This window comes from Muntiacus reevesi, chromosome 8 (genome assembly GCF_963930625.1).
Source record: "Muntiacus reevesi chromosome 8, mMunRee1.1, whole genome shotgun sequence".
In the NCBI taxonomy this organism is placed as follows: Eukaryota; Metazoa; Chordata; class Mammalia; order Artiodactyla; family Cervidae; genus Muntiacus; species Muntiacus reevesi.
Window position 1 is genome coordinate 50,463,836 of NC_089256.1, and position 71,762 is coordinate 50,535,597.

The 71,762-nt window shown below is 47.3% G+C and overlaps 1 protein-coding gene across 2 annotated transcripts; it reads right to left on the bottom strand.

Annotated features, from left to right (window-relative positions):
* Positions 1 to 22,573: 22,573 nt before the first annotated feature.
* Positions 22,574 to 57,166, bottom strand: BDH1 (3-hydroxybutyrate dehydrogenase 1). 2 transcript variants are annotated; one of them, XM_065943123.1, is made up of 7 exons: positions 57,060 to 57,166; positions 49,998 to 50,124; positions 44,553 to 44,625; positions 43,768 to 43,878; positions 33,063 to 33,204; positions 24,993 to 25,145; positions 22,574 to 23,625 (listed from the first exon to the last, which is right to left on the bottom strand). In XM_065943123.1, exons 2-7 carry the CDS (start codon positions 50,078 to 50,080, stop codon positions 23,153 to 23,155), a joined length of 1,035 nt encoding a protein of 344 aa, XP_065799195.1. In that variant the 5' UTR covers positions 50,081 to 50,124; positions 57,060 to 57,166; the 3' UTR covers positions 22,574 to 23,152. The 2 variants fall into 2 exon arrangements, with proteins under 2 accessions (XP_065799195.1, XP_065799194.1); XM_065943122.1 differs by having other exon boundaries at positions 56,914 to 57,082.
* Between the last annotated feature and the right edge of the window lie 14,596 nt (positions 57,167 to 71,762).

A 71,762-nucleotide genomic window follows, 5' to 3' on the forward strand; every position in this document is an offset into this window, starting at 1 on the left:
ATAAAGGAGTTCCAGCCCTGAGACTCTGCAATGCTCTCACTACATTAGACCATCTGTTCCCACCGGCCTGGTGAAGTGGTAGCCCACCGTCAGCAGGTCATCCAAGGGGTTAGTCATAAATGATGACTTGGAGTGCATTAAGGGAAGTCTGCAGTGTGGCTTGTTGTGGCCAACAGATTGCTGTGGTCTGGGTCTTGCTCTCCAATTTCCATTGTCTCAGCTACTTCAGTTAAAACTGTCAAGGATTATTTCCAGCATATCCAGGGGATCCAAGGGGGATCAGATGAAAGACCGATTTTATGTCGGTGTTGGACCCAGCACTAAACTCAAAGCTCCTTCTGATTATTGGTTCAGACTACCTACAGGCCCACCAGGTCCACATCCTCCCCTTTCTTGGCGAGGAACTGAGGAATATTAAATACATTTCTGGGAGCATAAGGGGCTCTCAGGTTGAAAATGTTCCACAGGATTTCTAAGGACAGTGTACTTGGTGGCCTAGCGTAGTGCTTAACTAATGCTTTTCTGGCTGGTGGCAAATCTCAGATATTAGTTGCAGAGACCCTGATTTTCACATCCCCATCTTTCTCACATCCACACCCCTCATAGCAACCATCCTCCCTCTTCTCTGTTTCTCAAGTTGAAACCCAGCAAAGGGCAAAGAAGACATCCAGGTTATCGAACCAGCCCAAGATGTCTTCACAATCCAATAGATCAGGGGCCCCCAACCTCTGGGATCTAATGCCTGATGATCTGAGGTGGAGGTAATGTCAGAATAATTGGAATAAAGCGCACAATAAATGTAATGCATTTGAACCATCCCAAAACCATCCCTCTCCCCAGTCTGTGGAAAAATTGTCTTCCATGAAACCACTCTGTGGTGCCAAAAAGATTGGGGACTGCTGCAGTAGAGGGCCTTCAGCCTGGGGTGAGAACCAGTGGAATAAAAATGATCTCCTCTTGGAAGCCAGTGGTATCTTGCTGATTCTATATTTATGCAGCAGTATTGATCACTTCAATTTTCTTTCTTTGTTTTCCTCCACTTGTGTCTTCTTGATATCTTCTGGAATTTGGTTTTCAAGGTCCTTGCCTTACATCTTCAAAGTCTGCAGAGAAAAAGTGGTCCCAAACAGTCCAGCTCTAATGGTCTGGTAGTTCCAGTTCCCCAGCTCAGGAGCACACACCTGTTGGGCACCCCAATACGCAGGGGCTGCCAGAGTACTTCTTATTGTGTTGTTTAGCTGGAGCATCAGGCCAGAGACAGGGGTATGGCCAGGCAAACTTCAGGGGTAGTTAAGGAGCTATTGAAAGTCTTGCGATAAAAAATGGATCTTGAATTTTTAATCCAATTTTCTGTTGATGGGTGGAGCCATGTTCCCTCCCTGCTATACCTGGGGCCAAACTATGGTGGAGGTAATGAAGATAATTGTGACAAAAGATCCCATGCATGTACTGCTACACTCACTGCTTCCAACCCTGCAGCAGGTCACTACGGACCTATGCCCCCACTGGAGACTCCTGGACACTCCTGGGCAAATACATAATAATAGTGGCTAATATTTATTAAGTCCTTACTATGTCTGAGGCTAAAACAGACAATGGGCTTCCCTTGTAGCTCAGTTGGTAAATAATATGCCTACAGTGCATATACCCGGGTTCAATTCCTGGGTTGGGAAGATTGCCTGGAGAAGGAAATGGCAACCCCCTCTGGTATTCTAGCTTGGAGAATCCCATGGACTATCGCCTGCCAGGCTACTCTGTCCATGGGGTTGCAAGAGTCGGCCATAACTTAGTGACTAAACCACCACCACGAAACAGACATTGGCTAACACTCTGTAGAATAAGATTTGTTAATAGGGAAAAACTAATGGAAAAATCAAATTTGTCAGACAAAATCTACCTCTATAAACTTAACACCAACAGGAAAGCACCAAAAAATTAGCAGCAGCTATAATCAGAAAAAAGAAAACAAAAACAAACAAAAACAAATTGCCAAATCAAATATTTATTAAATATTTATGTGCTTAATCCTTATAAAATGCTTTTAATAAAATAAAAAAAAAATGGATCTTGAGAATTTCATCACTGTGTGGATGCTGCCCGTTCCTTCCAAGAGGGAGCAATACTTGCTTCTTCCCTGGGAGCTTCCAGAGATGAGAGGGCACTTGGAAGCTGGTGGGACAGAGCCATCTTTACTCTGCACACCAACTGAATATCAGCCCTGTCACATGGAGGCAAGGAAGCCTCCACTGCTGCCTCTGACAGGCTGAGATTGAAGCAATCAACTTGACCAACATAATTTGGTCTTATATTTGTTTGCTTTCCATTTAGCTTTGAAAGCAACCTTTATTTTCACTGCTCTGTTGTTTGGCAGAACAGCTTTTGATTAGGCATAGAGCAACCCTTCACAATTTCTTCTTGGAACTCTTGGATGAACACAGAGGCTAGCAATGAAGTGCTGCACTGACATGCTCTGGGATGCTGCATGGATCACAGCTTCTGAGAGAGTGACTCACAGGGGAAGTCCAGGCCTGCCTGGGAGGCAGGAAGGGTAGCATTTAATGATTGTTGGGCCCTGGACCAGGACAGACAGAGGCAGATGGGATGAGGTTCACAAGGACATTGCATCATTCTGGGGGTGACCTGGATAATGCCGAAAGCAGAAACAACTACCAGGAGGACCACTCTTCCCTCGTTTGCAAAATGTTTTGTCATTTTCTTTTTAAAAATTATTATTTGACCATTTATTTATACATAATTTATGTGTAACATCTAAATTTTTACCTGCTGCTCATGACATATTCTTTTTTTAATTTATTTTTTTATTGGAGGATAATTGCTTTACAATATGGTGTTGGTTTCTGCCATATCAACATGAGTCAGCCATAGGTAAGTCCCTTCCCTCTTTAACCTCTGTCACGCCTCCCACCCCTCCCACCCCTCTAGGCTGTCACGGAGCACTAGATTTGAACTCCCCGGGTCATACAGCAAATTCTTGCCATTTTCTTAAAGGAAACATCTTCTGAATTGTCTGTGATTTTAGTTAGGTTCTAGCCAAGCTTTCTTTTAAAAATAGGGCACTTTTACATAGAAGTTGAATTACTAAGCAGTTGTCAACATCAGCATCATCATTATCAAAATGCCATCCAGGTGCTCAGCTAAGCAGATCCTGGTGCAAAGCAATTTAAATGAATAAACACACTTCCTCCTCATCTTTGGGAGTTTAGCTAAGAAGCAAAAAAACAACACTGATGTGGATTAAAGTGTAAAAAGATATGCAGACAAGAACCATGTTTTACAAAATCTGAGCCCACAGTATCAGGAAGGAATAAAAGGAATGATGTCTAACCTTCAGTCATACCTGCATCCATCTGATGAAATGATGGCATGCTGATGGCTATGAGTCAGGGCTGCTGGAGAGAGGAGAGTGGACTTGAAAGGGCACTGTAAATTCTCTTGAGTGAAAATAACCCAGACTCAGAGCCCTTGAAGACAGAGAGCACATCCTGTTTGTGACTGAATCCTCACCATCCACTACAGGGCCCAGCTGTATTGATCTTAAGAACTATTACTGTTGTTATAATCCCTGTTGTGAACGTCCCTCTGTCACCTACTAACTATCCCACCAGATAAGACTCTCATAAGGAGGGTTAGCGCTCACAAATGTCTTCAACTTGCTGAATTTTGTGGCAGGTACGACATATCACTGTTCTGGAAGCTCTTTCCCCAGGGTTCTATAAACTGGAACAGCTATCATTGAGCACCATTTATTAAGAGGTAACAATTGCTGTTACAATGAAACAGGTGCCACGGAAAATTGGAATTTAGTGTTGCAAGCCAGGACCTGGGATCCAGAGTAATGAGCTGAGAAAATCTGAAGGGGCAATATTTGGGGCAGGGATTGCTGAAAGGAGAGAGAGTCAACTGGGAGGGGCCCTCTGGCCTACCTACAAGGATCTAGGGCTAAGGCGGGCCCAGGGATTCCCCAGCTGGAGTGGAGAAGAGCCACTTCCAACTGATTTGGAAGATACAACTCACACTTGAAAGGCTGTTTTGTGTATTCTTCTGGATTCCACGACTCGCTGGTGGTGCGTTGGTAAAGATTCCACCTGCCAACGTAGGAAAGGCAAGAGATGTAGGTTTGATCGTTGGGTTGGGAAGATTCCCTTGGAGTGGGAAATAGCAACCCAATCCAGTATTCTTGCCTGGAGAGTTCCATGGACAGAGAAGCCTGGCGGGCTGCAGCTCCAAGAGTCAGACATGACTGAGCATGCATGCACACACTGGATTCCATAGCACATAGATAAGAGCAAAATTGTCTAAGAAACTAAAAACTGTTTTTCTCTTCCACTCTTCAGGCAGAAACTCCGGATTTGTTTTAGAGGCGTTTCTCCTTCCTTCCATAAAATAAAAGGAATCACACGGTCATCAGTGCTCAGCTTCCTCAGCTTTTCCTGTGTCTGATGGAGGCCGTCCATCAGACCTCCCCACATGAGCAGGGTGGAGTTTTCTAAATGGACTTTGCAAAGCCCTGCAGGATGAGCGGTCAGGGCGGGGTCAGAGAAATGCAAAGCATCCCAAGCATCAGCCCGGGAATTTATTCCCATCCTCTCCTCTGCCTACAGAACAGCCCCTCCCCAACCAAGCCACACCCCACCCAAGTCCTCAGCCTTCTCCCCTTGGAGCTAAAATTACCCCAAGCCCTCTGGTGGAGATGTTGGCCCAGGTGAAGAGAGGGGAGAGCCTCTAGTCAGAAGAAATGCCTACCAAGTCATCACGCAGTGGGAAAAGGCAGAATTGGGGCAGGTGCCTCTGATGGTCGATTCAGAGAACAGGTATTTGCAGACCTGTGAGTTTCATGGACAGGCAAGAAGGAGGAGGGCCCATGGCCAGTGGAGATAAAATTCCTGGAGGTGCTGCTTCCTGAACCCTGGGGCAGGCTCGAGCCTCGCTGGAGGGGCATGGGCTGGGAGTGTCATCACATGAATCTAGCAACTATGCTTAACACCCTCAATAAGGAGGAGGGATGCTGAATGAGGATGAAGGATTAAAATAGGTTGGGGTGCTGTTCTAGCCTGAGGAAATGAAACACGTGAGAACAAATATATATACTTGATTGCAAATTCCAACAAGTTCCAAGGAGAGGTGGGACGGGGGTTGGTAAAGTTTACCATCATCAGCTCCTTTTGCAAACCTGGGATAAAAGCTAACCTGGAATGTGGCAGGGATGAGAAAGACACATGATAGCAATGCAACTAGTGAACAGTACTTTACAAAGCTTGGTCACAGTCAACACGCCACAGAATATGATAACGGTCCTGGGAAGCAGCAGGATCACCTGTTTTACAGATGAGAAGACTGAGATAGATGCCAGCACTCACCCACAGCTGTGTTCCTCAAAGCCAGGGCAAGGGACCCTGGTTGTGAACAAGATGACCTGGTGCTACAGGGTGAACACATGTACTTCAACAGGTATGCATTTGTTGCAAAGAGTCACTTAAAATATAAGTAACATCATCAAATCTGTAATTTCAAGGCTACTTTATTTAGAAGGATGCTGTGTTTCAAAGTGAGTTTATTTAAAGTTCATGTGAAGTATATGTTGTTCAGTCACTCAGTCATGTCCGACTCTCTGTGACCCCATGAACTGCAGCCTGCCAGGCTTCCCTGTCCTTCACTAGCTCCCAGAGTTTGCTCAGACTCATGTCCATTGAGTCAATAATGCCATCCAACCATCTCATCCTCTGTCACCCGCTTCTCTTCCTCATTTGAAATAATAAATAAACAATATGTATGGTGAGCTTCTCTCGTGGCTCAGATGGTAAAGCGTCTGCCTACAATGTGGGAGACATGGGTTCAATCCCTGGGTCGGGAAGATCTCCTGGAGAAGGAAATGGCAACCCACTCCAGTATTCTTGCCTGGAAAATCCCATGGATAGAGGAACCTGGTAGGCTACAGTCCATGGGTCGCAAAGAGTCGGACACGACTGAGCGACTTCACTTTCACTATTATGTATGGTACTGGTTTTCATTTTAAGAACAAACAAAACATGAAGGTGGAAAACCAAGTACTGATGTGACAATAATGACAGCAACCTGTTTTGCACACTTACTATGGGCAGAAGCCTTTACACGTATTAAATCATGTATTCTCACCACGGCTCCATGGGCTTGGTACAACTGTTATCCTCATTTCACACAGAGGGCTGGAGGAGACCCTGGAAGGCACACAGTGTAGGAGTGGGTCCAGGCACTCAGACCTCAGAGCAATGCTCACCAGGCAGAGCGCAGCTCGCCACACAGATGTGAAAGCTTCTGGCTGGGGGCCGAGGTTGCAGGGCGTTTGAGACTCTGGGGTGGGGAGGGTGTTGCTGTGCTTCCCCCACTTCCAGTGCAGACCTACAGGAGACTAAATCTCAGGACAGCATTACTTCCCAGTGCAAATGAGGACAAGTCAGTGACCACAGACCAGCTCCAGTGCAACCGGTTTTCCACACCAGGCAGTGCTTATAATGCATAGTAGATGTGAGCGCCTTGGGCAGAACCCTGGCTAACTGCTCCGTTTCAGGCTGGCCTTCCTGCCTGCCTGCTGAACTCTTTCAGATGGTTCTGGCTGTATTTATGAGGCTTTAACAGATAGGTTGTCTCTGTGTGACAAGGGGAGGGGGAGGGACAGCTGGAAAATGACTGAAGAGTAGAGAGGAGGAAGCTCTGCATTCAAAGGCTTGCAGGACCAGCCCAGACCAAAAGAGAAAAGCAGAGGCTGACAACAGGTCCTGGAATCCCTCAGCGGAGAACACAAAAAACATTTTGTTTCTTACTTTCACACAGCAATTAAAAATCTTCTAGCACAGCAGGATCCCAGGCTGGACCTGCCCTGTCCTTAGAGCTCACATGTGTTCAAGTTGAACAATGAATCATTTCAAAGAGCCCCCAACCCCACTCCCCCAAAATCTTTCAGCACACCCTCCAGGACAGCAGGTTGTTTATGAGCAAGAGCTTTGGAATCCCAAAGTCACCTCTCATTAGCCTGGTGCCCTTGCCTTTGACCTGTAACCTCTCTGTGACTCAGTCTCTCCATCTGTAAAGTGGGAATAGCAAAAGTGCTTCTCCCGGAGGGTACTGTGAGGACTAAATGAGAAGGTCTGAGCACAACGAAGTCCTTGACTGTAGTAGTTGTTACTGTCATTATGATTATTCATCTGTATGGGGTGCAGGTTCATGACCTCTCTGAGGAGACCTGACTCAGATTTTAAGTTCAGGCTGATCTACTGAAACAAAGTAACATTTTAGAAAGTTTTATTTTGATGTACTTAATGTCCCCAAGACAATAAAAAGAAGTGCATGGGGAAGTGTACTGATTTAATAGGACATTTTTGTCAACGGTAAGAAATCAAAGTGGCCAAGAAAGCGATCCAGAGTTGAATTCAGGATCTCTCCCTTAAGATCTATTCTCGCTTAAGGGCTCCCTGTCTCAATAAATATGTCTAAGTGTTGGGGTTTTGAAGGGAGGGGGCCCAAGAAAATGACAGCTCTCTTCTATTTCCAGGTCAGAACAATTTCTATGATTCGAGGCTGGTTGAACTGGTTAGGCTGCCCTGAACTGAACGTGTCTTCCAGAATGTAGGCTTCTACACAGGGGGTGTGAGTAGGGGTGGGGAAGGCAGAACTGACCCCACTAAGCTCATGGCATGGCCTTGAGACTGAACTGGATCACACCCATCTGTGGCAGGCAATGGTAAATAGAAAACTCAGAAGGCCCTGAGCCATACTAGCCCAGTTCCTCCTCCCTAATGGACAAATCAATTGTATAGGGAACCATGGGGACAGAGCTCAGGAGTGTTACTCTAATAAGAGTCCCTCCACCAGGAAACATAAGGAGTGGGGAATGAGTGTTCCCCTAATACCCTCCTTTACCTGGCTGCACAAGTTACATGCCTCAGAGTGATCTCAGAAATCCCCACCTCTCCCCGTATCATACTTACCACCAAGTCCTGTCAATTTCCCTTCCTAAACTTGTCTTGAATCTGTCCTCTGTTCCATTCTACAGCCACTACTCAGTAGCCCAAGACTCTATTATCTCTCACCTGAATTCTCACAGGCCTCTTCATCTACTTTTGCTGTCTCCAATCTGTCTTTAGTTTTGGGGAATCTCCCCATGGTATGAGGCTTTGGCCGCCATCTTTGTTTCTACCTGTTTTCCAAGGCTGGTTCTCTAGCCTTCCTGCTGAATTTCAGTGCTTCCCAATATCCCTGAATAAATTCCTTTTCTGCTTAAGTGAGGCAGAATTAGTTTCTGTTGTTTTCAACTAAGAACCATGACTGGTATAGTCTGGGGCCAGCAAGGCAGTGACATCTGACTTCTCTATGTAGCCAAACATGTGGCTGCCAAGCATGCAGACACTCCAGGAGGGAGCAGGACTGCTCTGGCAGCCCCTAAGTAGCGCCTCCTCAGGAACAGAGAGGAAAGTTGGCCATTTTAAGCTAGATAGAGCCTTTAGATGGAGTCAGGGTTCCCACATATCTGTGGGTGGAGGCCACATCAGAGGAATCATCCTATGGGGAGACATGCCCATGGAGTGGGTCACCTAAAACACTCTGGACTGGAGGTCTGGAAAACACCCGGATAGGTGGAGGCCCAGAGAACCCACAACTGGTTCATGGTCCCTTGGGAAAGCAAAATCCTGCCCCTCCTGGGCCTTCTCATACCTGTTGTACTTTAACTGAAGAGACTATACTCTGGTCATCTATTTCAAGAGATTTTTTCTTTTCTAGGACACTGGATCTACTCAAATAACAAAACATGGGAGGAAATAAGCAGAGAGTCAGAGTGCACTTACCACACTTCCTGATGCCTCAAATAATAGGATATCAGTGTAGGAAAGGCCCTTGGGACTCTCTAGTCCTGTGGTCTCAGACGTCCACGGGCCTCAGAATCATTCAGAATCACCAGGCTAACAATGTGGGTTCCCACAGATTTCATTAAGCCCACAGCTGATCCACTAGCCCTAGGGTGGGTTTTGCATAAACTTTCCCAGTTAACAAGTTGGTAGAGAATAGTAATCCTAGTCCTTTACCCCATCTTACAGAGAATGGAACTGAGACACAAAAAACAAAATGACTTGACCGAGGACCCCAGAGAATCAGTTGTTGACCTGGACCCCAAGCCCAGGCCTCCTGATTCCCACTCCACTGGACTGGCCATGGCTTGTACAGGACATGGAAAGTGCTTCTTTCCCAGGTCGGTTGCATGATTTTCATCCCCTACTTCCCTTTTCTGATTGTACGAGGAGCAGCTTGTCATGGAGAAATGCTGGAAGTCAGGATGGATACCCTGCTCTTGTCTTTGCCAGAGAGGCTGCCGTGGCCTTGGCTGAGGAGAAAACCCCGCGGGCAAAGCCAGGAATTGATATGTCAAGACCCTCACTCAACCTAACACAGTCACAGGCCCAGGATCCAGTTCTGAATTTTCCAGTGCTCTGTGTGACCTTGGACAAGTCACTCCCATCCCCAAGTCTCTGTTGTGACCAGTTCATAAAATGGAGGTAATTCTGCTATCTTCTATCCTGCCTAACTCATGGACCTCTGGTGTAAAGGTACTCTGTAGACTCCCAAGTGCTACCCAAGCAGGAAGGATTACAGCCACTGGAAATGTGACTGAAGTACCAATTTCCACTCAGGGTTCCTTGAGGACATGCTGGGCCCATCTTAGAAAGAGCTGCTGCTACTGCTGCTGCTAAGTCGCTTCAGTTGTGTCCGACTCTGTGCGACCCCATAGACGGCAGCCCACCAGGCTCCACTGTCCCTGGGATTCTCCAGGCAAGAACACTGGAGTGGGTTGCCATTTCCTTCCCCAATACATGAAAGTGAAAAGTGAAAGTGAAGTCGCTCAGTCATGCCCGACTCATAGCGACCCTGAGGACTGCAGCCCACCAGGCTCCTCTGTCCATGGGATTTTCCAGGCAAGAGTACTGGAGTGGGGTGCCATTGCCTCCTCCCTTAGAAAGAGCAGAGGAAGTTAAGAGGCCGCCAGCAGTGCTCCAGGGAAACTCAGAGCTTTATGAGCTGGCTGGCAAGGAGAACCCTCTGCTCGCACAGAACTTCTGCGTCAGAATCTGTCATCACTGAGGACCACCCTCTCACTCCCAGGGGTGTGTGTGTGTTGGGGGAAGGGGAGTCACTGAACCAGGGCCTTCTTGTCTCTGGCCAGGACCCTCTGTCCATTCCTTAAATTGTCCTGGCTCAGAAGCCCTTAGGAAGTGTTCAGAGGACAACAGGGGTCCAAGAGAAGCCACACCCCACTCTTACACACCACAACCTGTTTTGGTTGTTAGAGCAGGTTCAAGAGGGTGGATTAGCTTATTCACAGTATGTTTTTCTATCTCACCAACATCACAACCCTCAGGACATTTCCCTAGCTGGCAGGAGTCCCAGTTTACCTTAAGTAGCCAAGACACCAAGATTCTTACACCATTCTGCCAAAAGCTTGCCTGTCACCTTGCTCAATCCCTTCACCCCTTTGAGGCTATTTTCTCACCTGTAAATGGGGGAAATAATTTCTGTCCCTCCCTCCATTGTAGTTGTGCTGTTTCAAATGAGTACACTGTCGGGGAGGGCTTTGTTGTCATGATGTTGTAGGAGAAGCAGACAGGGGAGGCTTGGACAGGGAGCAAGATGGGGGTGGGGGTGGGGGATACAGAAATGACCTTCAGTTCCCAGAAGCAGGAAAGCTCTATGGAACGATTTCATTCCTGTCTCCACATGGGGCGGTCTCAAGGTGGCAGGTACTGGTCATTTTAAGAGGAGAAAACATATCAGACCCGGGGACCTTGTGTGATGAAGCCTAAAGAAAAGTTTTCCATGAGAAGACCTAAGCAGTCCCTTCCTTGACAGAGGTGTGAGGTCACCCAAGCAAGTGCTTTTCAACCCCTTTCTCTCCCCCTACCTTTTTTTTTTTTAAGAACATCCCATTCTTTACAAGATCTTAAAGCAAACTCCTTATCAGTTACTTTTGAAGAATCGCTGAGCTCCTAGGAAGCACCATTGATTTACTGTGCAGATGAGGGAAACAAAACTCAAAGCAGGGGTGGAATGTGACCAGTGACACACGGTTAAGTTGGTTAAAACAAATTTCAAAAACCACCTGGAAAGCAGATGCTAACCCTCAGCGTAGGTGTCTCCAGCTCAATAGAGCATCAAAGAAACATGCAAAGTTTCCTTCATTTCTCCAGCCATTTCCATACCCTGAGGGAAGAGGCTCAGCACAGAGGTGTGGAGTAGTGAATAGGGTGTTGTATTGGCACCACTACTCATGGTCTCCTCTGAAAACGAGAATATTTGGCAGGTTGTTTCTGAGGCACTGTGCCCCTCGCTGAAATAAAGCAGGAGCAGGATGGGCAACTCTGGACAAATGGAAGTTCCTGCCAGTTGCCAGAGCCTTCTCCATCGCGCCCCCAAAGGCTGACGGCCAGGCCATGAGACTGACCCATCCGCAGAAGGGCCCCAGGTGTCTCCCACAATGCTCACAGGGCACCTGCATCTGTCATCAGCCAGAGTGGCTTTTGATGGCCCTTCCTGCTGCAGGGAGCTTGCAGGGGTCAGACATGCCAACCCCTCCACCACGTTGGTGTGGGGCAGGTGGTCCACACACGGGAGGGTCGAGGGACGGGAGAGGACTGTCAGGGACTGAAGGCCAGGCAGACGGTTCTACCACAAAAAGATTTATGAGACTCGACCAAGGTCCCCCACCGCCCAGACAGCGCTGGGGCGGGGGTCACCAGTGGAGGAGGGGGGAACGCACCCCAGCTGCCAGGCCGGAAGGCGGGGAAGGACGGGGTCTCAAGGCGACAGGAGGAGCAGCAGGGAGCCAAGGGGGCGACCGGGGCCAGCGCGGCGAGCCCCCCCGGACGCCCCGCCTCCTGCTCCGGGCGAGTTCACGTGCCCGCTTGGCTGGGAGCTGCTGAGCCGACGCCGGGCCGCGGCCAGGGCGCGTCCCTCGCCCGCACAGACTGCAGAACGCCGCTGCTCCGGGCCTGCCCGCAGGACCTGGCTGCCTCCCTTCCTCTGTTCTAGGGGTGGGTGTCGCCCCTAGTTTAAAGCGGAGATGCTTTCTGAAAGGACCTGAGATTAAGCAGAAGGCCCCAGCTTTTCTAAAAGGAGATTTTGCTCACCTGGAAAAACAGGCCCATCTGGGGGGGTTAATCACCTGGCAGGATAGCTCCCGGACAGGTGTTTATCAAGCCCTTAATCCCAGTGTCAGCTGGCAGACGGCAGGGCACCCTGCCTTCCCAATCCCAGTGACTCCTGGTCAAGAGAAACTCAGAATGTTCCAAGGAGAGGGACCCTCAGAGACTAGAGCTCTGGAGTTGTATGGTTTGCACACTGTTCTAGGTGGAAAGCGAGGACCCCAGGGTAGTGCATGGGAGGTGGTAGGGGTGAGAGATTAGAGGGCACCCCCATCCCCCTCCCTCTTTCATTTTTGCTGCATTAAAACTGCAGGAGACATCATTTGGAGAGTGTAAGTAAGCACAAGTTTGAGGCCCTTTTTCAAATCTGTTGTTCTCTTATTTTTATTTTGTTGTGTGTGACCTGGGGCAACTTAAAAACCTGAGTCTCAGGTTCTTCACATGTAAAACAAGAGTAAGAATAGTACTGCCTCCTTAAATAGGTTGTTGTAAGGGTTAATCGAATTAATGCATGTAGTGCAGCTTATAACCTGTCCTGCCTGGGTCAGTGTGTAGGGGTTGCTATTAATATTATTGCTATCCTTACTATTATTTTTTAAATGAGGCTCAGAACAGAGAAGGGACTTGACCAGGTGACAAAGGAACTTGGTTGTAAAGCAGGAAGCAGGTACTAAGCTTTCCTGTCTAGATGGAGTTCTTGATGTTTTAGACATTTTGAGATTGATGCTCCATGGAAATGTTTGAAAGTAAACAAAAGTCCATTTGGGCAAGGCCACATTGTATAAGGGGCCTCTGGCACAATATCATGGAGAAGGAAATGGCAACCTGCTCCAGTGTTCTTGCCTAGAGAATCCTGTGGACAGAGGAGCCTGGTGGTCTGCTGTTCATAGGGTCACAGAGAGTTGGACATGACTGAAACGACTTAGCATGCATGTGTGCATTGGAGAAGGAAATGGCAACCCACTCCAGTATTCTTGCCTGGAGAATCCCAGGGACGGCGGAGCCAGGTGGGCTGCCATCTATGGGGGTCTCACAGAGTCGGACACGACTGAAGCAATGCAGCAGCAGCAGCAGCAGGCACAATCTCCATGCTCCTCAGGAAGTAAAGGAGGTGAGGGAGTGCAGAGAAAAGGAGGGAGATGAGAGGAGGAAGAAAAGAGAAAGGTGGGGAGAGGAGGAGGAGGTGGAAGAAGAGGTGTCTGGAGCCTTCTGAGCTCAGCCACTAGATAGGAGATGTCTTATCTCTGGCTACTATAGCAAGATACCACAGACGGGTGGCTTATAAACAACAGAAATTTATTTCTTATAGTTCTGGAGGCTGAGAAGTCCAAGATCAAGGTGCTAGCAAGGTCAAGCAAGGGAGGGTCCTCTCCCTGGTTCATAGCTGGTTCACCAGCTAAGGACGCCATTCCTGAGGACTCCACCCTCATGACTTAAGCAACTCCCAAAGACACCATTGCCCAACATACCATCATCGTTGGGGGTTAGGATGTCAACATACAAATTTGGTGGCACACAAACATTCAGACTATAGCAGATAATCACATTGGGGGTGCCCTTGAGGGGACACCCTCGTTAGGTGGAGGGACTAGACCTCAAAAAAATTTAAAGTCTGACTTTTGTTTGGAGAATACAGTCTAGAGTTTGGGTTGCTCAGGGTCTCAGCCTGATTTATGGTCACTTTCAGTTCAGTCACAGGTTCATGAGTCTCTCCTCTCAATCTAAGCTGAGCCCAGCTTGAGAGGGACCCTGCTTACAGGCCGAGGAACAGTCAGGGCTTGCATCCAACAGTTAAAGAGAATCTGGTTCTGAATCCTGTCACTTTCTGACTGACTGGGCAAGGATTTTAACCTAAGCCTCAGTTTAATCATCTATAAAATTGGGATTATAAATCTTGCCTCATAGTATCATCAGGAGGATCAAATGGGATAAGGCATATAAAGTGCTTAACCCAGGGCTTGGCACTAGGAAGTGTTCAATAAATGCTCATGACTATTATCATTAAATGTGTCTGCCTGCCCCCATATGTGCTCAATGACTCCCTCATCTTCTGTCTAGCTGTGGCCTACATTAGTCAGAATTTGGTTTGCCTCCAAAGAAATAATCCCAAAGTACATAATTTAGTAGTAATGTAGAAAAGACAGAAGTTTATTTCTTCTCACATAAAATTTGAATAGCTGATCAAGTGTGGAAAGTAGTAGTTCCCTTGTATCTGGGATTCAGACATTATCTTATAATGCCATACATGGCCTTGACCCCACGGTCTAAGGTGGCAGTATCCAAGTTCCAGGCAGCAGAACGACAGAATGAAGGAGCGAGCCAAAGGGTGCTTGTAGGCTCTCTCATAAGAAAGGTTCCTGAAAGCTGCTGTACTATCATGTCTGCTCAAATGTCATTGGCTAGAACATAGTCACATGATCACCTATAGCTGCAAAGGAAGTTGGGACATGTAGTCTCTCTTATGGGCAGCCACATGTCCTGCTAAACATTGATGGGTATAGTGCTATAGAAAGGGAGAATGTATAATATATATCAGAAACCTGTAGCAGGCTCTGCCCCAAGCCTCTGGCTTGTGCAGGAGAGCTAGGCAGCTTGAAGTCAGGTCTCCAACCACTAAAAAACAGGAATGGGAGCATGTTGCTTCTCCTCAGCCTTCCCTGGTGGCTCAATCTGCAATGAGAATGTGGAACTCAGGCGTCCTGCTGTGGGTCAGAGAAAGTCCTTTCCTGTTCAACTACCTCCTGGGCCTTCCCAGGCCTCAACTCTAAAGGTGGGAAGAAAACTGGAGAGGCAGCTGATGCCCCCTCCTGGCCGAAGAGAGGACACTGAACGACACAGAGTTCTGAGGGGGCAGAGTGACACAGAAGGTGGGCTTGGCACAGCCTAATGGAGTCTTCCCTGGTAGGATACACACCTGAAAATTGTGGGGAGGCTGGGCCCCCCACTAGTACCACAATCCAGATGCCTAACTGGACAGACAGATCTGCACTGGGCCTTCCACCTTTCTTTTCCTAACAGGAACACTCCAGCTGGCCACCTGGCCTCTGCCAGGGCTCAGGCAATACCTTTCCTTCTCCTTCCTTCACCCCACAAAGGTCTCTGAAAAGGAGGGAGAGTTCACCAGCATCTCCTTACCCTGGTGCTTCTAAAACAAGCCCTCAGAAGACTTCCCTGGTGGTCCATTGGCTAAGATTCTGCACTGCCAATGCAAACCCAAACACAGACAGCCTGGGGTGGGGGAGGAGTGGTGATGCACTCCCAACGCAGACTCCCAACGCAGACAGCCCAAGGTAGGGGTTGAGGGAGGTGGGAGGAACCAGTCTGTCCTCCCCAAAGCCGAATGAATGGACTGATCTCCCTGGACAGTTTCAAAGGTTTGTGCTGGAGAAAATACCTCCTTCTTTGCCAGGGATGCACTTGTTATCCAAGGCTTTGAGGGCTGAAGTCCTTCTGGCAGATAATTTCTTAGCCCACCTGACATCCTCTTCAGGGATTTCTGGCGAGGAGGTGATGTAGGGCTGTAGAGCTTGTTCTGCATTTAGTAATCAGAAAGGAGCACCTGGAGGAGGAAATTACCTCCTCTGTCCCAGGTCCCTGGAAGGAGCAGGGTGAGCGGTGAGGTGGGCTCTGGCTGCGAGGGTTCAACTATCAGTGTTTTCTGACTTCTGTCTCTGCCTCTGACCACCCTTGGAGTACGAGCTGTGTATTTCTCTGAAAGGCTGAGGTGGCGTCAGCTGGGGATGGGAGAGAGTTACTTAGGCCTGGCCTATACTAGCCAGGAGCCTCCTGAGTCCCTTCCCTGTGCTAGATGCTAGGGACCTTACACTCCTAACAACCCTGCAAGGGACTCATTGTTACTCCCATTTTAGACATACAGAAACTGAGGCTTGGAGAGACTGGATTACTTGACATCATTGTGTTATCAGAAGGATGCAGAACAAGATTCAAAGTCAGGTCTGTCTGACTCCATAGCTTCTGTTCTTTCCACCTAACCTTGCCCAGAATATTTCCAGCAAAGACTGTTTCTTTCCGCTCTTCAGTCTGGCTGCAGGCTCTCTGAGGTCCTTGCATCTCTAACAGGGCATCACCGAAGGGCTCTCTTCCCCAAAGGCTGTCCGTTCAGTGACCCCAGATTTGCCCTTTCTTTCTCTGCTGCATGAAAACAAGAGCTTCCCCGAGAGTATCTTCTTAGCGTTCTGCTGCATTTTTTTGTTGTACACTTAACCTCACACAAAGTCGACCCCCAAAACTGAAAACTCCAATTCATCACGTTCCTCGAGGTGGCATCCACCCCTCCTCGTCTGCCCTCAGCCTAAGCATCTGGTCAGCTTCTACCTTCAGCCTCCAGATCAGTTGTCATAGCACTGTTGTCTTGGCCACTTCCTGTTGTTGGCATCTGGACAAGGCCCAGCAGTGTTCTTCCAGGGACACTCACTCTTTATTTTTCCTCTGAGAAAGTCAGGTGACTACACAAGTAGAAAAAGACCCCTGCCCATTCCTGTCCCCTCACATCTGCTGTCACCTGGGTGCTAAGACTGTAAAAGGAAGAAGGCAATTTAGGTTGTGTGTAGACAGAAAATGACCAATACAGTAATTCATTGCTGATAGAATAGGGCATTTAGTTCCTCCCCCAGATCATGGTATCTGTCAATGAAGTCTCCTAGGAGAGCAGGGAGTTGCCTGCCATTGGATGCCCTGTGCCCAGTACAGCACCTGACAAAGATGCAGATAATAAAGGTGGCAGAGAGGGAGCAGATGCTATTAAGCACACAAGTCCCAGGCGCAGCTCTGAAGGTGGGAACTCGAAGGGCAAGTGTCTTATCTTCAGCTTGCTCCTCTATTCGCATCAGTTCAGTTCTGTTGCTCAGTTGTGTCCGACCCCACGAACTACAGCACGCCAGGCCTCCCTGTCCATCACCAAATCCCGGAGTTTACCCAGACTCATGTCCATTGAGTTGGTGATGCCATCCAACAATCTCTTCCTCGGTGGTCCCCTTCTCCTCCTACCCTCAGTCCATTCCCATCAAAGGCCCTGAAATCACATCATGCCTTCCACTGGTTTCTTCCACTGCAACAAGTCAATCCTGCCAGCCTTCAGGGAAGTTTATGGTGCCTTCATAAAGTCACAGACCTTTCACCAATCCCTAGGGGCCTGCTGCTATTTACCTGTTTCCTTGAAGTTGCCCTTGAGTCTCCATAACATGTGTGTTTTCTCATCCAACACCATGTTCTTTCCTTGTCTCTTAAGGCTTGTCTTGCACTACTTTGCACACTTTGGGTCAGACATTAGGAGCCAAAATATTTAGTTAGATAACAATAAAAGTAGGAGAGAGAGGGGCCCTGGCAGAATAAACAACTCAGCAATTGAACAGAGATGGCCCAGAAGATCACATGCAGGCCCGGTCAGGTGGTGGTCAGGACAGGAGCATGCCTGACGCGTCCTGGCATACAGTTTCTTCTGAAATCTGAGAGTGGAATTTAATAGCACTGAGATCTGGACACAGTGGGCACTTCCTCCTGAAACCCAGGTGACCACAGCTGAAGCTGAGAAGGGCAATCAGCCCACTGCTATTTCTGAAGGCGCCCAGTGTGGTTACTCAGTGAACTGTAATTAAGCTCAATTTATAATTTGATAAGTGGGAGCAGCCTCACATTTTATAGAGTAATTAAGTCTCATTGAGAGAACAGCACAAGGAGTTTCTGGACTCCAGCATCCCCAGAGGTCAGTCCTCATTCACACCCTCTCTCCTCTCATGCATGTTATCAGTGCCGAGTCCGGGACTGTCCCCAGCCACAGCCCTGGGAATACCTCCTGGCCCTGGTCTCTCCACCTCAGGCCCTCTCTCAGAGTCCAGACCAGGGGCAGATCCAGACGCAATGGACACACCTGCAGTGACACATGGGAAAGGTTCGGTCTCCCTCCCCCCACTGCTATCTTCAAAACTGGGCTGGGATAGAGTTGAGTTTAAGGCTCCCCACCCATCGCTCCTTCACAGGTTATATGACCAGCCTTTGAGTGAGTGGTCTAGCCCAGCTCCAGGTCCTTGATAGAGAAGCTGAGGCAGCCTGGGCATAAAGGAAGGGGTCCTAGAGATGGATGCCAGGCCTGTATTTCCGTCTTGGCTCTCCCACTTCCTGGTTTTGTGATTTTATGCAAAACATTCCATCTCCTTGAGGCTCAGTTTCCTTATCTGTAAAGTGGGAACAATAACCTTGCCATTTATGAGGATCAGAGGAAAGATAAGCTGTGAGGGGGCATGTGTGTGTAAGAAATTGTCAGCATCTCAACAGATGTATTAAAACCTGCCTCAGATTTCTCGCTGCTTGGGGGGACTTAGGTGACCATTCAGCTTGCTGTGTGTCATCAAGAATGGGAGACAGAATAACCACAGCTGAAACCTTCTGCTCAGACAGTGAGGAGTATGGAAACCTTATTAAGTGAGGGACCTTGGCTCTTGAACCTGACTTGGCCATTTCCAACCCAGTGTTTTGTGCAGTTCTGGGTCATGGCCAAGTGTCAAAGGACTTATGTCACAGATGGTAGATTTCAGCTCAGCCTTCATGTAAATTTTCCCTAACCAATGAAATGCTGTCTTAGGAAGTAAGGAGATATTTGTCACTCAAGGGCTTCAAAGCCTGGCCAGCTGCCTGGAGGCTGGGAGTCATGCTGGATGAAGGTTGAGTCTCTTTTTCTTCTCTGAGGTTCCAGGTCCTGGCAGCCTTCCCATTCCTAAGCCCAGGCTGTAGACCCAGCCCAGTAGGTGTTCACCCTAGACTTCTGAAGCCACAGACTTCACAAACCACCTTCCTTAGTGCTTACACACAAGATGGGCCTAGATGCTCTGGGTTTGCTTGGTCTACACCAGAGCACCGGAGCCCCACAGCCCTCCCTGACGCAGACCCGTATCTGAGGATGCTCAAGCCTTGGGCTCACACCACCTCAAGCCCTCTGAGGGCAGCTCCTGAATGTGTTTCTGTTCAAGGTTAGGCGTTGGTGTTCTTGGAGCACATCCTCAGAAACGCCCAGGATGGGGCATCACTGTGAGCTAGGCCAGACAGATTCCCTCGAAGGGTCACTGAGGGCTCCTCCAGCACAACCCTTCCAGGGAGCAGTGCCCGGAGCCTGAGAGCGGGAAGATGGGGGAGGGAAGGAGGAGATGGCTCATGGGGCAGCACTTGCGGTTGTACCGTGCATATGCCTACAGATCTTTCTCACTGTTACGTAATTGAGGTATTTTTTCCCCTCCTTATTTTAGATCTGGGTGCCATCTGCCCTGCTTTCCATGCATCACTAACTCCGGGCTGGAGGTTAGATCTGACTTGGCCGCCTGGTTCTATCCCTCCCTTGGTGAGAGACTTGGGGTAGTCTGTTTCTTCATGTGTAAAATAAGATAATAGCCCCACCCTGCCTACCTCCCAGTGCTGCTGCGAGAATCGGAGGAGGGGAGTGGCTGAGCTGGCTGTGCACAGGGCTGGCACCACACAGACGGGCCTGCTTGTTCTGACAGCCTGGGCCTGACTCTACCCAAGCTGAGGGAGCCTCTGCTTGCTCGCGTCCACACCTGCACCAGAAGAGCTCAGTTCAAGTTTGCAGAGCCAGGCCCCACTTGAAATACAGGAAGTGAGCAAAGTGAGCAGGCCCCCTGCCCTGGGCGGCAGGGGCACTCCGAGCAGCTCATAGCAGGCGGGGCCAGGCTAGTCTGTCACCTGCTTGCACAGCCCTTGGCCCTGGGTGGAATGTTAAGCACAGCCCGTGCTCCATAACAAGGCGCTGTCAGGAGCATCTTGCAGAGAGCCCTCACCCAGCCTCCAGCCATCAAGGGAGGGGCAGTTGAAGGCACAGGCAAAGCCCAGCCAGCACCCTGCTCCCCAGGGCCAGGCTTTGTCTGCAGCTTCCCCTCCTCTTGCCTCAGGCCCTCACTAAGGCTCGGGACCCAGAGCTACTACTGGTTCAAGGTTACAACATGGGATTGGGGTGCAGGACTTGCCCCCTCGCCCATACCTCACACCCCTTGAGGAAGATCCACTGAGACAAGAATGCCTGTTTCCTGGCCCAGGGCTCTGTGTGGGTCCCTGCACTGCTGACTGGTCCCTGCTGCTTGGGAGGTGGGACTATACTCCAAGAGGACCAGGCCCAGAGCTTCGGGCCTGAACAGACAACTGGAGACACGTCCTCAGGCCTCACCAACTGAGCACTCCTTCCAAGAAGAGGGTGCCAGAGACAATGCTCCTATCCAAGGCAGCATTGGCAGATGTCATTAGTCCTCAGCAGCCCCGGAGAGCGGGAGCAGGTGGCAGCCCCACACCCCCACCCACACAAGAAGGGGCAGCTCTGCTGACAGGCAGTGGGGGTCTAGATGCCAGGTGCCCCTGACCTGCCCACCTAGTTCCCAGGCCCCTGGGGTCACAGGGTGAGGTGATGATGAACAGCACCGCTCAGGAGACTTCTGTGCTGGCCCTGGATCTGCTCAGACCCACTGTGATGCTGGGCGAGTCACTTCCCCTCTCTGGGTCTCTAATGTCATTTGTAAAAGGGGAACAGACCTCTATTCTGCCCACCTCAGCTGTCTCTTGTAAAGAATCAAAACTAGACCTGCCCCCAAGGAGGCACTCGGCTGCCAGAAGGTGAATGGTAATTGTGAGGTTTTAATTCAGTTCAGTCGCTCAGTCATGTCTAACTCTTTGTGACCCCACGGACTGCAGCACGCCAGGCTTCCCTGTCCATCACCAACTCCCGGAGTTTATTCAAACTCATGTCCATCGAGTCGGCGATGCCATCCAGCCATCTCATGCTCTGTCATCCCCTTCTCCTCCTGCCTTCAATCTTTCCTAGCATCAGGGTCTTTCCCAATGAGTCAGTTCTTTGCATCAGGTTTTAATTAGCTTTGAGATTTGGAGGAAACTTGTTCTGGGTTTTTCAATTACTGGGATAAAGCTTAAAAATCAGGGTGGCCTGCAGGGCAGCCTAGCAGTTCTGACTTACCCTTGGGGGTCCCAGATGCAGACGTGGCTTCTCCAGTGACTGGTTTACTGCTGATCCTGACCCATAGTGTGACCATCTCCCTTTCCTGCCAGTTCCCAGGCATCCATGCACACGAACAACTGCTGCATACATTTTTCCTTGATAAAATTAAGCATGGACACAAAATCTCCCAAGACATAAAAAATGAGATTCTGAAAAGCAAGTTCTGTGACTCAAAAAGCTCTTCTTGTTGTGGAAAGACAATGGCCATCAAGTGTCCCTCCCAGGGTTTCTGGAGGTGGTTTCAGCCTCCCTGCCCACCTGTCACCCACACAGGCCCTCTGGGCCTCACTCTGCACACAGTGAGCTGGGCAGGGCATCCCTGATTGACAGCAGAGGGCATGACTCCCTAACAGGTAAGCTGAATGCAAAGGCTGTGAGACCCCCCTCTTCTTTGGCTTTGCCTGAGCCCTGTGGCAGGTTCCAGCTGCCCAGGTTCTGCCTTCTTCTGGAACCAGACTCCATGTTTAATCCAGGAAGCTACTAGAAGAGCAGGAACATTGTTTCTAAGGTGGCTCTGTGTCTTTGTGCCTGGAGTGCTTCCAAGGTGGGGAGCACCAGCCCTCTGAGACCTCAGGCTTGGGTGGAAGCTCCCAAATCCGGAGCTGAGGTCACTCCGGCTGTGAAGGAGGCAGGCCGCCCTCTAGCGGCAGGCCTGGCCCTTTCAGGGCGAGGCAGAAGGGCCGGTTTGATTTGCAGGGCTGGAACTCAGGGCCCTGTCTCAAGGTATGCAGCTACCTACAGAAGGGTGTTGCCTGGTTCTGGTCCAAACATGCAGGTTCTGGACAATTGCAAGGATACTGTGGGTTTAGCCTTCAAAGCCAAACCCAAAAAGAGATAACAGAAACTCTACTTATCAGTGACCTGGCTTAATTAAAAATAAGGCCATAGCAGGAAGGTGAGCTGTCAATGAAGGCCACGCTGGAGTGCCATAGAACAGGTGTGTGTGTGTGCAAGCACCACACGAGACAGACAGGGAACCTGGACCCACCCAGGGGAGAAGATGCCACAGTGCCCGTCCTGTATATCCCAGCTCCTGCCAAGGATGCCCCATCAACATGCATCCCGCCCTGGGCAGAACCAAGCGGATCCAAACTAGAAACAAACTACCTCTTAGCCATTGGGCACCTCCACATTTGTCCTAAAACAGGTTGGAGAAATCTCAAATGTAAATCTCCAGAATGTTGCCACCCCCTTCACTCAGCTCTGAACACCAAGGACATGCAGAGAGGCGCACGGTGGGCACGTGGTGTGCACGGCTCAGGCAAGGAGGGCACAGAGCTCATCATGGATCCTCCAGTGACTGGCCCCAGAGCCACCCCGGAACATAAAACATGAAGAGCTGCCCCATAACATAAAACAAGAAACATTTCTACAGCAGTGGCAGGAACTTGGACCTTTATATTTTATAGAAATCAATATAAGCAAAATTGACTTATAAGCAATAAAAAGGCAATTCACGTATCTTCTTTGGGCCAAAAATGCTTCATGTACATAAGAAAAAAAAAAAAAAACCCGTCCTTTTAACTTATGAGGCTGGTTTAAGGCTCAAATGAGATATATTTTTTCAACTTGTGTTTGGCTTTAAAATATAAAGGATTTGTATTCTATTTTATAATAAATCTGTTGTTAACATAAAGATATCTACCTAAAATCTTTGTATAAAATCAACTCCAGAAAGACAGAGGCACCATGTTTGCCCTGAGGTTTGGGGGCCCTGCCCACCATTCTGCACCCCAACTGAGAAGCCTGAGCCATTCACTGGGTATGCAAATTGGGCTGGGCTACCTGCTCTAGTTAATGCTCAGACTGGTGGTGGGTCCTCCTGGGATGGGGCTAATCCACCAGTGAGACACCAGGGGGTGATGGCACAAGCCCCTCCCCCTCCCTCCCTCCATCCTCTTCCCCCACACCCAGGGCTCCCCAGCAGAGGCCAGTGGGAAACTTGTCAGTGAATATAGATCCTGTCGGAGATGGCTCCGGGGAAGTGGGTCATGATCTGCATCCGCAGCCACCAGTAGTAGTCCATGGGGTGGTAGCGAGTGTAGGGAGTGGCGGCGGTCAGGGCGTGGGTCACAGCCTTGATGACGGGAGAGGTGTCTGTGGAGCCGCTGGTGCAGTAGCTCTCCATCCTGGCGACCTTCTCATCAAAGTACTTCCTGCCGTAGTCCTGGCGCACCACCTCAGGCAGCTCCTCCCACATCTTGTTGGCGATGGCCTGGATGCGCTCAGTGCCGCCATAGAGGCTGGTGGCGGCGATGAAGTTGCCGGGTTCCACCACGCTGACCTTCACTCCCAGCGGGTGCATCTCGTAGCGCAGGCAGTCAGAGAAAGCCTCCACCCCGAACTTGGTGATGCAGTATGGGGAGCGGGCCACGTTGGCCATGCGGCCCATCATGCTGCTGATGTTAACAACGCGGCCTGTAGAGGAAGACGGCAAACACCTGCTCACGGGGCCCTGCCTGCAGGGGACCTGGGGCCAGGCGTGTTTCTGGAGGCCTGGTTAGAACCCAGCCTCGGCCCGAGACCTCTTTTGCAGCCTGCGTGGCTGGGGCTCAGCCTTCTGAACCACCCAGGGTCGGGGGGTTTCTCATTTACAGTGGAGGCCAGCTCAGGTCCACACGTCAGCATCAGAATCCCTGGTATTTCCTGGCTAGCCAGGTGGGCCCAAGCAGGATAGGGAAGGAGCAAAGAGAAGTAGGCTTGCAGAGCAGGAGGGCACAACATAAAGGGCAACAGCTCTGTCTTGCCTGCCACGTTCTCTTATTGCCAGTAACTCGAAACTGTTATTACTGGCCTGGCTCTGCTGCCAAGCAGGCAGGGGCAGGGTTCAGAACATGCCTTCAGGTCTAAGACAATAACCTGAGCGGAGCCTCAGGCACTAGGGGAGAGTGGGGACCTGGAGAAGCTCTCCCACAGGCCCAGCCTGGGGACGCTAGGAGTTAGCACAGCCTCTCCCTGCCCTTGAGCAGTGGGTAGAGGAGGAGCCCATCCAGCCTTCCCCAGAAGGCCAGGCAGACCACAGGCCCCCTTGCCCGGGGTGTACCCCCAGTAAGTGAAGGCACGGCCCCAACCAGGGCACTAGGGAGAGATACCTTCCAGAAACCTCCAACTTGGAAGTTGCTGAAAGGTTGGTGTTTTCTTCAAAAACCCCACAGCTGCTCTCTGGGTCCCTCCTGTCACTGCTGGGTCACTGGGACGTAGGGTATGGACCTTCCCTTTTTTGCCATATTGTTTGCTACTCTAGGGAGAAAATATGAGCCCGGGACTTCTTAGGTGGTTTGCTTACATTTGGCTACCTAACATGGTTTGGGCATTTTGTCTGTTTTGCCAATTTCTAATCTTGATTCTTATTATTTTCAACTACTACCACAATTGTCTCATTTTTAAACTATGGCATAGTAACCCATAGGATGGATATACAAACATTTACTTAAGCACACCTCTGTCAGTACATGATGTATACACAAAGCTCTGTGCACAAGGGTGGTTATTTGTCTAGATTAAGTTCTCAGACTAGGATTACTGCTATAATCTTTTAGCCTTTGGTGTAGAATGCTGACCTCTTACCTGCTCTACTGTCTGAAAACCACACATCCCTTTCCACCCTCTGCCCAGGGCACCCCCATTGGCCACCATCCACAGGCCCTGTGTCACCCCTGGGGCTTATGGGCTCAGCCAGTGATGGTGGTGGGTAGTGGGTCTGCTGAGACCTATTACCATTCTGAGCGAAGATGAAAAGGTAGAGCAGATCCAGGGGACAGGAAGAAGGTCTACTTCCACCTTACCTTTTGCCCTCCGGATGAGGGGGAGAAAGGCTTTCGTCACCCGAACGGTGCCCCAGAGGTTCACTTCCGCCACCTCCTTGTAGGTCTCCATGCTGGTGAACTCCACGTCTCCAAACGTCGAGATGCCCGCATTGTTAACCAGGCCCCACAAGCCTGCACCGGAAGAGAGAACTGGGTCACTGCGGGGCTCAGCCTCAGGTATCATCCAACAGCCTGCAGCCCATCCTCCTACCCACTTTCATTCCTTTTCCCCATAACTTGGCAGCTTCTTGTCCAAGGCTCTCAAGACATGTTCTAGAGACACCCAGGAATAACCAGAGATGGAGAGGTCTAAAGTGCCGGCTGTGACCTCCCTTCAGTCTACAGTTTCCAATTCTCATCTCGCTTCTGCCTGCAGCCACTCTCTGATCCATCACGACCCACCCCTGCTGGTGCCCCCAGTCCGGAGCCCCCCCTCACCTTACTCACCTCTACCCTCCAGTCTCATCCTGCACCCTGCACCTGTTTATTCATTCCTGCACCTGTTTATTCATTCCTGCCTCTGAGCCTTTGCTTGTATTCTCCCTCTTGCCAGAAACCAGGGGAACCTCAGGAGCCTTCCAGGCCAAGTCCTCTCTGGAGAACCAGAGAGGGGACAGAGCAGCCAAGGTCACACAGCAAGTGAGAGAGTCAGCCAAGCCTTGATGTTGGGTCATGCCCCAGTCCGACTCCACTCTGAGATGCTAACAACCCCTCCATCCTCTGATCTCCCCTCTGAACCACGCACTGTGGGCAGGATGTCATGTGGTCAGCTATCAGTATGTCATCAGTCATCAATATGAACACTGAACACACCTGGTCCTTGCAGGTAGCAAAGACCCCTCAGCCTTGTGTGATCCCATGGGCCTTAGTAAGTGATCAGAGCAAACTCTCCGAGTGTACTTGGGTTGTGTTTCCTGCAAGACCAACTTGAAGGATCATCCGAGTCCACTTAGTCTGATAATTACTCTCATCGGTAAGGAAACATGAGAGGGAAGCCTGGCTTCAGCAGGACCAGTGAGGCCAGGCAGAGCTGAACTGGGATGAGCCAGTGAGGGTCAAGAGACAGTGAGAGTCAAGAGACAGTGAGGGACGAGACAGTGAGGAATCAGACAGTGAGGGGTGTAACAGTGAGGGGCGAGACAGTGAGGGATCAGACAGTGAGGGGCGAGACAGTGAGGGGGTGAGACAGTGAGGGGGTGAGACAGTGAGGGATCAGACAGTGAGGGGTGAGAAAGTGAGGGATCAGACAGTGAGGGGCGAGACAGTGAGGGATCAAACAGTGAGGGGCGAGACAGTGAGGGGGTGAGACAGTGAGGGGGTGAGACAGTGAGGGGTGAGACAGTGAGGGGTGAGACAGTGAGGGGCGAGACAGTGAGGGATCAGACAGTGAGGGGCGAGACAGTGAGGGGCGAGACAGTGAGGGGGTGAGACAGTGAGGGATCAGACAGTGAGGGGCGAGACAGTGAGGGGCGAGACAGTGAGGGGCGAGACAGTGAGGGGTATAACAGTGAGGGGCGAGACAGTGAGGGATCAGACAGTGAGGGGCGAGACAGTGAGGGGGTGAGACAGTGAGGGGGTGAGACAGTGAGGGACGAGACAGTGAGGGATCAGACAGTGAGGGATCAGGCAGTGAGGGGCGAGGCAGTGAGGGGCGAGGCAGTGAGGGGGTGAGACGGTGAGTGGGTGAGACGGTGAGGGGGTGAGACAGTGAGGGATCAGACAGTGAGGCGCGAGACAGTGAGGGGCGAGACAGTGAGGGGGTGAGACAGTGAGGGACGAGACAGTGAGGCGCGAGGCAGTGAGGGGTGAGACAATAAGGGGTCAGACAGTGAGGGGTGAGACAGTGAGGGGCGAGACAGTGAGGGGCGAGACAGTGAGGGGCGAGACACTGAGGGGCGAGACAGTGAGGGATCAGACAGTGAAGGGCGAGACAGTGAGGGGCGAGACAGTGAGGGGTCAGACAGTGAGGGACGAGACAGTGAGGGGTGAGACAGTAAGGGGTAGCTTTGTGCAGCAGGGTCCCCTCTGAGTTCTGTTTTTTCAGGTGCAAGGACTGGACACACTAGAACCTCAGGACAGCTGGGCCCTGCCTCTTCTTTGTGGAAACCCTCAGGGTTCAGTCTCCCGTGGTCATGAAAGTGCTCCTTCCCAAGATGTAGCCTCGGGCAGAGCTGCCTTCTGGAGGCTGTCCCCTCCTGTAGGAACTTTGGCCTGCTTCATCCCAGTTAGTCACGGAAGTGAGTTTGTGTAAATGACAGAGTAATTGGTCTCTAACTGCTTTCCTTCCGTGTTATCCAAATTAAAGCTTTGTCAACTGACCTCTTGTGCTTTCTCCTTCAATTATGGAGAATTAAGAGCATTTATTAGAGAAAGGAAATTGCTGGTTAACAAACTGCTCATGATGCTCTCACCTCCACTCCCCATGGCAACCAAGCCAAAGCCACCCCCTCAGCTCTCATGAGTGACCTCACAGTGACGCAGCCACTCCCCTCCACCCCCAACCCCCTGCAGACCTTCCCCTGGGAGTCACTGCCCCCTCCTTTTCCCTGGAGAAGCAGGAGGCCTCCCACCAATTGTCAAGGCCGACACTTCACCCTCCACTGGATTCCACATCATAAGCCATCCGCCCTTCTTTTTATGCAACTTTCACTCTTCTCCTGTCCATGTCTCCCTCCCTTCAACAGTGTACACATTAGATGCTCAATAAATGTTTGTCAAGTGAATGAATGAACGTAAATATCAACACCATGTTTCATATCCCAAAGAACTTTCTCTTAGTCATGCTGCCCCCTCACACCACTGTCTGCTCTCCTTCCCTCCATGGCCAGGCTTCTGAGAACATGAGGCTACACTCTCCAGTTTCCCATTTTCCTGCCAGTCTGGGTCCCAGCCCCACACTGCTCCAGGGTGTCCAGGGCATCCCCTTGCTAGGGATATCTCTCCCACCCTCATTCCCTGCCATCTTCTCTGGCCTCAGTCTGCCCCCGGTGTGAGCACTACTGATACCCACACACCTCCTTACACCTCCTTCATCTCCCCTGACCCCCGTCTTCCACCTGTCCTCCAGGATCCTGTCCTAGAGCAACTGTCCTGCAGTGACACTCAATGCTTAGGCAGCCTCATCTTCTTTATGCTCATGAAAGTTGCCAGCTGCTTTGTGTTTGATTCATATGGACCGTATATATGACATAAAATACATACTGCCCTTTTATCCACCTAAAAATTAATTACATCTGACTCCGCTATGAAAAAAGGTTAACTGCACTTGACCCGTGGATGCACAATGCTCCTAGGATTACAGCTCTGATGATGTGATAAGTAACAAGTGTGTGCACCCAGGAGATCCCTGGAGTCCTCGGTCAACATTCTGAATAGACTCACAACCTTCCTGCTGGTCTGGGTGACAGCTGCTTTCCTGTAACCGCCCCATCGCCACCTCTGAGTAACTGTTCCTAGGCACCCCTCGAGACTCATGGCTCTCCCAGCCCCACCTCATCCTCCTAATGGCCATTTTCATCTGAAGGTCCCACAGGTCCCCAATTCACCCTAACTAACCACCAAGTGCTCAAGCCTGCTTTGCTAATAGTTTCCCTTCGCTAATAGTTTCCCTGTCATCTTTGACTCCTCTAGCCCCTTCATTTCTCCCCCATATAATGAGTCATGAGTACTTTTTTTTTTTTACAGCTCAGTGTTACAGCTCTATTTTATTTAGATAATAGCAGGAAAATCCATCTTTGAGGCATGAGGGCACGTCGATCCAAAGACGCGAAGAGAAGAGCGCCCATGAGTACTTTAATATTACCCAGAAGGATCAAAAGGACGGCTACTGCGCCCTGAACTAAGCACTTTGTAACCATTCATTCACCTGATCCTTACAATCAATCAATAGATACTGAATTGTCCCATGTCCAGATGAAGCAACTGAGGCTCAGAGAGGTTAAGCAGCTTGTTCAACATCACTCAGCTAACCAGTGAGTAGGACAGCGTAGGACCCAGGTCTGCGTGAGGACATAGCTCTAGCCCTTAATCCCGTGCTGCTGTTGGCTTCCTCTGCCTTCTTTCTGGTGTCCACAGCATTAGTTTGGGTCCCTGGTGTTGGAGAAGCTCTCCCAGGTCTCCCTGTCAGTTGCTCTCCTCCTCCATCCTGATCCGACCCGCTCCACCAGGCTCTCCTCAGCCACTTCCTGCTCCTCTGCTTCCCTCTGGAGTGGGATGTGCGAGCGTCCTTTCCCACACTTGTCATCCACTCCCCGCCGAGGACTCTGCCCTCGAGCCTGGACAGTCTGCCACTCCCCTGACATCACGGCCCCTTCTGCCTCCACTGTGTCCTAACTCTGCTCAGCTGCCCTGACCCTCAGCCTGAAAGCAGCTTCTGTTGATTTGCTCCTGTTGTGGTTGGATCGAGGTGTGAGCCTCACAGATGGGCACCCTGAGGCCCACATTGCTGAAGGTACAAGCCCAAGCTCACACCACTAGTAAGAGGCTAAGCCCAGAGCAACTGCAGCCTTCTCACTCCCAGACTGAGTACACCCCAGATGTAGGGACCTCCCTGTCCATGGCATAATGTCCCCAGTGTTATAACTGATCCTCATAGGTCTCGTCATGAAGCCATTGACTTCCATCTTGCCCAACTACAAACTTCCTCTGCCAGCTCATACCCTTTCAGGTGCTCAGCACACTGCCAAACATACAGTAGGCACTCAGTAAATGTTTACTGAATGCAAGGTAAGTGGTGGTTTCAAGATCAGGCTGTGCCCACAGCCTGCGGGTTGGTCCACTTGCTCGGCCTTTCCCTATGGTGGTGGTGGAGGAGGGGCTGGTCACAGGCTCTGGACGGCCAGTCCCTCAGGTCCCTGCGGGGGAGGCAAAGGGGCTGGTTGCAGAAGGCTCACCAGCTCTAATCTGACAATCCCCTTCATCTTACCACCACCGCTGGCTCTCCTGGCTTTGGCAGCAACTATTCCACAGAGCCAGGGTGAAGGGCATCAAACTCGCCATCAAAATGTGATGACTCGCCATCAAAATGTGCCTTCCACACTGGGGGAATTGTGGGGGGGGGTGGGGGGTGGGAAGAATGGACTGTCTCCTGGAAGGTTCCTGTCGAGGTGGATGAGTGTGCAAGTGTGTGCTAAGTCATTTCAGTCATGTCTGACTCCTTGTGACCCATGGACTGTAGCCCGCCAGGCTCCCCTGTCCATGGGATTCTCTAGGCGAGAATACTGGAGTGGGTTGCCATTTCCTTTTCCAGGGAATCTTCCCAACCCAGGGATCGAACCCGTGTCTTTTATGTCTCCGGGTTCTTTACCACTAGCACCACCTGGGAAGTCGAGGTAGATGGGTGAAATGAGTCAAAAGTAGCCACAGGCTTAGGGAAGGCATCTGGTCTGCAAGATCAGGGAGGGCGCCACCTGGTGGTCAAAGACAGTATTGCCTGAGAAGGAGGGGAGGAATTTGCACGGTTTAACCCAGAAAAACGGGGCTTCCCTGGTGGCTCTGTGGTAAAGAATCTGCCTGTCAATGCAGAAGACGAGGATTTAAGCCCTGGGTCAGAAAGATCCCCTGGAGAAAGAAATGGCAACCCACTCCAGCATTCTTGCTTGGGAAATCCCCGGGACAGAGGAACCTGGTGGGCTAGAGTTTGGGGTGTAGCCCAGGGGGGTCGCAAAAAAGTCTGACACAACTCAGTGACTAAATAATAAAGAACAACAGCCCAGTAAAAGATGTCCATGAGGGGTTGGTGGGGGCGGGGGGAACACGCAGAAGGAAGGGAAAGCAGAAGGAAGGGAAAAGGGGAGAGACCTGGGCAGCCACATATATGACAGATTTATTTTCTTTTTCAGATCTAAAAAATCTTCAAATCTTTTTTTTTTTCAAAGAATGCAGTACTGGTTAATTAAGGTGATGGTGAGTGGTTGAACAACCCTTGCAGGAATGTGTCATGTGGCAAAAAGAAACAGGGAAAGGTTTCTTCACCAGGGTTGGTGCTGGGATTTGAGCCCAATCCAAGGGCAGCGGGGAGCCCGCGGTCCTCCCTGACTTGCCCAGTTAGGTTAACTGGGCAGACTAGTATTGGGATAGAGTTGATTCCGCCGTGGTGGCTGAGCACAAGGACCAGGGTCCTGAGCAGCCCCCAACCCCAGTGCAGCCCTGTTCTGGGCTCAGTTCTGCCCTGACCCTTCCTTTCCATGGCCACTTAATCACCACAAACCCACAGGCTGTGATGAAGTCGGTTTATGGTGCTGACTGCAGCTGTTTTCCAGCCTAACCGTTTATGAAGGCGGCCCAGGGAAGGCGGGCAGGAGGAGGGTTTTACCAGCAGGGAGGGGGTGAGGCAGGCTGTACCTTCCAAGCTGGTAATCATCCCAGTGGGACCCATCCTGCCTTCGCTTAATGGGGCAGGAGTCCTGGCTCGGCCTGTTCATTACTAAACAGATGTTCAGTGAGTTCAGGAACTCAAGGGCCTCTCCTCGGAGAGCAGAGGGGCCTGGGAATGGCCTGCTTTGGGGGTGGGGGTGGCCCCGGGCTGACAAGGTGATGCATCAGTGACAGCTTCTCTGACAGCCGCACAGCATGGGAGCCCCTGGGGTCACTGCTGGGGGGATGACAGCCTCTCCACTTCACTGATAAATGCTCAGCAGAGTGGCCAGCATGGGCCTGGGTCACCCATCCACTTGCCTGCTCCCTACCACCGACTGAAGTAACGGCTCAGGAGAGCCGCCCCACCCCCCTCTGCAGGATGGCAGAGTGCTGAATAAGGCACCCCCTTTCCGCCGGGGCTGACAGGAAGCTCGAAGGTAAATGCCCTGGAAGAAGCGACGCAACCAGAATGCAGCACCACCCTGCTGTGTGCCCCTCCCCTCTGCTACACGCAGAGCCCCTCCCACCAAGGTCCTCCGTGGGCCGGGCCGGGAGGGCACTCGAGTTCTTACGTTACGGAATTTTCTGCAGCACGTGACCCTGTTGGCGATGGGCCCCCAACTTTCTGTTCCCTTAGCTTCTGGGGCACTGTACCAAACCTCTCTGACAGTTGTCTTTCTCTTCTCTGGCCCCAAATTGCTTCTGTTCCCCAGGAGTCCCTCCTCGCATCTCCTCCACTCCTAGTCTCACTTCCAACCATGCACACCTGATTTCCAGCCCACAGACTTCCGGGGAAGGGGGTGTGTTCACAGGCATTTCAGCATCTCCCATCCCTCGGCTGTCCTCCAGGGCGGGGCAGCAGGTGTCCAGGATACAGACCTCTCGCCTCTCCCTCACCCCCACACACAGTCCGGCCAGCCCTGTCTCCGCAATACTCCTCGAATCTGGTGCCTCCTTTTTGCCAACACCCAGCGCCCTAGAGTTCAGGAGGCTCACACTCATGCTTTCCCTCTAAGCCCCCCTCCACGCTGCCACCAGCGTCCCCAGACTACCAGTCTGAGCAGGTCATTCCTCACAGCAAAGCCCCTTCAGTGGCTCCCCTCGCCCTCAAGGGAACAGCCGCGCCCCTTCACGTGGGCCCCAAGCCCTGCACGACCTCCCTGCCTGACCTCATGTGCTGCCAACACAGCCACCAGCCTGACCCTGACTGGCTGCCCCTCAGCACAGCCTGTGTGCTCCCCACCACTGTTCACGCTCCCCCTCCCACTTGGAATGCCCATCCTGCGCTCTGCCAACCTGCCCTGGCTGACCCGCCCCCAGCCCACCCCAAGACCAGGCTATGTCCCCTCTGTCCCGTGTTGCACTCCGAGAGGCGATATGGCGATTATCTGGGTCAACTCCCCAGTGAACTGTGAAGTCCCTGGGGTCAGGGGCTGTACATCTTTGCATCCCCGGCATCAGCCCAGCACCCAGAGCTTGCACTCCGTGAGGATTGGCTGGGTTGGTCTGTATGGCCTCAGTGCAGTGTGAAAGTTAACCTATTTCCTCCACTGTGCAGCAGGAAGAAGAGCCCAAACAAGAGAGAAAGCTGTCTTTTGGCAGGATGTTAGCATATGGAAGGGGGTGTTTGGGGAGGGTCCCCTCAGAACGGCCAGCCCAGGTGCCACCCCCACTGCCCCAAGGCGCCCTTACCTTTCTCAGGGTCCTCCAGGCTCGAGCGAATGACCTCCGCTGCTTTATCCACCTCTTCGCTTTTGCAGACGTTGAGCTGGACAGTTCTTAAGCGATCACTCTTCATGCTGTCCAGCTCTTTGACCCCATCACTCCCTTTGTCCTGGGGAGAAGAGAGGAGCTGCTGCACCCGCCTCCTTCCCACCCAGCCTGTGGGATGAGGACCAGGACCAAGGCAGGGAACTGCCCCCAGTCCCAGCCAAAGCCTGGGGTTTGTGCACGGCTTACTAACAGCCGCAGGCGGTGGTCTTTGGGGACCCACCCAGACCTGCTCCACCAGTAAATGGTTCTAGTCAACCCCTGAGCATGATGGCACATCAAATACCAAACTAAGCACCTCAGACACAAGCCCCCAAAGCCCCCTGGCAGGACGCTGTCTCCCAGCAGAGGTCACAAACCCAGTACGGACCGGGGCCAAGCATGTGGGGATCAGACAGTGGGGAGGGTGGGGCTCAGGGACAGAGCACATGCCCTCTCACCCCGCCAGCTGTTGTCCATGTGAGTATGCAATCCCAGGGCAGCCAGACGCTTAGATTTTTAAGCTAATAACTAGGATCTCCTGATGTTTCAAGTGTTAGAAAAATTATCCTTAAAAAAAAAAAAAACCACTGCATGCCAAAGCATACCCACAGCTGCATGTGACCAGCAGGCCGCCAGTCGGTCACCTCTGTTCTAAGCCAAGAGCCAGTCACAGCAGTTTGACCAGGGACCAGAGCCAGACTGTAACTGCAGCTGGGTCATGAACCAGGCTCTGTGCACTCAGGTGCATCCCTTAAGAGGGGCCCAGTTTTTCCAGACACCGCTATTTCCAAGGGCATTGCCACCTGCACGGACCTGCTCAGGTTAATGGCATGAGGAAATCGCTTAAAAAAAAAAAAAAAACCTTGCTAAATGTCAAAGCACTATGCAAATTCAAGTATTATTAAACAAGAGAAAAGTGTCACTCACTCGGCACTCATGTCTTGGGCCTCTATCATGTTCAAGCACTGTGCTAATAACACAGACGTGAAAATAAATAACAGCCTCTGTTCTCAGAGAGTCACGTTTTAAGGAAGGAGGCCGATATGGGAGCAGACAAGACTGGGCAACTATGCTGCAGGAAAGCCTGTGGGAGGCAGGAGGCTGCACAGAAAGTGGGGCGGGCAGGGAAGGTCCTCCAAGAGCAGTGCCAGCCGAGGACATGAACCAGAGGGAGACCCGGGACCAGGCACTTCCTGAAGAGGATAACTCTGGTCCTACCACAAGCCACTGAAGGCAGAGCAGAGAGAGAGGAATGTGGGATGCGAGGCTGGAGAGTCAGGCAAGGGCCTGCTTGGGGGCAGCGGTGAGCAGATGCAGGATCTGAATGAAGCAGACATCATTTATTGTTTACTGTGCTTCAGACTGTGCTGTTTGACATGTATTATCTCATTAGTCCTCCCATCCAGAGCAGGGTGTATTACCATATCGCCTATATTCTATGACACACACTTTTCACCACAGGGATGAGCTACAATCAGTGTGAAATGAGACACTATCAGTCATAATTTGACTGGCAGGGACTTTTCTCAGTGGTCCATGGAACAGTGATGCATCTGAGGAGAGGACAGGAGTAGCTGCCCGAAGACGAAGGGACGGAGAGAGGCCTCACTGTTGCATGGACCACTGAGAGAAGTCACTCGGCCAAGGGCTGGTCTGCGCTACATCTGGTGCTGGAACGAACACCCCCGGCCAGGCCAGCGCAGGGAGCATGAGGATGGCTGTGGTGGAAAGTTCTCTGCAAGATGGGCTGAGTGTCATCAGTGGTTTGAACCAGGAGGCCCCTAGCCCCAGGCCTGAAGAACCCACATCATGCAATGTCAGAGAGAGCTAGGGGAGAATGGGGGAGGCTCTCTATCACATTGGACCACCGGTGCTGGAGAAGACTGGAGAGGATAATCTCTCTGCAGAGGACTTGGGAGAACGGGATGGTGAGGGGGCCTACTTGTCCTGTGCAGCCCGGAAAACAGAATTAGGGCAGGGAAGTCAAATTCAGCTCAAAACGAGGAGTGACTCTCACTGTCTGGAGATGGCATGGGCTACCCTGGAGGTGTTCAGACAATGAGGGTGGATGTGGGGTCTGTCTGGATGGGATGGAGAACATGGTACAGAGAAAACTCAGGCATCAGGCAAGACATCAGGCTGACCCCCCTCTAATATCTCTTCCACCCCTACACTGTCAACTTCTCCAGGGAGCCTCCCCAGAGGCCCTGGAAGACTCAGAGGCATGGCTCCCTGAGCCTCTGCCCTGCCTGGCACCAGGAACACCAGATACATCAGTCACCTGTGCACAGAGCAGCAAGGGTGAGGCTTGGTTTGCCCAAGACTTGGCCCTGAGGATCCCTGGATGTGCCGGTCTTCCCAATCGACATGGTGCTCCAGCTTCAGGGGAGCAGACAGGCCTGAGCGCCTACTGCCATCCCCCCGGGGTCCACCAGAGAAGAACTGCCCAGACGTCATCTTCAAGTCCACAGGCTGGAGGGGCTGCCCACAGGCACCTCTCTTTCCCACAGACGGGCCTCAGGAAAACACCTGTTTTGTTTTAATTCAGTCCTTGTAGCGGGGTTCCTCAAAAGCCCCTCAGGATAGAGTCTGCGTGGCCCAAGTCTCCGAGGGCTGCTGATGTCTGCTCCAATAGAACGATTCCAGCTGAGGTGACCAGGCACCAAGTGCCCTTCCTCCTCTGACCTCTGTTAATCCTGCCGCCATCTGGCAACAAACAACTCCCAAACCCCACACCGGACCTCTCCTGTGCCTCTCGCCAGCATCACGCCGACGCCCCTGCAGTCCCTGGGGGGAACCCCACCCCACTCTGGGTTAGGGTGCCCACAGGAACATAGTTTGGCTGCTTGACAGCTAAGAGCCTTCTCACAGAGAAAACCACAGCTTCCAGCTTAGCATTCAGGCCCCCAGGAGAGAATCCACACCCTCCCACCTTCTCCTGAAGCACCCCCCCACCCGCCACCCGCCATGTCCTCCTCGGCCTCTGAGCAGCCTCCACGTCCTGCTTCCCTGACTGTCGGTTGGCCTCCAGCTGTTCAAAGGAGCCTTTTCCCAACCCCCTCAGCCCACAGCCCGCAGCCCTTGGCAGTCTGTCCTTCTGGATCCTTCTGTCCCAGGGCCCAGGCTGCACTGTCCGGGTCATTCCACCTCCTCGCTCCAGGGTTTCCGTGTGTGTCCACATCTGTCTTGCAGATTAGGGACAAGCATTTGGTCCTTCAGTGTTGGTGCCTTTGCAACCAGTTTCTTGATAAACCCATTTCTTTCGTTATCCCTTTAAACTTCATCTGTAAGCTATTTTTCCAGCGATGGATGAAATTCAGGCAGACTTGTAACTTTTTACCAGACTTGTCTGGTAACTTTTGCATTCATTCCCAGATTAACTTTTTTGTTTTGGCTGAGTCTGGTTCAGTCTACTGATCCACTAACTCCAGTACAGCCTGGCTTGAATGCCCAAACCCTCAAACTTATATCCAGCTTAGAGCCTGCCTTGACCCGGGCCTGGCAGGACAGGGGTGTGGGAGTGGGGTGCCAACTAGCAGGGCTGGAAGCTGAATGTCTCACTATTGTCGAGCTCGTCCTTGACTCCTGTTCCTTAATCTCTGACCCTTTCAGACTTGGATGCAGGGACTGGCCAATGAAAGGGCAAGACCTGAGTCTTCTAGGGGGTAGGGGTGCCATCGTCATCTGCTCCTGGTGCCCTGGGACAGCAGACACACCAGAGCTGGCCCTCCCTTTTTGGGACACTTTTGTGATTTCCACAGAGATCCCTCCACTGGACCGCTCCCTCCTCTACAGAAGGGTCTCCTCCCTCAGCCCAGGTTTCAGTGGGACATCGCTTTGTCTGGGATCACACACAGCCTCTCAGGAGTCTCACTGCTTCTCATACCCTTAAGGTGTCTCCAGGCTGCTCTCCCACTGTCCACATCCAGGCAGCAGTGTCCTGGTTGGGTGGAAGAACAACCCTCTCTCATTGGGGCTATGCTTGCTCTGCTTCCAGATAAGCCACTCTGGCCTCATCTGGGGGCTTTTAGACGTGTTTTGCTAAACATTAACACACCATTTTGTGACCTCTAATCACCAAGGCACAAAAGGTAAGCTCTCCAGTAAGCTCCCTGAAGCCCACCTCGTTTTACTTGAGACCAGAGGGAAAATATACCAACACTCTAACTACCCTCTCTAAATTTCCAACCTCTTTTATCTCAATTTATTACAACATTGAGGCAGGGAGGTCATGGGCTAATCCCAGCAGAAAGGTTTCATGGTTTCTCAGCATTTTACTGTTAGGTGGCCTAGCACCTCAAGGCAGAAGGTGAGGACCCTTGGCATGAGCACCTATCACATATATTAGAACATGGAGACAAGAGGAGCAAACGTGGGGCACTGTAATGTTACAAAACGAGCCACAGGAGAAGCAGCAAAGGAGATGAAGAAAAACCTAGAGAGTCGGCTGTCCGTGAAATCAAGAAGCAAAGCGTTATAAGCAAGAGTGGTTTGTTCAGTCAAAGCTGCTGATGGGTTGGGTATGATAATGGCCTGAGAAGTAACCAATGGATGTGGCAAGAGAGAGGCTGCGGGCATTCCCTGATAAAAGCCCTATCAGAGGCATTCCGAGCCCTTCCTTCACCATTAGAGGGAGTAGCACTGGTATAGCTTTCATGGGGAGCAATCTGGCAGATTTGAATAAATTCTAAAATCTTTCCACCTAGCACTTTCACATCTAGAAATTTTTTTTTTAACAATTACTAATGAAAGCCTGCAAAGACAGGTACAAGACTATTCACTGTGGCTTTGTCTGTAATAACAGAAGTGAAAAATAAAGGGCACAAATGGATTGCAGTTACCATGGGGCTGCACAGTTGGACATGACTGAGCACGCACACCCAGGTGCACATGGGTGAGGCAAGACACCGAAATGAAGACTTCACTTTTTTATATCGCACACTTCTATAGTTTGAATCTATTATGAATAAGTACTACTTTCAAAATTCAAAAGAAATAAATGTTGAAAGGACAAACTCTTCTCTGATCTGGAAATATGTTCAAACCATGACAATGCAAATTATTATCTGTGCTTGCTAAGTTATTGAAATTTTTACATTGCATGGATATTGTTTTATAGATATTAAACCTAGTGAAAAAAACTCCTTCCCAGGGTTCCTACTGCCTTCAAAATGAAGAAAAATATTTCATCCCCTGAACAGAGGACAGTGAGTTGTCCTTAATACCCATTCTTCCTTTCTTCTATAGCAGTAAAACCCCTGACTTAAAGCAGGGTATATATTGTTTCAGAATAACGACTACATTTACCAGCCTCCCCAGCAGGCTATGTGACTAAGCTCTGGCCAAGAGAGAGAGAGTACAGGTGCCATAAATGCAACTTCTGGCTCATGACTTTAAAGACCAGTAAGAGAAGCACTCATTGTAAAAGAAATACAAATTACAACTATACTGAGATACATTTCTCATCTATCAGATTGGCAAAAATCAGAAGTTTAAAGCATAAAGTATGTAGAAACAGGTATTTTCATACATTACTGGTGGGAATGTAAAATTATACAACCCCTATGATAGGAAATTGGGGGATATCTTTTAAAATGATGACATACTTCATTAACCGTTTGACTGAAGAGTCACCTTACTCCTAGGAATTTACCCTAAAGATAAACTTCCAACAATATGTGAAAAAAATACCTATTCACAAAGCTCTTCATTATGGCATTATTTATAATTGCAAAATATTGGAAAACAACCTATATGTTAGTAAATATATAGGAAACCATTGCAGTAAACTGTGGTCTACCCACACAATGGAGTATTGTGGTGCTGTTTAAAAAAAGTGAAAAAGATCTCTGTGAACTCACATAGGATGGTTTCCAAGATATATCAATAAGTTTTTTAGCTAAAAAAGAGTGCATACAGTATGCAAACATTTGTGAAGGTGGAAATGAAAGAATAGAGTAGAAAAAATAGGAGGTGGAGTAACATTACTTTGAGTTTACCTTTTTATATAATTTTAGCTTTAGATCCTTGTTAATGTCTGCATCTTCTAAAACTAAATAAATCAAGAAGAATAGGGAGGACCAAAATACAAATAGATGAATCAAACTATTTTTCAAATAAATAATATAATAATGTATGTATATATGCTCAGTTTCTCAGTCGTGTCTGACTCTTTGTGACCCTATGAACTGCAGTCCGGCAGTCTCCTTTGTGAGATTTTCCAGGCAAGAACACTGGAGTGGATTGCCATTTCCTAATCCAATTTAATAATAATATTAATTAATCCAAGTAACTTTTAAACATAGTAGTTTGTATACCTTTGATCAACAGATTAAAAAATACTTAAAGAAATCTTAGGCTACACTGTGGTGACGAGCGCAGACTTCCCTTCAGGATAACCTGCTGGGGGAGCAGCTAGGAGAAGGTCTCATGCTGCTGCACCTTCAGATCTACGTTGGCAGGAATGCCATGGCCACGGCCACGTGTGCCTAGACTGCTCTCCGCCAATGACCAAGCATGACAGGAAGCTACTGGGCCATTCCTGCTTGAGGCAGGTCTCCTCGAACAAATAACCTTTGCCTGGGGACTCCCCATCATCCCAGCTGAGACTCTCAGACTATTCTGCAGTCTGAGCTCTGCCTACCTAATCCTCTTCCTTCCAATTTCTTTTCAAAGACCTGCACTGCAGTCTAAAGGACTTCCCTGACTCTTCCTGCTCCGTTCCCTCTAGCCATCACAGGCATTTCCTAAATCAATTTCTTAACACATCTAATCCTATTTTGGCACCTGCTTCTCACAGGATACAAATAGACACAATAACTTAGTAGGTTTGCTGTTTGTAGTATATGAATGTAGCAATTCTGAAGCATTTGTGTATGTATTGTAGGATTGACTAAATTAGTTAATATATATCCACATAGTTGGGAGTCAGCATTCTAACTACAAGAAAAGAAGAAAGAAATATGGAATGAGGGAAGCAGGAAGAATGCTACTGTGATGAATTGGAGTAAGTCAGGACAACCTTACAAATTGTGTGGTATGTGTGTAATATTTATAGGAAATGTATGTAGGAGATAGATACAGTATATGAATATATAAATGTGTGTATGATTATATACACATTTCAGCTTTGGTCGCTGAGACGATCAAGGAGAAGCAATGCCCCATTAGCAATGAGCGCATCTAATACCAGATGTTGCTGTCCAAATTCCACCAAAAGGAACCAGGTAAAAATACATCTACATGGAGATATGTATGTGAACATTCATAGCAACATTATTCATAAAGGCCAAAAGTCCAAGCACTTTTATCCAAATATTTATCAATTTGTAAAATTTTTAATATAGCATATGCCATGTCTGCATGTTTAGTTGTGTCTGACTCTTTGCGACCCTTTGGACTGTAGCCTGCCAGGCTTCTCTGTCCATTGGGTTTTCCAGGCAAGAATACCAGAATGAGTTGCCATAGATCTTCCCAACCCAGGGATTGAACCTGTGTCTCCTGTGTCTCCTGCATTGCAGGCAGATTCTTTATCTGCTGAGCCATCAGGAAGCCCTTAATGTAGCATATTCATACACTAAAATACTAATCAGTAGTAAAAAGAAATGAACTACTGATACAGTCTACAACTGGATGAATCTCAAACACAGTATGCTAAGTAAAATAAACCTGGCACAAAAGACTATTTATTGTATGATTCTATTTATTTGAATAGTCCAGAAGGGCAAATTTAAAGAGACAGAAATCAGTGGCTACCTAAGACTAGAGAGAGAAGTGGATAGGTGTGCAGATAATCAAGATGGAAATTTTTGAAAGTTGGAAATGTTCTAAAAATGGATGGTAGTAATGGTTGCACAACTGTCTCCTAATTACTTTTGCAACTTCATGTCCCAATGCTTCCTTTCATGTCCTCCTGTCACCCCTTCTGTCATGCCAGAATTAATCCTCTCCTTGTGTCTCCTCCGTCTCCTACATGGGCAGGCAGGTTCTTAACCACTAGCACCACCTGGGAAGCCCCCCTTCCTTCTATGTATTCTCATTAAGCATTCTTTGCACAGCACTGAGAATACTCTCCACTCTGATTCTTCCAGCTGTGTCTGTGCATGACTGTCTCATCACTGGACAATGCTCCTTGGGGACAGGGATCCGGTCTTACTCTTCTTCAGCATCTAACAAAGTATCAGGCATATCATTAGCATTTGACAAATGAATGAATGAATGAAGCTATGAAGAATAAGGGACAGTGAAGAGAATGGAAAAGATATCAGCTGTTTTAAGCAACAAACGAGCCAGTTGTTGGCAAAGCAATTAAAACTGACCACAACACTGGCCCAGGTTCTGGGCAGTACTGATATTAAATACACAGCTTGAAGTAAGATTCTGGGAAGATGGCAGAGTAGGAAGCGCCAGGAATCTGTCTCTTCACTTAGACAGTGCACTTGCAGAATCTGTCTGATGTAACTTGTCTGTTAGAATCTAGAATATGTTAAGGCTTGCAACTTCCAGGAGAATGCGTGGATGGTAAACGGCAGTTGATTTTGGCCAATCTAACCACCTCTATTCAATATTACTAAATATTATTCTACATTACTGGAAGTTGTAGCAATTAGGCAAGAAAAAGAAATGAAAGATTCCAAACTGGAAAGGAAGAAATAAAACTATCTGCTTGCAGATGATATGATCTTACACGTAGAAAACCCTAAAGATTCCACAAAAATATAACCCTGTTGGAACTCAAATGAATTCAATAAAGTAGCAGGACAAAAGTCAACACACAAAAATCAGGTGCATTTCTATACATAAACAATGGACGACCTAAAAAGGAAATTACAAAAACAACTCTATTGACAATAGCATCAAAAAAGAATAAAATACTTAGGAATTAAATTAACCAAGAAGGCGAAAGACTTGCACTATGAAAACTACAAAACATTTATGAATGAAATGAAAGATAATAGAAATAAGTGGAAACACATTCTGGGTTCATGAATCAGATGACTTAATATTGTTAAAATGTCAATACTACTCAAAGCAATCTAAGATCTAATTGAATACCTGTCAAAATCTTAATGATTTTGTTTTTTACAGAAATAGAAAAACCCATCTTAGCATTCACAGGGAATCTCAAGATCTTCCAAATAGCCAAAACAATCTCAAAAAAGTGAACACAACTGGAGGACTCACTGATTTTGAAACTTACTACAAAGCTACAAAATAGCCTAGTATTGGCATAAAGACAGACATATGGATCAATGGAATAAAATAGAGAGCCCATAAATGAACCCTAATACATATGGTCAAATGATTTTTAACAAGAGTGCCTTGACCACTTAAAGGGGAAAGGACAGTCTTTTCAACAAATGGTGCTGGGAAAACCAGATATCCACATGTAAAAGAAAGAAATTGGACCCTTACCTAATACCATACACAAAAATTAATTCAAAATGGATCAAAAACCTACATGTATGTAAGACCCCAAACAATAAAAGTCTTAGAAGAAAACATAGGGCAAAATTTCATGACACTGAATTTGGCAATGATTTCTTGGATATGACACCAAATGTGCAGGTAACAAAATTAAAAATAGGTAAATTGGACTTCATAAAAATTTTAAAATTTTGTATATCAAAAGACAATATCCACAGAATAAAAAGGCAACCCATAGAGTGGCAGAAAATATTTACAAATCACGTATCTGATAAGAACTTAATATCCAGAATATATAGAGAACTCCTAAGACAACAACAACAAAAACATTCATTAAAAAAGGACTTCAATAGACATTTCTCCAAAGAAGATAAGCACATCAAAAGATGCTCAACATCAAAAATTGTGAGGGGAAATGCAAATCAAAACTATGATGAGGTATCACCTCACACCCTTTAGGATGAATATTATCAGAAAAACAAACAAACAGAAGACAAGTATTAGTAAGGATGGAGAGAAATTAGAACGCTTGTGCACTATTGGTAGGAATGTAAAATAGTACAATCACTGTGGAAAACAGCATGGCAGTTCCTTGGGCAACTTAGAATAAATTCATCATATGATCTAGTAATTCTACTTGTGGGTATACACCCCCAAAGAATTGAAAGCAGGACCTTGAGATATCTGTACACCCATGTTCACGGCAGCATTACTTACAATAACGTGGAAGAAACCCAAGTGTCCATCAACAGATGAACAGATAATCAAAATATGATATATACAAACAATGGAATATTACCCAGCCTTAAAAAGGAAATTCTGTAATATGCTACAGCATGGATGAACTTTGAGGACATTATGCCAGGTGACATAAGCCAGTCACAAAAAGGCAAATATTGCATGAGTCCACTTATATGAGGTACTTAGAATAGTCAAATCCATAAAGACTGAAACTATAATAATGATTGCCAGGAGCTGGAGGGGAGGGGAAAATGGCAGTTAAAGTTTATATTAGGTGTAGACTTTCAGTTTCACAAGATGAAAAGTGTTATGAGGATGATGGAGGTGATGACTGCATGATAATGTGAATATATTTAATACCACTGAACTATACATTTAAAAATGGTTAAGATCGTACATTTTATGCTATGTGTATTTGACTGCAATTTTAAAACTCTACAAAAAATAACAATGATGATGAAAATGACTCATCTCTTACCTTCATCAAGCAGCCAGCAAACACAAGGAAGCCTTCTGAATGCAGATGCTTGGCCAAGGAGAACCCGAATCCCGAGTCACAGCCCGTGATCAAGACAGCTTTGCTGCCAACCTGTTTCAAAAGGTCAGACTCCACGTGAGGAATCCAGGATCTGGGGGCTGAATGACCAGGCCTCCTCTGGGCAGCAACAATTAATTAGGGCTTCCTGAGTGGGCCAGGCCTCGTCCTCCCCACCTGTTTTTTCTGTTTGGAGAAGCACCATGGTGTAGTAGAAATGCTTGGACTCAGAATCAAGAGACAGGTTCTAACCCAGACTCTGCTACCAACTAGTGTTGTTGCTTGAGAAAGTCATCTCCCTTCTGGGCCTCAGTTTCCCCATCTACATTCACCATCATCACCATCACCGTCATCTCTGACATCTTCCTCATCAAGTACTGAGTACTTATCATGCAAGGCACTGTGCATGTATTATGTTAAATCTGACAATATCTCCATACACTAAATGTGATTATTACATCGTGTTTCAAGTGAGGAAACAGACATTCTAAAATACCCAACATCACTAGTGATAAAGCCGGAACTGAAACTGGGTCTGAGAGATTTTGGAGTCTAAACTCTTAACCCCAACTTCATTTGATGGGGTTGGGAGTTGTTCAGCAAGTGACAGATGGCTCTGAGTGCCCTGGAAGCACGGAAGCCCGTGCTCTGAGGGTGGCTTAGAGCCTGAGAGCCCAGGAGGCCTCTGACCACCTGGCTGGTTCCCAGGTAGCCAGGCTGCCACTTACCGGGTTCACTGAAGCAGCGTAAGTCCGATGGCCAACAGGGACGAAGGGGGCAGGGTAAAACAGCAGCGAGCCTCTGAAAGAGGAAAGAAAGTCATGACCAGAGGCTGCCGTCACACACCTTGTTCTGAAAGTGAAAGTCGCTCAGTCATGTCCGACTCTTTACGACCCCACGGACTGTATAATCCATGGAATTCTCTAGGCCAGAATACTGGAGTGGGTAGCCTTTCCCTTCTCCAGGGAATCTTCCCAACCCAGGGATTGAACTCAGGTCTCCTGCATTGCAGGCGGATTCTTTACCAGCTGAGCCACAAGGGAAACTGAAGAATACTGGAGTGGGTCTTCTCCAGGGGATCTTCCCAACCCAGGAATCAAACCGGGGTCTCCTGCACTGCAGGTGGATTCTTTACCCAACTGAGCTATGAGGGAAGCCCTTGTTCTAGAGCAGAAGCAACTCAGCAGACCCTCAGGCATCAGTGAGCACTCCACTATTCCCGCCCCAACCCCCTGAGGACTACCTGCTGGTGCCACTGAGGAGGGTGGCCTGTTTCCTCCAGGGTTATTAGTCTGGGAGAAAGTGGGCTAGCAGTCATAGTGGACATTTTTGTCACTGTGTAGGAACAGCCTTCCAGCAATAGACCTTTGTTAATAAAGCCTTGTACAAATTCAGGGTCTTAATCCTTAGGTTTTATGTGGCTTCCTGATAGTTTTTTATTTTGAAATAATTTTAGATTCACATAAAGTTAAGAAATAATAGAGAGATGTCCTGTACCCTTTACCCAATTACCCCTACTGGTGCATTTTGCACATCTCTAGTACAGTATCATCGCCAGGACATTGACACATGCAGTGAAAATACAGAAGAGTTCCATCACAAGGATCCCTTGCATTATTCTTTTATAGCCACACATTCCAATATCCTCTAACTACTGATCTGTTCATCTGTTCTCCACCTCTGTAATTCTGTCATTTCAAGAATGGAATCATACAGCATTAACATTCTGGGGTTGGTTATTTTCACAGAACATAATTCTCTAGAGATTCATCAGATTGTCACATTTCAATAATTTGTTCCTTTTTATTGCTAAATTGTATTCCACGGACCAAGGTCATCCAGGTTGCTTCCAGTTTTTAGGACTATTACAAATAAAGTTTCTAGGAACATTCCTGTATAGGCTTTTGTGTGAATTTGTTTTTCTCTTGGGTAAATGCCAAGGAGAGCAATTGCTGGATCATATGGTAGTTGCATGTTTAGTTTTTTAACAGACTTTCAAACTGTTTTCCAGAATGGCTACAGCATTCCATATTCCAAGCAGTAACATATAAGTGATCCAGTTTCTCTATATCCTCACCAGCATTTAGCAGTATCACTATTTTTCATTTTAACCATGCTGGTAACTGTGTAAAGATATCCATTGTGGTCTTAATTTGTATTTCTCTAATGGCTAATGATGTTGAACATCTCTTAATGTGCTTATTTGCCATCAGTATATCCCTTTCGATAAACGTCTATGTCTTTTGTGCATATTCTTATTGAATTGTTCTTTTACTATTGAGTTTTCAGAGTTCATTATATGTTGTAGATGCTAGTCCTTTGTTGCATTTGTAATATGCAAATATTTTCTCCTAGCTCATAACTTGTCTTTTCATTCTCTTAACAGGATCTTATGTAGAGAAATGGTGTTTCATTTTGATGATTCTGATTATTTAATTTTTCCTTTTAAGGACCAAACGTTTGGTGTCAAGTTTCAGAACTCTTTGCCTATGCCCGAAACCAAGGATTTTCTGCTCTTTTTTCTAAAAGTTTTATAGTTTTGTTTTACAATTTAAATCCATGATCCACTGTGAGTTAACTTTTGTATAAAATGTGAAACTTAAGTCAAAGTTGGTAAGCCTTTGCCTGTGAGCATATCCATGCTCCAGTATCATTTTTTGAAAATGTTATCCTTCCTCCATTGAACTGATTGTGCAAATTCCTTGAACTGATCTTTGTCACATTCTAGTTGAGCAAATCCGTGTGGGTCTATTTCTGGATTCTGTTTCATTGAACCACGCGCTCCCACCTTATTTTTCTTTTTCAAAATGGTTTTTACTATTCTATTTTCTTTGCCTTCTCATATAAGTTTTAGAATAATCTCATCTTTATCTATAAAACTCTGACTGAAATTTTGATAGAAATTATGCCAAACTTGTGTATCAGTTTGGGGAAAATCAATGTCTTTACTCTTTTGAGCCTCTCAATTTCTAAACATAGTGTGGGTCTCCATTTATTTAGATCTTTGATTTCTTTCATTAGCATTATATAGCTTTCAATGTACAAATCGTGTATAATCTGTTATATTTACATCTAAGTAACTCATTCTTTTGAGCAACTATGAATCATATTGTTTTACATTTCTATATCCACAAGCTCATTGCTAGGATATAGAAAAAGACTGATTTGTGTGTTTTATCACGTATTCTGTGTCCTGCTGAATTCACTTATTAGTTCTAGGAGTGCTTTGTGGATTCCTAGGGATTTTCTATGTAGTCAATCATATAATCTTCAAATTAGGGGCAGTTTTAATTCTTCTTTTACAATCTGTATGACTTTTATTTACTTTTCTTGCTTTACTGTACTTCCTTTCTGCACTATGGTGAATTGGTTACCTTGCTGCTCATCTTAGGGGGAAAGTATTCAGTCTTTCACCAGAAACTATTAATACAATGCTAGCTGCAAGGGTTTTTAGAGATGCTGTTTATCAAGTTCAGGAAGTTTCCTTCTATGCCAATCTTTCTGAGAGTTCTTAATCATAAATGAGTATTAAATTTTGTTTTCTCTGCACTGATAGATTCATATTATTGTTCTTCTTTGACTTTCAATTTGGTGGACTGCATTTATTGATTTTCAGTGTGAACCATTTTTGCATCCCTGAAACAAATCCACTTTTTCCTGGTTATAATTCTTCTAATATACTGCTTAATTCTACTGGCTAATATTTTAAGAATTTTGCATCTATATTCATGAGGGGTATTGGTCTGTAGTTCTCTGTTTTGTATGGTCTTTGTCTGGTTTTGGAATCAGAGTAATTCCAGCTTCATAAAATAAATTGGAAAGAGTTACCACTGGATACGGATGGGAGTTCTGGCTCCCCACTGGGTCTCCACCAACACATTCCTGACTGTGAGGAGATAGTGTCTAATCGCTGCTCCCCATTGTATGAGGGGGGCGGTGGTGTATGGGTTACTGCTGAGAGGTGGAGGAAGTCCTGATTCTCTTTCTCCACTAGATGTCCTCTGACACTCCTCCACCCCCACCTCAGGCAGGGAGGGCGCCTTATTACGGGGGTGTGGGGGTTGGGGGCGGTTAGGGAGGGAGAATGTAAGTCCTGGCCCCTACTTGGCTTTCTCTGACACAGCCTCTGGTCAGGACACTGGTCACAAGTGAGTAGAATGGTAAGGTTACTACACCCAAAACTAGTTAAATGACCTTATCTAAATAATCACTACTTTACCATAACCCCAGGATTTGCTGTACAAAAAGGACAAGATGTCCCTGGCAGAACTGTGCTTGTCCCCTGCCATCCCTTTGCACTACTTGATATTTTAGAAAGTTACAAAAAGTCACAGCAAGAAAAAACTTATTTCAAACTGGCTTGTCACCAGATTTTCTCTAACTCACTTACCCATATTCAAATATATCCACTCAAAGTTGGGGGTTGTATTACACCAGGTGTATCATACATATCATATATATGGGTGTATTATACCAGGTGCTACTGCTCATATCCAGCTGTCAATGGCAAATTTCTACTTCACCAGAGAGCACACGTTGGCATGGAAAATAACCATCCATTTTTTAGTTGCTGGGACTCTGAATTTAACCTGCCACTTGGTTTCACTCCTCTCAAATATAAAAGAAAGAAAAACGCATTATTTTTCCCTCACTCTGGCTGCAAAAGAAGAAAATGAGGTAGCAGAGCACATGAAATCCTCTTGGAAAAGGCAATTTCCAGAAGCTCTCAAAGAAGAGTTGCTTGTTTAATTTGTATTGAGTTGGCAAAAAGGTTTGTTCGAGTTTGTTGTGAGCTGTTACAGAAAAACCCAAATTTGCCACTGACAGCTGGGTATGAGCAGTAGCTCATATTATACCTGGTGTAATACAACCCCCAACTTTGAGTGGATATATTTGAATATGGGGAAGTAGGTTAGAGAAAATCTGGCAACAAGTCAGTCTGCAATAATTTTTTTTTTTTTGGCCAACTCAATGCTTTCTCTAAATCACACAATTCAGTGAAGTCTTGTGACATTTTAGTTAACTGGTTTCACGAGTGAGATTTTAAAAGGACTGGTATCTAGGTGAATCCTAACATGAGGACAGCATACAACCCACATTGAGAGACATTTTCTTCCAGGGTATCAAGGTTATGAATGACAAAGACTGAGGAACTGACTCCGATAGTCAGTGGGTAACAGGTAGGAAGGCCAGAGGTCCCCAAGAGGCAGAAGGAAATAAACTGCAAGTGGCAGACTTTTTTTACCCTTCTCTGTTGTCGAAACTGGTTCTGCCTAAGACTAACCTTTTTTTTTTTCTTTTCTCAAACCTTGAACTGATAATGGCTCAACAAATCAGTATTCATGTCAACTGTTTCAAGGCCGGGGATGACACACCTTGTTCGATCCTATCTCACAACTGCATACAGAGGGAGGGGCCTGGTGAAACTCCCTCAGCCTTTAAGTGTCTCTGTTACCTGATAATAGCTTTCTAACAGACATAAAACACCTTGCTAAAAACTGGCAGCGGGGCACTCTTTCTGTTCCCTTCTTATGTCTGTCAGAAGCTTTCCCTATCTCTGTTATACTTTAATAAAACTTTGCTACACAAAAAGCTCCAAGTAGTCAAACCTCATCTCTGATCCTGGATCAAAATCCTCTCCTCTGGAGGTCATGAATCCCGGCATAACACACGTCTTGCAGCAGCAACCTTTCAATAGGAGAAGAGTAAGGGGACATAACAACTAAATGCAATGGGAATCCTGGTTTGTATCCTAGACTAGGAAAAGCTGCATTCGTGAGCTATCTGATGAAATCTGAATCAAGTCTGTAGTTAATGGTATGATATCAGTGGTAATTTCCTGGTTTTTATGAATGCACTATGGTTCTGTAAGACATTAACATTTGGGGAAGTTAGGCAAAGGGAATACGGAATATTTTTGTACTATTTTTGCAACTTTGTACAAATATAGAGTTATTTTAAAATTTAAAAAATCTGATGAAAGATATTCTTCTATGCTTTGTGTGCCCTGTGGGAAGGTGTCTGTCTTCCAAGGACACCACTGCGTGTCCTTTGCTGGTAGACGGTGGGTACTGAGAGACACCTTTGAGAGTCAGACATTATTATGTGTGAAGAGCTCTGCTTTACCCAGAAAGTGTAACCATCAAGGCTCCCTCCACCCTTCATTTTCTTACCTTGTTCCCTTTTCTCTATCAGAGAAATTCAGGGTTTTCCGTGGGAGCTGTGACAGGGGTCTGGAGAGGCGGGCTGTCAGCATTGTGGCCACAAAAGGCAGAATGGTCAGGCTCCTCCTAGTGGCTTCTGAAACACAAAAAGCACCCTCATTGCCTGTTGCCTTCAGGGCTTTGGGCAGGAATGGCCATTTTCCTTCCAGGTTGTAAAAGTCAAACTGGACTCTGTTCCACCCAGGTCCAGTTATGGCATCAGACAGTCCCTGCCTGCCACCCTCCTCTCAAGCTACAGCCTCATCTGATAGAAAGAGTCAGATGGCTGAAACATCTAGGAACCTGGGTTCTGGCTCTGGCTGTGTACAAGCTCATGGGGCAACCCTGGATGAATCATCACCCATTTGTAGCATGCGTAGATGGGGCCAGATCAGCGACCCTCAAAACAGACTGTGCAGCAACCAGCGGGGCACTTGGGGACCTGAGCCCTCGGCGAGTCCAGTTCCATGAGTCCCATTCTCTAGTCTGTGTTCCCCATACCTAGCAAAGCATCCAACTCAATTTGTCCACGTGACCCCACAGGCAGTTTCTCTAGCCCGGGGCCACATACCATTTGATTCAGCTCTCCACCTCTCTCCCCACCTCACCACACACAGGGTCCAGCTCTGGGACTGAATTCATCCCAAACTCATCACAGCATGGAGACTAGAGCTACAAAATGAGACATGCTCTAATTAAATTAAAAAACACACAGCGTCTCTCCCACCACCCTACCACTCCCTTTCCAGGTTAAGTCAATCTTGCTGCAACAAGACCATGTATCACTGGTGTCACCTTTAGTCTACTCAGCCACAGTGACTAGTTGGGCATTATGAACTGTTGATCAGCATGTGCACTAGTTACCCTCATGTTCTGCTTAATTCCCCTCTAGTGACCCCTCCTGGCCTAAGGGAAGGAAAAGGAGGTGGGGAGGGAATTGAGCCAAGCAGTCACATTCAGGGGAGCTGTTGCCCTTTTCCTGGTGAACTGTCCTAGTCTCTTGGCACACCTGCCTGTGTTGGGTTAGACTGCCCTTATCAGTAACAAGGCTCTGCCTGAGATGCAGCTCCTCCCCTGCCTTCTTGCTGCCACCCTAATCTGATAACCAGCCACCTGGTTCTAGGTCTGAAATAAGCTCATTGACTGGCCAACTCCCACAGTGTTCACTGTAGGAGGCAGGTGGAGGTGTCCCACCTGTTTAATCCTTGGAAGAGCAAAACATGGGGCTTTTTGTCTTGTGTGATCCTTCCAGACTGCAGTAGGCTCTTGCTTCCACTCCTGCCCTTATTTGCCACGCAGCAGTCTCAACATTGCAGCCAGAAAGATCTTTCTAACACCAGTCAGGTTGTGTGACTCCCTGGTCTAGAAACCTCCCTCCTTCCCACGCCTTCTGGAGTCTGCCTCTGCCTCCCTTCCTATTCGATATTCCCTCCCCTGCACACGCTGTGCTGCCTCCACGCTGACCTGAACACACGCCAGGCTCTTTCTCGCCTCGAGGCCCTGGACTTTGCCTTTCCTCACACTGGATGACTGGGTCCTTCTCACCCTTCTGACTTCAGAGAGGCTGCCCCAACCCCCCATGCAGCACACAGGGATTGCTCTCCCTAAGATCACTCTTCAATCCAACATTCTCTTGTTTCGTTACTTGATCTCTCCCTTCCAGCTCATAAGCTCAGTGAGGCCAGGCGCCTGGTCCATCTTGGTCACCACTGAATGCCCCGTGCCTGGAAGAAACCCGACACGAAGGAGGCACTCACTGAGTCTGTGCTGAGTGGGGGTGCGCTGTGGGCTTGAAGCCCACCCTGCCATACACCCACAGATTAGCCCTTCATGGAAGGCACAGGCCCATGCTGGGCTCAGATTCTTTATGGGGGTGCCCCTACTCGCCTCCCAAGTACTGAGCAGCTGGCTAAGCAAACACATCTCCACCTCCTCCCACCAGGACTGGAGTCTGAGGTCACCGCCACTGGGTAATTTTAAATCCAGTTGTTTATAATTCAAGCCCTTTCCATCCCTTCTGCTCAGTGCCTGTGGCAGAGAATGCCTCAATGTCATCTCCAAATAAAGGGCTGCTTTTCAACTTTATTTTCCTTCAAGTCAGCCACATCTAAAAGTGCTGGCATCAAAATAGCTTAAAGTGCATAAAAACTCAGCCCCTTTAATAATGCACTATTCACACTGTAGTCTTATATACAAAATACTAGAATTTTAGATCTTTTTTCTTCTGTACTTTTACATTTCTTAAATATGTTCCTATTTTCACTCCAAACACAATGCTACAGGCAGTGAAATTGCTGCACTCTCTTCAGGGTGGTTTGTCATCTTAGTGTCTTGTGCTGGGCTTTAGCCTCTGTAAATACTAGCTTCTCAAATGTGAGATGCCACTCATTTGCCTTTTGGTTTGGAAACAGAAATGACTGTAGGAGGCAGGTGCTGCAAGGGGACAGGTAGAGCCCCTGTGGGGGGTGGAGTCCATCTCTTTAGCTTTGAACTCGTTAGCTTTTCCAGGGTAACCAAATTTATAAAATAAAATACAGCTGTAAAATAAAAATGGTCAAGTATTCTGGAATCTGGGGGAAACTTTTCTGAGAACACTTAGGTCTACTCTCAAGGGTACCTCCTTTCCACTGTCAATGCAAAACCCATGTGTAAATCATGGAAAGCATATTGTCTCAAAAAAACAAAAAACACCTGCGTGCATCCTTGTCTTGATGCTGGGCTCACTTGCTACATTCTGACAGGAGGATCTTGCAGAAGACACAGCTGGTTGCCCTCCTGTGCTCAGGGTCAAGGTGTCTCCTGCAAGTGGCAAACATTCCCGGTACTGACATCCTCAGAAAAGGCAGGGCGTCAGCAACAAACAGGAATTCAGGAAGCAATACTTAGGCAGAAAAGAGAACCCAGAGTTCTGGAACTCAGGGAGTTTCCAGACATGAGGTCTGGATGCGTCCTGGTACTAACAAGTGGGAGCAGGAGGTCCTGTTTCACTGGGGAGGGCAAGCTGGGTTTAAGCAAAGAACCATCCTATGCAAGGACTCCACACTGAGGCGCTCAAAGTCAGTAAGTGGTGTGAGACTCCAAGGTCTGACAACCAGCAGCTAGTTTCTAACATACTCTATTTGGCTATTTTGTTTGGCCAGCATGATGTTTTAAAAGGCAATGTAAGAAGGCAGCTATGTTATGCTTGAACTCAATACAAAAAGTTTGTACTTACTATTTTAAGCCTACCCATATCACCTCTGTTAACTGCCTGGCCACTGTGGGAATCAGAGTTAGAGATCTCACCAGACAAGTGTCTATTATCCTTTGGCTATTTTCCTTCTGATCACTTTTAGTGTAATCTTGCCTGAAGATTTCAGCTCAGTTCAGCTACACATGTTAACTACACAGTTAATGGGGGTTTCCTTGACGTCAGGCGAAAAGGAAACATGACAAGTTTTAAAGCCCTTATTTTAAAAAGATGCCTATTATTCCTTAGAGAGATAACTATTCAGGAACAAAAACCTGAAGGAACACTAAACGATATTATAGATAATGTTCTCCCTATCATTTTATCATAAATGGAGAAGTGACTTATATAGCTGCCTTTAACAGAGACCTTCAATAAAAGCCAACGCTTTTAACTTTAACGCTCAGTTCAGCAAAGGCAAACCTAACACAGACACTTGGATTAGTCCAACAGATTCTAGTCACCTGATTAGACTTAGGTGATGGCCAATTCTTCTCAGAGAATACATCACACTTTCTGCAGTGGCCAAATTTTGGGTGACCATCTTGCTCACCTGATCCCTGTCCTTCCAGACTTGCCTATTGTATACAGCGTTTAGCCTCTGATACTGTAGTTGTGCAGTGAGGACCACCCCAACCCCCCCACTCTCTGGCCATGAAGACTATATCAGGGAGAGACACCCGACCCTAGATGAACCCATTATTCTGTTTCCTGGCACTGTGAAAGCATGCAAATCAGCCTCGTGGGGCACAGACATGTGACCTGACTGCTGGAGCTGGAGAAGGCAGATAGGCAGCTATGTGACATTGAGCCTGAAGCCAGAAAGTAAGAGATGGAGAAAGCCAATCAGCAAGGAGAGAAAAGTCAGGCACACATGTAGACAGAAACAGAGATGGAAGAGAAGAGAGAAAAAAAAACTAACAGAGCCTCCTGGGGGCAGTCCTGAGACCAGGCTGCCCTCCAGTCTTCAGCTCTGTAAGGCAGGTGATGTCCTTACTCTCTGTGTTGATTTAAGCATGCTTAAAATCAGTTGCAGCCAAAACAATATTGGTGAAAACACGCTGAAAGCAGGTTCTTTCTGAAGACACTATCATCAATTCTTAAGCGTGCCTGATATTCTGAGAATGCCACACTGCAGACCTCATAATCATAACAGGAACATGAGCCTCTCCCTCTTCACATCTGTCAAGGAAACATCTGTCCTTCCCCAAAAGAAAGTGCTACCAGAGCTGTCAAAATGGCCATAATTACAACCACCAGATTAAGCAGGCATTCCATCCCTAGGAGAAGAGGGCTTGTCTACCAAATTCAAGTCAGACCGGTACACAGTAGGCACAAGATATTTGAATGCTTCAAGAGAGTTTGCAGCAGAGGAATACCATATTGGGTTTATATTTTTAACATGATAACTCTCACTGGGTTAAGAATAGACTGAGGATGGACAAGGGCAGAAGCAGAGAGACCATTTAGAAGCTATGGCGATAATCCAGGACCACAAACAGCCATGCAGCTTGTGTACTGCACAATTCCAGCAAAATGTGAAGAGGTACTCCCTGGAGATATATATATAAAGGGCTGCCATGGAGGAAACTATGCTGGTGGAAACCACGGAGCCAATTAGATGAGGTCAAAGTCTGGCTGTGTTTTGAACAGAAAGACCACTGTGATTTACTGACAAATTAAATGTAGGATATGAAAGAAGGAAGAATCAAAGATATTTCCAAGATTTTTTCGTGCAGATGTAAAAAAAAGGCATTAGTACAACTGATAGTTTAAGGAGCATCCTATTCAGAAGTGTTTACCACATTTCAAATCAGAATGTACAAGCCCGAGACCCTAGTCCTCACCAGGCCCCTCCAAATTCTATCTCCAACTATGCTTTTCTCATCTACTCATACCATTTACTACATCATCTCTCAATAAGCCTGTACTTTCCAATTTTCCTGCCTTGCTCATCCTACACCTAATCTGAGGTCTCCTTCATCCATCAAGCCCTGATTCAAATAACCTCCTTCAAGAAACCTTTCCTAATCCCCTAAATCAAAAATCAATTTCATCCATATTTGCAGTTCACTCTTTCCTTATGCGTCTCTGAAACTGCACTTAACCTAGGCTGGGTATCATTAAAGGTATCTCTGTTTATAACCATTCACAGCCCCCATCTGACCACCAGTCTCAACCTGGCCTGTGACTGTCCCACAAATAGGACCTACGTGTTGTTTCATTGATCTCAGGTTCCTCCAAAATGACTACTCTGGTGTCTGACAGGAAGCAGCCACTCTTTAAATGTGTATTGAGAGAATACTAGAGCTACACACATTTCAAAGGTCAGCTTCCTCGCCCGCCACGGGTATATGCCCTGTACAGGGCGGGGCTCCAGTGCTCTGGTAGAAAGGAAGATATGTGATGCGTCATAAAGGATCCTGGCAGTCGGAAGCCCACCGTAACTAAACGTTTGCCTCTGCAGCCTCTCGCAGGGTTAGAAGGTGACTTTACATCAGCTGACTTGGGGCACACTTTGGCAGACCGGTTGGAAAAAAACACGCAGAGATCAACGGCGCTTAACGTGGCGCGCGGCAGCATACCCTCCCCCAGCCGGGCGCGGCCCCGAGGCGCGCAGACCGCCCTGAGCCCTGTCTCAGACGAGCCCCAGCGCGCTGGGAGAGCGTGGGACGCCAGAGACGCGCAGGCGCCAACTCGCTGCGCGCGCTCTGGCCGCGCGTCCGGGGCAGCTCGGCCAATCGCAGGGCTGCCGCACCTTCCCGCCTACCAGAGGCGAGCAGCCGAGGGGGCTCGGCCCAAGCCGCGCTCCCACTGGCTGAGACGGCACCGCCTAGACCCAGCTGCGCTGTGCCGGCGCCAGCAGGCTGCTGAGGCTCCCGGCCTTGCCCCGCCGGGGCCCACCACCACCCCCGCATCTCCCGCCGGCTCCCGCGGCGCCTCCACCTTGCTCGGTCCTCCTCCTCCCTCGGTCCTGCGGCCTGTGCGGTCCTCCAGCAACAGCCGGCTCAGCTCGTGCTCGAGGAAGTTGGACCGGCGGCCCGACTGCTGTCCAGCATCCTTCCCGAGGGCGCCGCGGGAAGGGAGGAAGCACTCCCACCACCAGCAAGTCCCCGAGAACAGAGCCTGGTGGAGGACATGGAAGGAGGACGAGGGATGCGGGGCAGGCCGGGAGAGATGCGTGGGCTCGGGCTAGAAAGCAGTCCTACTGGCTTCGGTCCTGGCTCGGTCTCCGACTACCATGTGACCTTGGACCGGTTTCTTCCCTTCTTGTGGCTGCGCTCGCCTTCTGTTAAATGCGGCGGCAAAGAAGAAGTGCTGAGGGTTTCACTTGGGAGACTCAGCGCCACATGTTCAACCTGGGTCTCCTCCTACGGAGCACACTATTCCGAATAATAACCTTCAGGCCGGGAGGGCGGAGGATGACGATTGCCTAGGGTTGAGGCAGGTCTGGACGAGATCGATACATCTTTTTACACCTTTACCCCGGCCGCGTTCGCGGGGCCCAGCCTACAGGATGTGGTGCCCCTTCTCCACCCGCATCCCCGCAACCCGGCTTAAGAGCAGCGCAAATCCAAACCAAGCCTAGCATCACGCCGATTTAGGGGAGCCCGCTCATCACCCCCGAGCTGCAGAGGTGCGGACCCCTCCTCTTACCCCAAAACAAACTGGCGCGGGGGCTCCAGTTACAGAGGGCTCGGCTGGTGCGTTCGCTATAACCTGGCGCTTCGCAGGCACCCGTGCTCGCGTCCCGTACCACCTAGTGGGGGCGCTACCGCCGTTTCCTTCTCGTAGCCCCTTACCCGCTCTCACTCCTGCGGCCTCCACCCTCAGCTGACGGGGTGCGCCTCCAGACAGTGGCTCAGCCGCAGGGCTGCGCGGGGCGGAGCCCGACGGCGGGCGTCGCCAGGGCGGGGAGCGCGCCGCGCCGCGCCGCCTTCTTTGTCCTGGGGCGTCAGGCACAGCCCCCAACCCGCGGAGGATAACTCTATTCTTTAGGCGCCTAGCCCGGGATTAACCCCTTGCTGACCGTCCTTTAGCCCTAAACCACGCTCAGATCTCCACCGCCATCCTGGTTCTGGAGCGAGCGGGGAAAGACCACCCGGGGGGATGGGTAGGGAGGTGAAGGTGCCGCCCCAGGAAGTGAGGAAAGCTGGTGAGGTTGAGGCGCCTTCCAGGACCCATACCTATTTACTGTCTCTGGAGCTCATTGGGGTAGGTGGGTTGGTTGGTTGATTTTAAAGTTTGTCTTTTGATCAGATGAAGTTAATTTAAAATTTTGTTATTTCAATGGGTTTAAAAAAAAAAAAAAGATTTACGAATAGCATAGCTTCCCAGAGTTTCAACAAAGGAACGCCGGAGGCTGATCTCCACAAGTCAAGCTTCCCTGCCAAGTTTCCTGGAGGAGAAACCAACTGAGGAAAAGAAAGCTGTCTTGGCAAATTAGTGGCAGACCTATGTTTAGGTCAAATTACGGAGAACTGATTGGAAAGGGACTAGGCAGATGAAAACAGGAAGGAAGTGAGGGCCCTGTGGTGCTTTAAAGAAACCTCTCAGCTCCACCTTATGTGAGCTTCTTGAGGGCTGAGTCTGTGTCTTCTTGCTTTATCTCCAGCTCCTGGCAGGTAGAGCTTTGAGGACCCGGTGAAACGTGAAGGTAGGGTAGTTTTGTTTTTCTGTATCCATCTCACAGACAGACTCAAGCTTGCTTCTGTGGTGTGTTTTAGAATAGTCACTGGTACAGCATGCCACTACCATAACCTAGATCGCTAAGTTGGGACACCAGGTTATACTTTGAGGGTTATTCATTGCTTCAAAAGCAGTTGACTAAAGAGTTAATATTTCCACCCAGGAAAAACAGACTTCCTTCCTACCTTTGGACTGAGGATTTATGGAAATGAAGTTCTATTTATGGTAGGCAGGACAATTGACGTGTCTATCTGATTCCATTTGTGGCTGACCTCACACCTTCCCAGCCCATCTTTTTATTCCAGCTTTGCTGTGGCAGCCTGCTACATACAGATGTAACCTAAGAAGACCTTGCTTCAGCTGTACTTGATATCTCAGGGCTTCTCTGTCACTGCAGTCTGGACCCCTGCAAAAAGCCACAGCCCATTCTGACATAAACCTGGAAGTGCAAAGGAATTAACACGTCCTTGGGCAACCTCTGTCCAAAGTGAACAGAAGCTAGTGGAGAAATGTTCCACTCTTACGTGGGCGGTTACGAAGTACATTTTGTACAGCACCTAAGATGACAGAACCCTGGCTGCCGGTGGTAGTGTCCAAATTAATCAGCTCAGTAGTCCACCCTTGGATTGCCTTTTTCTTTCCTGCCTTAACTGTTTGACTCTTACCAGTCCTCCAGTCCTGTTCCTTGGGATTCATTCCTCAAATAAACTACCTGATGTAAATTCTTGTTCAGAATCTGTTTTGGTGGGGGCAGGGGCTTGGGGGTGGATCCCAGACTAAGCCAATGGTTAGTACAAAAGAGGCATCTCAACAGGGAACTAAATTCAATATCCTGTGATAAACTGTAATGGAAAAGAATATGAAAAAGACTGTAATCACTTCCCTGGTGGTCCAGTGGTGGTTAAGAATCCACCTTGCAATGCAGGGGACCCTGGTTCAATCCCTGGTCAGGGAGGTAAGATCCCACATGCCACCGAGCAACTAAGCCCGTGTGTCAGCTATTGAGCCCATGCACCACAACTAGAGAGTCCACGCACAGCAGCAAAAGATCCCTCATGATGCAGCAGAGATCCTGTGTGCTGCAACTAAGATCCAATGCAGCCAAAGAAATATTTTTAAAAAGAATATATATGTACAGCTGAATCACTTTGCTGTACAGTAGAAACTAACACAATATTGTAAATCAACTATAAGTGAAGTCGCTCAGTCATGTTGAAGAAGGAATTCATAGGACCTGGACTCCATCTCAGGCCTGTCCGTGCTGATCATGCTAGGCCGCATCTCCAATGGACTCTGAACTCTGCTTAGCGCCTGTGGGAATGACAATGGAAGGATAAGACCCCATCTGGGCAGGGGAATCTTGAAGATCACATCCAGGTTACTCATTGCCTAAGAGAAAACAGACACTAATCACCCCTGCCTCCGGACAGTATCTATTGGAATGTAACCACAGGCTTATTGATTATTAACTGTTTGAACACATAACACGTGAATGATGGGGTTATTGTGATTGTATTTACCCTTCCTTTGTAAGCCTCAAGGGATTTGGGCTGGTGGGTTTGGACACGTACACATGGGGTATAAAAGATTTTCACAAGTGCTGGTCAGGGCCCTTGGCTAAGAGGAGACTATGCCTTGGGCCCGCCGGTGTAATAAACTGCACTCCACTACCTGCATTGTCCTTCTGAGTGAGTTTGTTTCCCGGAAAGCATGGCTATAACAGTGTCCAACTCTTTGCGACCCATGGACTGTAGCCCTATCAGGCTCCTTTGTCCTTGGGATTTTCCAGGCAAGAATACTGGAATCCACATTGCCATTTCCTTCTCCAGGGGATCTTCCCGACCCAGGGATAGAACCCAGGTCTCCCACATTGCAGGCAGACAGTTTACCATCTGAGCCACCTGGGAAGCCCAAAAAAAGTTTATAAAACATAAAAGACCCCCCCCCCCCCCAGCCAAAAAAGAGGCATTTCAGCCCAACTTTCAGGGTATTCTCAGCAGACCTTCCCCAAGTCTGCTGATGAATAATCCATTTGTTCTGTTTGAGCTTTTGTTTTTTATTCCCCAGTTGCTCTGCCCTGTGAGTTAGTGAATGAAGTAACTCAGTTGTGTTCGACTCTTTGCGACCCCATGGACCTTAGCCCACCAGGCTTCTCTGTCCATGGGAATTCCCAGGCAAGAATACTGGAGTGGGTTGCCATTTCCTTCTCCAGGAGATCTTCCCGACCCAGGGATTGAATCCGGGTCTTCCACATTATGGGCAGACACTTTACCGTCTGACAGTTAATAAGCTCTTGGAGGCAGGCAAGAAGTATCAGACTCCCAAAAGACAGACCAGCTGAAGGGCGGGATCTAGGGTAGGGTTGAACAAAGCCATTCTCAGCTCCACCTTACACCTTTTCCCTCCTTCCAAGGGAGGTCCTGACTGCTGACCTGCAAACTGGAAAAACTTCCAGCTCTGGGGTTGAACATGGAAGCAGAGACAGGGTGGGGCCCAGATCATTCCCAACACAGCATGTTGCCAAGATTATGTCTACTTTTTGCCCCACGCCCACTGAGAAAGTAGTTCCTCTGCTCAGATATAAGGTCTCAGGCCAGGGTCTTTGGCACCTAGCACACTTCATCTCATTTCAATATCAAGAGACTGCTGTTGCAAATTACCAAACTAGGTTTGCAAGGAAACAGTCCTTAGTCCCAGCCCTCAAGAAGGGAAATGAGATATGTACGTAAGCTAAATGAATCCTCAGAGGCCCTGTAAGGCTTCTAAAAGAGGGGCTTGTAAGTGTAGTTGAGTGTTCTGGTGAGGCTTGAAGACAGGGTCTATAGAAGGGTAGCATCCTGACTCTCAGGATGAAGCCCCCTCAAAAATCCCCCTCCTAATGGATTCCTCGTTAGCATACTCGGGAAAGGTCTGCTGAGAATGACCCCGAAAGGTGGACTGAGATGCTTCTTTTGGATTAACCATTGGCTTACTCTGGGTTCCCTGCCCAGAGAGTCCCAGTGTTTGCTCCTCTCCCTCTATCAGGTCCCAGTTGCTTCCGTGTTCACAATTAGGAGTTTCTGAAATCCCAGCTGAGGCTAGTTATTCATCTTCACAAGCCCCAGCCCTCCTCTGGTAGACCTGGCCCTGCCCCATCTTTGAATGCCCCTGCTCTTCTCTTCCTTCAGTGTTAAGTGTCCAAAAACAAACAGATGTTTGTGTGTGGGTTAGTTGCTTATTCATGTCTGACTCTTTGCGATCTTACGGACTGTAGCCCGCCAGGCTCCTCTGTCTGTGAGTTTTTCCAGGCAAGAATACTAGAGTGGGTAGCCATTCCCTCTTCCAGGGGATCTTCCTGATCCAGGGATGGAACCCAGGTCTCTGGCATTGTACAGGGATTCTTTACCGTCTGAGCCACAAGGAGCCCCCAACACTAGCTGGTGCAGGTTAAACCCTGCCCTTAGCCAGCCACCTGGGAGCCCTCCAGGAAACCAGGAGGGCAGTGCTCTGTGCTGAGTTCTCCTGGGCAATAGAGAATCAGCACAACACCATTTACTCTCCCAGACCCTGGAGGCCTCCCTTTTGTTTGATGCAACTGAATTTTCATTTTTAAAAAAAGTTATTTTTGGCTAGAAATCATGTCCTTAATCTGCAGAATTTTAGAGGTGTCGAGTAACTTTCTCTATAATTGACAGTGAGGGAAAGAAAAAACCCAATGTACTATTCTAAACAAAGCTGTGGTGCTCGGAATCTAGTGTGCAAGAGAGCCCTGATCCTAACGTGACGGTAACACTGAATTCTACCCATGGATGAGAACCGGAGGCCCAACCTTCTCTCTGCAGTGAATGAACAAGTAAGTAAAACAAGGACTTAGACCTTATGGGGAAAAAAAGGGTGTATCAGGCATCCACATCCCCACTCCCTTTCTGTCTCTTGACATTAAATAAATAAATAAAATTTAATTAATATATTTAATTAAAATGATTGTTTAAGCCACAGGTTTGTGAGATATTCTTTTCTTTTTGTGTGTGTATTGCAGAGGGTGGGGGAACAGTTTGGAAATTTAGTCAAAGTTATTTTGAGGTAATTGGGATCTTTGAAGAGGGAAAAGTATGAGGAAATAAAAAATGACTGTGTTTCTCCCTCTGCCTGTCTACCCCAAGCTACAGCACTGCTTGAAACTCCTTCCTTCATGCAGCTTAGTTCAACTGAGCCCTTAGCTCCCAGGCATCCTGCTTTGTGCTGGGAACACAGTAAAAACACAATAATGGGGTCCTTGTCTTCAGTAATACAACTTAGCAGCTGATGACTGATCACTGGACACCAAACACTATACCAAGTGCTTTGTGTGCATTATTTCACTTAATCTCTACAGCAGCCTAAAAGTGACCCAAGGTTATCCCCATTTTCCATCCAAGAAAGTTGAGGCCCAAAGAGGTCAAATAATTGCCCACAGCAACACAGCTAGAAAGTGTCACAGACAGAGCCCACACAAGTCTGTCCTACTCAAAAGACTCTTAGCACACCACCAACTCTTCTAAGGTTCTTGCTTTGAAAAAAGGATAAGAATCCTAGTTTATAAAGCCATTTGGAGTACAGAAGTTTTTGTAACCAGTTGGGCATTGTTTTGTGAGTAATCTTAACAGAAACTGGAATTGCTTTGTTCCACTGAGATTTCTTTCAGTGAGTACAATACAGATGCCAAGATTTCATGCCCTCAACTAGGAAAAGAAATTATAGGTCCTAACTGATCATATAAACTTCGAAAGACAAAAATATGGGACAAATTCTCAACTCTTAAATCTGATTTAATTTTCTGAACTTCAAATTCTATTTTTTAAAGAATAGTTAATATGTTACAACAAATTATTTTTAAAACCACAATAGAAAACCATATGCTTATTTTATTAATATCTTTTCATTCCCCCCCCCCCAATGAATGTGTATTATTTATATTTTCTGCTTATTGCTTCTGGGCCAGAGCCTACCATTTCAAAAGGGAAATTAAATTACCAAGTTGAGGCCTTCCATTTTGGGGTTGCCAGCTCCTCTTTCCAAAGTCCTATTTGTTTCTCCCCAACCTCCCCTCCCCTCACACCAAGCTCCTCCCAAGACTTGCAGGTTTTCCTTCCGCTGCTAGTTTTCACACACAGCATTTGCTCACCTTGGCAGACTGGAGTAAGTCTCCCTCAACCATATCCGCAAGCAAGATCCTTTCCAGGCAAGTTACAAGCCAAATACACCTGAAATTCTCTTAATTCTCAGTTGATAGGGTCTCATAAACACCCCCTGGAAACCTCTTCCAGGTATATTATTCCAATGCTTGTCTTTAACTGGGGAGGGGAATTCTCACATTCATATGATAAGCAAAGCCAACTGATGCTAAAATAAAATATTCAGATTTGAGATGTGTTTTTTGTGTTTGTCATTGAATAAGCCAAAGTTCATTTTTATAACTGTTTGCTTTAAGCTTAAAATGTCTGTAAGTTTGGCCCTCTGACAAGTGGAGGGTCATGGGTGGATGCTGCTGCCTAGGGGTGAATAAGAAAAAAGGTGCCAAAGGGCAGCTCCAGCTGACTGCATAGTGAGCTCTCCCCACCAGGGGGGTGTGGGCATGAATGAGCACAGAAACTGGTCTGAACAGAGTGAGAAATGTCCAGAAAGTGCCCTGAGCGTGGCCCAGAATCAGGACCTGAGAAAGACTGTAAGGTGGCTTTGGACAGGGTCAGCTGCAAGAAGGTGAGACCAAAAGTTACCTCTTAGACATCACAATCAGGTGAAGAAGCGTACGTCTGCAATATAGAGGATTCCGTCATGGCGTCTCTTAGTATTACCATAACTTATAACTAAAGTCAATGCAAAATTACAGCTGTTGAATTCAGGTGGCACTACTAATGGTCTAGACTCTTCATAAATGAAAGTTTGGGTCACCCCACAACGCAAGAGACCTGGGTTCCATCCCTGAGTCGGGAAAACCCCCTGGAGTAGGAAATGGCTTCCCACTCCAGTACTCTTGCCTGGAGAGTTCCATGGACTGAGGAGCCTGGCAGGCTACAGTCCATGGGGTCACAAAGAGTCAGACACGACTGAATGACTAACACTTTCCCTTTTTCACTTCACCAGGTAAAGACGTGCTGAGGGCAAAGGGAATACGGAATGGGCAGTGGAAAAGGTAATTAAAAATACCAGCTACAACCATGAACCAGTTACACAACAAGGACTATAACTGTTATGAGTATTTCTTCATTTTGTTATGAATATGTGTGTGTTATCTTTCTTTTCTCTCTTATCCCCTTATCATGTAACACAGGAATCACTAACCTTTGGGATCTAATGCCTGATGATCTGAGGTGGAGCTGGTGTAATAATAATAGAAATAAAGTGCACAATAGTTGTAATGAAGTTGAATCTTCCTGAAACCATCCCTCCAACCCCCATCCATGGAAAAATTGTCTTCCACGAAATCTTTCAGTCCCTGGTGACCAAAAGGTTGTGGACCACTGGTGGGACATAAGATGTTTGACTTTGACTTTGGTTTTGACTCTGTATTATATATCATACTATTGTTAACCTCACATCATAGTATTAAGTTATGGGACATCAATAAGAGTGACTATCACCCCAGGACTTTGCATCCTGTTTTGGGGAAACAGTTAGTGCATTTTTAGTTGTATACAGGATAGTTGTATCATGAAGGTTGAATTATGACCTTGTTATTGTTTTTATTTGGAGAATTAGTATTATCTAAGGAGACATGTATGGGTGCCAGGTTGACAAGGAGTGAACTGCGATGGTTAATTTTATGTGTCAATCTGGCTAGACGGCAGAGCCCGTATATTTGGTCAAACATTATCCTGAATGTCTCTGTGAAATTGTTTTTGAATGAGATTAGCATTTAAATTGGTGGACTTTGAGTAAAGCAAATTACCCTCCGCAATGTGGGTGGGCCCCATCCAACCAAATGAAGGCCTTAGTAGAAAAAGACAGACATCTTCAGAAGGAGAAGGAACTCTGTGGACAGACCACCTCTGGGCTTGAACTGCAACTCTTCCCCAGGTCTCTACCTTGCCAGATTAACCTAGATTTTGGACTTGCCAAGTCTCTACAAATGTGTGAGCCAGCTTCTCAAAATCAATCTCTTTTTGTTTCCCTCTCTCTTGCCATCCACACACAGCCTGTTGGTTTGTTTCCCAGGAAAACCCTCACTAATACACCCACTCAGAGTGGTCTGCTTTCCTGATTGGACCCTGATACTGCATTGAAATAGATACTTCTACACTGAGATTGGTCTCTCTTTCTGTCTGGAGGGCAGGACTCAACAGAACCAAGAAGAGCCCTTACTCATGGCCCTGAAACAGGTAGGAGGGGTGGTCCCCAGCCAGGGAGGAACATGACAAAGCTTGTTTTTTTCACCCTCTCCATCCCTGGGGGTCTCTGCGGTCACTGCCCTCCGGGGTCTCATAGCCCAGGGAGGTGGACAAACACTTCTGTAGCTTACTCCCCTTCAGGGTGGCTTGGGTCAGATGATGTAACAGGCAAAACCAGGAGGCTCTGGGAGGATGGAAAAGGGAGCTGTTCCCTAAGATTTGGGCCAAAAAACAGGCTCCATGGAGGAAGTGACTGCCTTGGATTTCAAATTATAAGATAGATGGGATATTTTTTGCTTCAAATTGTATTTAGAAAAAAGTTTAAACACATAAAAAAAGATGAAGGAAGAGTATAGCAAACACTCATATAGTCATAATCTAGATACATCAATTGTTAGCAGTTTGTCATATTTCCCTCCTCTCACTGTATGTACACATACACATATATACTTCACGGAGTCATTTTAAAATATGTTGTAGACATTATAACACATTATTCCCAAACATTTCACCATGTATCTCAAAAGAAAAAGGCAATTCTCTCACACAGTCATGACACTACTGACACATTCAAGAAATTAAACATTGATAATAATATGACTCAATTAATCTATACTCCAAATTCCTTCAGTTAGCCCAATAATGCCCTTATACTCTTGTAGTTTTTCCACCTTAATCAGGATTCTAATCAGGGACCATAACTTACATTTAGTTATCTGTCTCTTCAGTTCCTTGTTTATCTAGAACAATATCTTGCCTTTTCTTTTTTGGAGGGGAGGATTTTTCATGACATTGACATACTCCCAAGGCTGGATTTGTTTGATCATTTCTTCATGATTGGATCCAGGCCAAATATTCTCGGTAGACATACAATAAAGGTGATTCTACTTACTATATAGGTAGAACTTGGACAAACTGAGATAAGAAGGATACACCAGACAGAAAACAGTAAAGATTTTCTCATAGGTGTGAGAAAGCCCAGCATGTCAGGGAATAACTGTGACCCCAGGGAGCTGCGCTGTGGCGTGAGGCATGGGGGCAGAGGGCAGGGAAGGATAAGTGTTAGGATGATCAGGGAAGTCTGATCTGTGTTCACTGGCCTCTCTTCAGAGGGCACCGTGGAATCACAGCCTCTGGAGGCATATAAACTTTTCATAAAAGCAAGAACAAAAACAGATTGGAAATAAATCAGCTGATCTGACAGGAGGTACCAGTCTATGACCCAGAGGCTGGGGACGCCTGCTTGAGGTTACACAACTAACCCAGGAGCATGTCTTTTTTCAGGAGACCCTGGTCAATTGGGGTATCTCTGGGTGATTCTAGTACAATGTTTCCGCATAGTTGGAGACTCCTTGAGGCAGACCAGGGGTTTTTGTTCTTGCCTCTTCATCCCTCCCATCTCACCAGGTTCTGCAGCCAGCCTCCAGTGCAGGAGGAATCCAGTTTACCAGCCACAGCATGCCAGCTCCTCCCTCCCATCACTGGGAAAGGTCTGGGGTGGTAGAGGACAGAAGATACAAGTTGGGGTCCTACTAGGCCAATTAGAGGAGAGTTGAGGGAAGCATAGGACATGAGAGGATGTGCAAAGGGTAAGCTGGAAACAAAAGACCAGCAGACTTAGCCCAGTCTTCCAGTTCTGACCGAGCTAGAAGGAAAGGGAAAACTGGCAGTACGAAAAGAAAGGAGCTGTGATTGGGTCCAGTTGTGGCATTCGGGCACACCAGGTCATCCTTGGAGGTTTTCCCTTGAATGGCCTCTTAGTTTTGTGCATGATGTGAGGCTGCAGTGCCCACGACAGAGAAGGGTGAAAGTCATGCTTACAGGGAGAGTATGTTCCCGAAATAACAGGCTGCCTCATGGCATGAGTCCCATGCCACCACCACCCCATCCCCCGCACCACACATAATTAATTAATAACAGAGCTCCATCCACGGTGGAGGGGTCACAGCTGGAAGGTGGGGTCTAAGCACCACATCCCAAAGAGATGTCTAAGACAGAAACTACATCCAGACACCTCAAAGGTGAGGCTGAAGGCAAGAAAAAGAAAATTTAAATAAAAGGAGTCAAAACTACCATGATTCCAGGCATATAATTATTAATCTAGAATATTTAGGGTATTATTAGAATAATAATGGGTTCAGTAAGTTGGTTGACTACAAGACAAATATAGGGAGAAAATGAAAATCTTTCCCATTTAGAAAATGTAATGTTAAAATTCCTAAGACTCACAATTCAACAAAAACGATGAAGAACTCATAGATAACAGGGAAATGCAAAGTCTTTATAAGGAAAAAGCAAACTGTAAGTCTTCATTGAGTACCATGAAACAGAGACTGAAAATTAAGAGAACATACCATGTTTCCAGTTTGAAAGGCAATATTAAAATGATGGATCTTTCCCCTACATTTATCTAGAATTCAATTCAATTTTTCTAGAATTTGGTTCAGGGGAAGGTGGAGGTACAGGAGGGAGAACCTGACCAACTGATTCTGAATTGAGCAGGAAAATTTTCAAAAATGCCTCACAGATCAAAACATACTACAAAGCTAAGCTAATTAGCATATGGTGTTGATGCATGAATTGAAAAAGCAGATTAATGGAACAAATAAGCAGTATAGAAACAGAACCACAAATTAGTGGGAATTTAAGACAACAAGAATGGCACTGCCAATCAAAAAGGATGAATTATTTAATGGTATAGGGACAATTATTTACATATATACCACACACACAAAAATTAAAATAGATTAAATATCTAAAATGAAAACTGAAACTATAAAAATACTAGAAGGAAATATGAGACTATCTCTATTATCTTGAGTTTGGAAAAGGATTTGTTAACCCCAACACATTGCTCTGGAGACATAAAGGAAAAGACTAAAAGATGAGACTACTTAAAAATGTAAACTTTCATACAAGGAGAGCCAGCATTCAAATCATTGGCTGAGAGAAAACATCTGTAACATATATAACATATAAATAAGGGCTAAAAACCCACAACATATAAAGTGCTCCTACATATGAGAAAGAAAAGGATAAGTAATCTACTTGAAAAAATACACATAGGATAAATAAAGCACAATAAAGAAAATCAAATGCCTAATAAACATAAGAAGATATGCTCAATTATGATAATAAACCAACTTTAAAAATGCAACTCAAAAAAAGGTATATTTTAAATGCATGACATTGATGAAAATTAAAAGGCTGAAGAGACACAAGGAGGCAGCACCCTCATACACTGTTGGTAGGTGTGAAATTTTTTGAAAATAATTTGGCAACATGCATGATGCCCCTTGACTCAGCAATTCCATTCTAGGACTCAATTCTACAAAATAACATATTTCACAACCTATTTCACAAAGATAACATATTTCACAAAGATGTGTGTATGTGAGTATTTGATGCAACATTATTTATAACAGATTAAAAAATGGCTAATAATCTAAAATTGGAATTTTAAATAAATTATTTAATTTTAATTAATTAAAGTGATCATTTACTTAAAAGTAATTAAAATCATTGCTTTATTAACAAAAGAAATAACTTTAAATTAATTTTATTATTTTAATCAATTGATCAATTTTTATTAATTATTTTAAAAATTAAATAATTTTATTTAATTTTGGTCCACCTATTGCCAAAATATTGTCTATCCAGAATAACTGCTTTTCTGGGATCACACTTCCTCATGTCCTGGGCTTCTCTATCCCCTGAAACATGACTCTTGCTTGTTTGTTGTTAAACCTACTGTGCATTCAGTATTGGTCTAGAATGTCTGTTCCATAAAGGTACACCTTTGCTGTATTTCTATTGTCTAAATCAGGGGCTGGTACTTCCCAGAGAATCCAAGTCTGCTATCCTGGCCACAGTTGATTGATTTATGGTGCTCACCTGATCCGTGGCAAACCAATCAGAACCCTTCTCTGAAATTTTTGAACTGGAAGTAAGAGAGAGAGCTAGTCCAAAGATGTAAAATCTTAACCTCAGGGGGTAGCTGGGGAGTCCTCCCAGAAACGTCATTTCTGCCCTGTGAAGCTGACAGATACAGCTGACTGGGCCACAGAAAGTATGAACAGAGTGTGTGTGTGTGTGTGCGTGTGCGTGTGTGTGTGTGTGTGTGTGTGTGTGTGTTAGTTGCTCAGGCGTGTCCGACTCTTTGTGACCCAGTGGACTATAGTCCACCAGGCTCCTCTGTCCATTAAATTCTCCAGGAAAGAATACTAGAGTGGGTTGCCATTCCCTTCTCCAGGGGATCTTCCTGACCCAGAGATCAAACCTGGTCTCTTGCATTGCAGGCAGATTCTTGACTGTCTGAGCCGACAGGGAAACCCATGAACAGAGTAATGAAGCTGAAACACAGAGAAGACCTGCAAATAGAGAAGGTGAGAGGGACTCACCCTAGCTCTGGTGTCCCTCTTTCTCACAAGTAGAGACATCCTGTTATTATTCTTATGCTCTATTCTCCTTGTTTAAACTAATTACAGCTGGCATTCAGTCACTTACAACCAAACAAGTACTATGTACTATGGCTTCCCACCGTGGAACACTGTGCAGCCTTTAAAAAGACTGACACCAAGTACCTATGTAAAGCCAAGAAAAGATATGCAGGATATATTGTAGTGTGAAAAAAATAAAGGTACAGACAATGTGTATACCACGAGTCCACCAAAAGATTTCTTTTAATTTTAAGAGAACCATTTGTTTGTATAACATACAAAATTACAAACCTTTACTTAGGCATGGAAAAAGATGTGGACTATTAGATACCAAACTCCCAATAGTTCTTATTTCTTAGGGACTAGAATGGAAGAGAGAATGAGGAGCTTTTACTTTTTGCTTTATTTACAAATTGTTTGAATTTTTTCACTCTAAGAATATATTGCTCTTTTGTGCTTTAAATAAACTTTTTATTTTGAATAGTTTTAGATGAATAGGAAATTTGCTAGATAGTACAGAGTTCCCATATACTCTTCGCCCAACTTCTCTAATGTTGATATTTTATAAATCATAGTATATTTGTCAAAACTAAGAAACTAAAATTACCACATTGCTATTAACCAAACTCCGGGATTTAGTTGGGTTTCACTAGTTTTGTTTTTTTTTTTTTTCCCACTATTGTTCTGTTTGTGTCCCAGGATCTGATCTAAGACACCACATTGCATGTGGGTGTCATGTATCCTAATTTCCTCTAATCTACGGTAACTTCTCAGTCTTGCTTTGATTTTCAGGACCTTGACAGTTCTAAAGAGTTCTGTGGAATGCTCCTCAATTTTTGTTTGTTAGAAGTCTTGCTCATGATTATTGTTGTTTAGTCACTTAGTTGTGTCTGACTCTTTGCAACCCCATAGACTGTAGCCTGTAAATCTCCTCTGTCCATGGGATTTCCCAGGCAAAAATACTGGAGTGGGTTGCCAGCTCCTTCTCTAAGGGATCTTCCCAATCCAGGGATCAAACCTGAGTCTCCTGCTTGGCAGGTGGATTCTTTACCACTAAGCCACCAGGGAAGCCCCTTTCTCATGATTTGAGTGTGGTTTCAGGTTTCAGAGGGAAGATACCACAGAGGTAAATTGCTTTCCTCATTACATCACAAAGGGTCGATATTATCAACGTAACTTTTCACTGATGATGATAACCTTGATTATTTAGTTAAGGAAGTGACTGCCAGGTTTCTACGTTGTAAAGCTCCTATTTTTCCCTTTCCACATTTTTCTTTGGAGGCAAGTCACTAAGTCCAGCCCACACTCAAGGGGATGTAATTAAGCTCCAAAATCTAAGTATATTACTTTTTTAATTAAAAAGACTTTGAGAGTAGGGGTGTTGCCCTATACTTTTTTTTTTTTTTTTAACAATTGCTTCAATATTTATTTATACATTCTACAAATATATATTGAGCCCTTACTATGGGAAGTACTAGCCCCTGATCTAGACACCAGAGATGCAGCAAAAGTGTACCTTTATGGAACACACATTCTAGAACCATACTGAATGCACAGGAAGTTTAACAAACCAAAGGCTAAAGGATCCAAGGAGCTACAATACAGAGCCAAAAGTGCGAGTGGGGCGTGAGGTGTGGGCAGGGCACAGTCCCAAAGGCAGGAGAGTGAGCAGGATTACTCAATGCTACAGACATGGCCAATGCCCATGGTGCAAATTAAAAGCCCTGTCACGGACTTCCCTCGTGGTCCAGTGGTTAAGGACCCGCCTACCAAGGGCAGGACACACGGGTTTGACCCCTGGTCCAGGAAGAGCCCACATGCTGAGAGGCAGCTAAGCCTGAGCACCACAACTACTGAGCCCATGCACTCCAGAGCCCATGCTCCGCAACAAGAGAAGCCACCGCAGTGAGAGGCCCGCACACCAAAACTAGAGAAAGCCCGTGCACAGCAACAGACTCAGCACAGCCTAAATAAAGAATCTTTTTTAAAAAAGTCCTATCACATGGTTGAACGGGTGAGCTGAACTCACATG

Bases quoted from the DNA above. Each gene is read 5' to 3' on its own strand.
- BDH1 (XM_065943123.1), bottom strand. From the start codon at position 50,080: ATGCTGACAGCCCGCCTCTCCAGACCCCTGTCACAGCTCCCACGGAAA. The intron at 44,626-49,997 runs GTAAGAAAATGA...TTCCTCTTTCAG, and splicing joins GATAGAGAAAAGGGAACAAG to AGGCTCGCTGCTGTTTTACC. The intron at 23,626-24,992 runs GTAAGGTGGAAG...CTTCCTCTACAG, and splicing joins CCTCATCCGGAGGGCAAAAG to GCCGCGTTGTTAACATCAGC.